Source organism: Opisthorchis viverrini, assembly GCF_000715545.1.
Source record: "Opisthorchis viverrini unplaced genomic scaffold opera_v5_486, whole genome shotgun sequence".
Taxonomy (NCBI): domain Eukaryota; kingdom Metazoa; phylum Platyhelminthes; class Trematoda; order Opisthorchiida; family Opisthorchiidae; genus Opisthorchis; species Opisthorchis viverrini.
In genome coordinates, this window is record NW_008752147.1 from 5,423 (window position 1) to 77,511 (window position 72,089).

General features: G+C 40.4%; 4 protein-coding genes across 4 annotated transcripts in view; 1 reads left to right on the forward strand and 3 right to left on the reverse strand.

Annotated features, from left to right (window-relative positions):
- Positions 1–7,031: 7,031 nt before the first annotated feature.
- T265_11364 (hypothetical protein) lies at positions 7,032–7,262 on the forward strand (the record flags this gene model as incomplete). Its single annotated transcript, XM_009177998.1, has 1 exon — positions 7,032–7,262. The coding sequence occupies one exon, from the start codon at positions 7,032–7,034 to the stop codon at positions 7,260–7,262; it is 231 nt and encodes a 76-aa protein (XP_009176262.1).
- A 5,727-nt stretch (positions 7,263–12,989) lies between these two features.
- Positions 12,990–14,269, reverse strand: T265_11365 (hypothetical protein; the record flags this gene model as incomplete). The annotated part of the gene is made up of 2 exons (XM_009177999.1): positions 12,990–13,165; positions 14,026–14,269. The coding sequence occupies 2 exons, from the start codon at positions 14,267–14,269 to the stop codon at positions 12,990–12,992; spliced, it is 420 nt and encodes a 139-aa protein (XP_009176263.1).
- Positions 14,270–31,584: 17,315 nt separating this feature from the next.
- Positions 31,585–37,373, reverse strand: T265_15414 (hypothetical protein; the record flags this gene model as incomplete). Its single annotated transcript, XM_009178000.1, has 5 exons — positions 31,585–31,785; positions 32,449–32,591; positions 34,833–34,871; positions 36,095–36,296; positions 37,233–37,373. Coding segments are annotated over 5 exons (726 nt in total), but the record flags the coding sequence as incomplete, so codon positions are not given.
- Positions 37,374–69,681: 32,308 nt separating this feature from the next.
- Positions 69,682–72,089, reverse strand: part of T265_11366 (hypothetical protein) — a gene marked incomplete at both ends in the record, with an annotated part of 4,984 nt that continues 2,576 nt past the window's right edge. The window contains 2 exons of the mRNA XM_009178001.1: positions 69,682–69,906; positions 70,622–70,764. The remainder of the gene's footprint in view (positions 69,907–70,621; positions 70,765–72,089) is intronic.

Sequence of the window (72,089 nt, forward strand, 5' to 3'; positions counted from 1 at the left end):
GCATTCGACTTATACTTGAGTTCGAACAATACCATAAAACCCTGTAGACTATTGCTGCTACTGCCTTTCTAAGCTGAAATCTCTATCTTCTCTGTGATCTCCGCGCCGACGCAATTCAAGCTAGCTTCAGCAGTGAATAACTGCCATTTATTTGAACGCGACGTATGAAGCACTAAACTTCATAGTCAATTAAACAACTCTATGGAAGACTATAGCGCACTGCTCCGACAAGGATGCACCAACATGGGAGCAGTCCGCGATGCGTTCCCATGGAACATCTTCATCTGCATCTAATGAGCAACTGACGGTATTACGTGGTAAAACGCATTTGGAAATTCTTTTAGCGGTTGCTTTCAGCATTAAGAGCGTTTACTTCCTGACAAAGAGACACACGCGTCTACTCATTATTATTCCTCCTTATTAAAAAGTGAAAGTTAGAAGAATGCCAAACCTGCCCCACTGAACTTGGTTGTCGGTATCAAAGAAACTTTGGGTGAGTCACAAAGTTTGCATGTATATAAATATTCACAAGGAAATTGGTTTTTGTATAGAGACCGCGCTCGATATGCTTTGATAGCGAAGAATATCCCTCACCAGAGGTCAGAGCCAGCAGGTGTCACAGTTCTATTGGGAGTTTGCAATCAAACCAGAATGTCGTAAACAGTAAAGGTCTCTGACAATTATATTGAACAGTGGGGTAGATTTTTGATTCACAAAAGTAGCGTAAAATGTTGGTAAGTGAGATACTTGCAAATGTATGGGCCAGAACAAACAATCGAGAATGAAGGGCGGCTTAGACTGACGAGCGGAAAGCCGGAGTGATCCGGCGGCTATGGTCCTTCACCAAGAGTTACGTATGTTGGGGTATTGGGAACACAAAAGTCGGGCTAGGAGAGATAAGCTTATTAGGCGCGCCAGAAAGGAGTCCTGTTTAACTGATGTATACACAGGTTGGGTAAGTTATAGTGGAGATACGCGCGCGCAACTGCGGCTTACCATGCGAACATTGCAAGTCATGGTGCACAAGACACAGCATGTGTTTCCTATGGATTGCGGGATATGGGTATTTCGAGGCAGCAACAAAGATAGATGAGGGTTGGGTCGTATATGTTATGAGACGAGACTTGGGCTCTGATACTGGCAAGTATTGCAGACAAGGCAGCTAACATTGGGTGCAAGATGAAAAAGAATCGTGGGGACTGAGAGACGCTCAATACAAATACTTAAACATTAATTATTCCAATCACCTTGTCTTTTGTAACTGGGCTTCATTTCGTCGCTCTCCTATTAAAATATCATGAGGAATTTCTCAAACTAAGTGACTCATCAACAACGACAAAAAAATGAATTCAAGTATAAAAACCCTAGTGTGATCAGCAGCTTCGTGGAGTGCTCTTAAGAACATTGAGCGCCCACACTCCAAGCCTTTTTTTTACAAAACTGCATCGACCATAATATTTTCCCCGTTTCCTATCTGTTTCCAATACTTGTTGCTCCCGTTATCGAATCTCCAATCGCCTTTCTATGAAACGTTTCCATTTGCCTGTATTTCAATCTGTAGAACAAGACGCTCCTGAGTAACAACAAGATTTTCTCTCAAGTGAGCCTTCAAAACACCCTCATTTCGTACCTTTCTGTTGAGACACCTGTACGTCATCTCGCACCACAGATTACAGTCGACACATATTTTGGAAGAAGACCTATGTGCTTCTAAGCTCCAATCACACCGTAACTGCATACTTTACGACGAAAGCATCTGAATTTGATATAAAATCTATAAATATAGCTCACGCTTGCGATAGCCTAGCCAATAGGTGTTCCCGTTGTGTAGTCATTATTCTACCTCATTCTGATTCCACCTTCTGGGAGATTACATATTCTCACCTGTGCCTAACGCTTGCCATCCTAAGTCTTTATGTGCCTATCCCTAATGATGCGTTTATTCCTCATTATACTCTATCCTGCGCATAGGGCGCATATCTCCTTCCTTAAATCTGGGTCTGTCGTCGGATTTCTTCGTCAGCCCTGAATGCTCAGCCATTGCTTCCCCGTGTTGCAGTCAGCATAATTGGTCTGATTACGTGCATTACAAAATAAAATGGCATGAGTGGAGGATAGAGGCTTTATATTGTGGTCGACTATGACCCAAACAGATGTCGTCCTAATACTTAAAACCATTGTGCATTGGTGTGCCGCCCGACGCCCCATGACGCGGGTGCTGGGGCTGAAATCAACCTCAGGATATTCATAATAGACACCCTTTGATTTCTGTTCACAGCCGCTGGTTTAAGCTTGTCCCGTCCTTGTTGGTCTTGTCGGTCAACAAGTTCGCCCCAAAACTTTCCGGCCCCGAGTTGTCGTCCAGCGATTTCGGTTCGGCACCAGCTGAAATGACTGAAGCACCGTCCCTCAACATTTAAGCTCTGCGCAGTGGGCTTACCTGTGCCAGGACTCACATAAAAAACACCTAAAACTGTTTTATCTGGGTTCTGGTTGCAGCTTGAAAATCACTCGGAGGAAGACTATTCCACGTACCATATACTCGAATTCAGAATAGTTGTTGCCCCATAAAAGTGAGAGCTGCGGGCTTGAGGACGCTCTTGCTATGTCGCATAAGTGTATTAGTTGAGTTAATAGTGGAAAACCTATCCGCCACACCACATTAAAACGGAGGGGAAATAAACATTTGCTTTGTTCAAACAAGCAGATACTCTACGAGAAAGAGCTCAAGCAACTGCAACACACCTGGGGCCAGGATCCATTTATATAGCAGCTGGTTGCACTCGCTCAATGAAGGTAACGTCCACCCCGCGTTTTGATTAGACAAACTGTTTGCTGTTCGCAATCTGACGCAAGTCTCGTGGAGTACTTGGAACGCCGTTTAACTATGACGTTTAACTATGCGTTATATACGGAATATACATATAGTCACCAATACATTGGAGAGTTTTCTTCCACCATTCTTGGATGGACCCCACCTGGATCCAAAATGATGTGGGGGTTTGTATTCTGCAATAATGAAAAAAGCATCCTCCTGCGTAGTGTTTCTGTAACCTTCCGATAAGAGCATCGAATAAATCGAGGGACCACATTTCTGTACATCAAATTAGGACGGTTGATTTGTTTCTTTTGTAGCATCTCATGTAGTTAACTGAAGCATTTTTCAGGCAATGCCAAGCAATGCGTTCTGGTTTGCGTGTCTCACTGGCCGACTTTTTAATGCAGTTCCATTCTACGAAATGCCAAGTCAGCTTCTGCTTGACCTGAGGCGAATTGATTGAATAAACCCCAAGCGTATTCGCTGCACCTTTCTTCCTCAATTATCTCGCAACGCTTGCTATATGCTAACGACATCAACACTTGCGATCATTTTGGATTGGCCAGCCTTCCAACGTTCATTCATGAATGTAATATAGAACAGACATCCTAGACCTTTTATTGTCACACCTATAAAAGTTAAACGTTCAGCAGTAAAACCGTTTCGGTGCTATCATCTATGTCACCCAAAGCAGCGGGATGGCTGGTATACTGCCAGGTTGCCCAAGTATAGACAATCAAAGGTGAGTTGCAGTGTTGGAATCAAACCACGAGCCTTTCGGCGTTCTAACCTCTTAACCATCTAGACCATGTTATACCCCATATCTCTGCTTGAATAGGCACTTCCCATCTGTCTAGCCTCCCTGTCTCTAGTTCACTAGCCACCCGAACTACCTTCTGTCCTTCTAAACAACCCCAGCTCCCATTTGACTAAATTGTATTACATCCGGTCTATCATCTCTATAGCTTATTCGACCATTACATGCAGCACTAGAACGTGGCTCTCTTTTAGCTCGCCCGAGGCGCATTTTCCTTTCCTGAATAAACTACATCTAGTTCCGATCGTTCCAGATTCCGTGATGGTGGCTATCATTTATGATCCAGAACTGAAACGAACATCTCGCTTGTTGGCGATCCACCGATGGCGGACATTTTAGAATGTACTCTGTTATCTGCCTGTCGGGCTAAACCACCCTTCCGCCTAACGGGCACACACTAACGCCTCACCACACTACTGCCATAGCCCTTGGTCACCACTGTTTAAGAATATGGCTATGGCACCAATTATATCGTAACAGGTATCTGGCCAAAACACAGCACAAATTAGTCAGCATTATTTTCAATTTTTACAGAAGATGTACACATAGTCACATTTGCACCGTTTTCCTATTGGTCGAACGCCCTACGTGCAATGGGAATTAAAAGAGGCATTGTTTCAGTTTTACCCTCACCTATCCATTCACTGTTGGCAATTTTTTATTATTAACCAACATCGTAACTGTTGCTACGCTTTCATGAATTTTCCTGAAAATTTCGGCCGCTATAAAACAATGGCTTGCATCACTTGATAGGTGCAATATATGTCCCTAAATTCAACAGCTTTTTTCACCCTCCGATTTCTCAAGGGGTTACATGATGTTCTTCGTAGTCTGCGCAACACGTCGAATTTGTTACCGAATGATTTTGTGAGCTGGTGGAAGAAGTAAACAGTGCTCAATCATTCCTTATCTACATGCGGCAACCGTTTATTAATTTGCCCCCTTGTTGCGGGCGTAAAATGCGAGGTTAAAATAACTCTGTACGCTTAGCGCCCATAACGTCCAGCAAAGCCCCTTGAAATACCAAGATAATACATGTTATCAATATGTAATATTGACCTAGGCATCTAAACCTCAGAGGACTCAAGTTATCTTTGGTCGTCTCTTAACCGATGGTTTACTTGTGAAAGAGTGTATAAAAATGATTATAGAAGATTTATCAACCTCAAGTAGGATGTACATTTTTCAAATNTTATAGAAGATTATCAACCTCAAGTAGGATGTACATTTTTCAAATCATGACACCAAGTTACGCATAAAACGTTAAACATTTGAATAATATCAGGAGTCAAAAGTTACATTATTTGCTAAGAAGGATTGATAGGCAAACATTGACGTCAGTATCCGTTTTTCTTCCTTCACATACAGCGGTGTTGAACGGACTAGAAGACCTCAACGGTGGTGAGTTATTTGTGAAGAGCTGCACTCATACTTATAGACAACGTTTTAAGCGTTCCAACCTGGAAATGTCTCAGACTCAACGTGTGCAACTGTTGTTTTTAGAATAAGGTGGGTTTATTTACTGCTAACTCTAGACTACTGTGGGTAACTTGGGTGCAATAAGTTTTGATCTAGATATCAAGCGTCTTGTGAGACCATAAGATCTCGTTTGTGAATAAACTGCAGGCCGCCGTGTAAGAAAACGTTAATCGGCCAGTCAAAACCCACTAAATCTTAGTTTGTTAATAGTGAACACTTAAGCGGTGCAACTTCTTGTCTCAGGAGAGATATTGATGTTAGATTCATCGCAACAAATTCCAATAATTGATGAATAAATAATATACAATCTACGCTGTAAGCTATACAATTGATGAACGAATTCTCAACGATTTTTGATTATAATCTGTTTACAATTCAAATCTCCGAGCAGATCGTTAGCAGTGTGCAATCTGTCTAAAATTTGCAAACATGTGGCTCCGCATTGTTTTTGTGTGTTTCGCAGGTTCATCGACTAAGGATTATTTGAGGAGTATTCCTAATTTGAATCAAATATTGCGTTACTTATTCTTTCCCGGAGTTTCTCAGATTGCTGCTTTGAAGCTTTCAGTAGTTTCTAAGAACAGCACAAATTAGATATTGTCTGAAGACGTGTACTTTTCCTTGCACGTCTTGGTGACACCGATTGCCGTCAATATTTAGTCTAATTGCGTTCTAATACGAAGGCAAACGTTTGGTTTGTTTTAATTTGTTGTGCCCTGCTAAAAATAATCGTGCATACATAGGAAAAATGAAAGCTTATCACTGCAACAACTCCAAATCTGATGGGATTACGCGCAGATGAACTACATTACAGTCAAAATCACCTGGCAATATTTGGCTATAAAATTAACAGGGATAGTTGCCGTGTGATCAATAATCTAGCTAATCCCAAAAAGGAAGTAGGTGTAGTGTCACATTCACATCCTGAAGCTAGTGGACTGATTAAAGTTCTGCTCATTAGCTAGAAAAGTGAATGTAGTNTTGTGCCCTGCTAAAAATAATCGTGCATACATAGGAAAAATGAAAGCTTATCACTGCAACAACTCCAAATCTGATGGGATTACGCGCAGATGAACTACATTACAGTCAAAATCACCTGGCAATATTTGGCTATAAAATTAACAGGGATAGTTGCCGTGTGATCAATAATCTAGCTAATCCCAAAAAGGAAGTAGATGTAGTGTCACATTCACATCCTGAAGCTAGTGGACTGATTAAAGTTCTGCTCATTAGCTAGAAAAGTGAATGTAGTGATCACTAAATCCTGTTGACAGCCTTTTCTTCTGTGGTTAATTTACTGCCATTAGTAGGAAGGATGAGAGTAATTGATATGACGCACAGCTCAGTGCCAGCGAAGGCTAACTGACGAGGAGCCTGCTAATTGTTCAAATGCCAAGCACGACATAAGAAACAACATTGTTCAATGACCGATGTTCTACCCTTTTGTGCCGTTGTTTGTTCTGAATATATGTTAAGGGTATGCTTCCCGGTTTGGGGATTTTGTGAACAAAGTGCTCTCAATTCTAGAGAGAAAACGTTTTCCGGGTGAAAGTACAGACTTTTCATATGCATATATGGAAAAATGATTTGTTCATTTGAAACAGATTCGTAGAGTAAACAAGCAAGGTGCACTAGCTAAGCTAACGCAAAACTTTTAGCGATATGACTGGCAACGCCCTCTTGGAAATTGTGCACCACGAGTTCCATATTCATTCCGAATGTATCTGGATCAGCTTACACAATGTATTCTGACATGTCTCAGATAATGTATAAATTATGATGGAGCTGCCCAAATGATTGCTGATCTCAAAGATGAAGTCTTCCGACAAAACAGCTGATTCCTGAAATTGCAAAGACATTCTCTAGGTGATTACGCCATAACCGGTTCAACAACTTAATGCGGCTCTTTCAGCTCCAATGGCTGCAATTGTGTCGTCTGAACCCGCGGATGGTGAACAATACATTGGCAGTAAAGATGTGATCACACGCGTTTTGAATGACAACCCGGCACGGGAAACCCCCGGAATATTCGCAATAACAGCGGGTCCTGACAATCCAATTTTCCTGCTCCTGAACAACGATAAAGCTCACATCGTTCCATCCGCTGATTCTGGCATACATAAGTTTGCGGGAAAAATCCTTCGGTAACGGGTCGGTGGACCGGAATTTCACACGCGTCGGCGAAAAACACACTAAATGCCGAGTTTTCTAAGTGCGTTACGCTATGTATCATACAGCGTATGACGAAAGCTATTTAACATTATGCAAAATATGCATTTCTATGGAGTTCCAAAAATTTGCCAAACAGACTTCTTGAGATTACTTCCTAGATCAACATTATTTTAGCGAAAAATGTTCACCAGCAACTTGCCTCGTGTGCGGAGGTGACTATTAAAACTCGATATTTCCGGACGGAGACACAAGTTAAACTCCGCATGACAACTTCATGTTGCACTACAAAGATTGCAGGATTTTACGTAGGAGAAATTAGAACATACTGTTCCATCTGCACAGTTTGTTGTAAAGTTCATATATCTGACGAAAGCAGAAGAATCCGTGATAAATTATCAGGAAGCGTATAAGACAAGAATTAATATTTGAGGACTGTGAACATTTCTTTTTTTCCTCAAGTATTACCACGGCGGAAACTAACCCCTATATTCTGGGACTGATTTTTGTACGTGGCACAAGCTGTTGCTGAGGTTAGCTAATTAAAACGCGTCCATTTCAAGAAGGCTGAGTTCAAACACATAGCGCTCATTTATCGCAGCACATCGCCTATCTAAACATTTTTCATTCATATTACCAACTCTCTAACATCCTTCTAGTAAAACTCTGGTAGCTTATCCCTAAATCTAGTTTATGGGGGTAGCACTTTTCATAAACCTGCAGGAGAGATAAACTACCACGCCTTATTTTCGCAGAAAGAATGTGAACAACAAATAAAATTTTTACTATAACACATCTCCATAAAGACTGGTAAATGATTTCTTGTTCGTGGATTGTTTTATGTTGTTTGCATACGAGGAAGGTGAATGCATTTCGTATGTCAACAAAATAGAGCCATACACTATCCGGGTCATCTCACTTACTGAAGTATGTGTTATCATATTCATTCTTAGTCGCTTTTTTATCACAAACAGTCCGTATATACATGGGAGCAGTAACTGGAAAGATCAACCCACCAGTCAGCTAATGATGTTTTCAGCCTCAGAGTTGTTGCGACATGCGTGAGCGCTCCACTTGAATAGGACGGATTGGCATTGTTATAAGTTAACTAGGGTGGCAACGTATTTTCAAACTGATTTGTTGACAATAAATTGTCATGCACCAGAGGGTGATACAATCGCATGGAATGGATTGTTTAGTTTGACTCAAATTCAGTTTGTTTGTTTATTGTTTATTTTTATTTTATGTTATTTTGTTAGTTCATCATTAGAAAGTAAAATGTAAATGCAGAGGTTTGATGTCCAATTTGGATATATCGTTCTGAGCCCAGGTCATAAGTGAATGAGAAGTAAATCATAATGCTTATGATGTGCAATTTAACACCGATTAAACTGTGTTTAAAGCGATGACCAAACCGATGCACAAGTTCCAATAACAATGAATCATCTTTTAATTCACTGGTGCTTTTTATATTGTCCCTGATGGCAGTTCAGTACAACCATCGAACAATGCAGTTTCGGCCAATTTCTTTAAAAAGTATTTACAAAATAATCTACATCTTTCAGACAACATCAATATGCTGCCCAAGAGATCAAGGTATATAATGAGACGAAAAATTTATGCGTTATTAGTCGAAAACTGCAGACCGTACACTTGTGTTGAATTTTGTCGAACAGCCGCGACTGCCACCGCTACTACTGATGAGTAGCTTCTTGGCGAAAATATGTCTCATCCAACACTTCAGTCAGCAAACGGAGAGCAATAAAAAGAGCACGTGTTCAAAACCAAAAAGAGCTTGCAATACCCGTTATGCAAATATGTGATGTGTTGCACGTGAGCACGTCGATTTCATCCAACCTGGACTGACGCTTGTTTGGATCTACAAAACAATTTAAAATCTAGTGTTATTGTCTATTGCCTGCAAGGTTTAAGAAGTTTCAAACGTTTAATTTCGCTTGCGCCTCGCAACTGGGGCTATCGCGATTTCTGAAATTTTCAATTACTTTCACGGCCATATCGCCATTTTAACTTAGCCTTGAGATACTGACTGAGTGGAGTTTGTAAGTCTACAAACAAGCCAACCTGTTTAAAAGTAATATTTTCAGCGACTAGAAGGAAGCAGGACGAAAAAAGAAACGTTATTTAAAGCAAATGTCATCAAGATGATCGAAGTCTGCCTTTCCAAACCGGAACATTCCGATTATCACCACAACAATAAACCGTCATGCACACATGTGCTCACAGCTGCGTACTTTTCGGTGCCGACTGCATTTCTTAGCTTCAACTACTGATGGCGGTAAGAAATTAATTTCCCCGAGATTATTTTCAGAGCTGTTCTTCTCATTTTTAGTATATCACATGAGCAGCTCGTGAACGTGAGTGTCATGAACACGCCTAAACCGCAGATTTTCCGACAGATGCGCTTGAGTGTTTTTTGTGCCTCATGTTCAATTGGTGTTTGTAGATCAGCTTGTCGCTTTTAAAACCTCCATTTAAGGACGCTTTTTCCCGCAAAAGAAATAGCACGACTTACGGTTCTTCGCCAGCCTTGACAATATGGTTGCAGACAGCTTACGGTTATCTCAACAGGTCTACTATGAGCTTGCGTGTTTTAAGTTTCAAGCTTGGACTCACTTAGTAGGCCGAATGCGCCTTCGATCACATGGTGACTGGCCGTTCGTAGATTAATTGTGGATGAGCGAGAAATTCCCGTGGGTGAAATATTTTGTGGAGTGAACAACCCGCACGATTATTTTACTGGTCAGTATTCCAACATGTGGTATATTTAAATATTACCCTTATTTTGTTTGGGTAATCGCCTGCCCTCTGCCCGTTGGTGCAACCTGCCTATTAACGAGTCGCGTTGTCACGTCGTCTGTGTTCTGATCGCATCATGCTTTGACTGTTGGCCTTTCTTTTTTATAAAATTTCTGAACCTAGACTGATTAACGGGAAATTGTCCAACTTTTGTTCAGTTTACCTGCGCCACTCACGTTACCATGAAGTGAATGAGAGCTATTTTAGACACTAGGTTTTCGAAAAGGCAAAATACGAATGCCTTTCAACTAATTGGATTGCCTCAGCAAGAAGACGCCCACGAATGGGTTCCGGTAGCCCTCCCTGGTAAATCCAGAATTAGAAAAGTTTGCAGCTTCAACTGGTCTGACCTCCGCTGTTTGCTCATTCGATCCGTTTTACTTATTGTAAATCAGTAAGTTCCATGACCATATGCCAAAAAATAATGCGGCACTCACTGATCTTGAGCAAGATTTTCCAATATGTTGGTTAGCAGCGCTGAAACGGACGATTTTCCATTTCAACCGAAAGAAGCTCACTTCGTAATTCTCTTCCAAACTGAAGCGTTTTGTCATGGCGTTTGAGCTCTGCACATGTGTTCCAATAAGGATGGACACGTGGATAAAGAAAAAAATCTTTGATAATTTGTTTTTTACGTTTACCATGCTTGTCGTCCGTAGTGGGAAAAACTTCTGTTTGAAGCCCCCGACGCCCGGGTGGCTATAAGTATGTGCAGGTGTATGGAGATATTTTGCAGAAAAAAAGAAGTAAATGTTTAACCATCGGGTATTCTTAACTGGTTCTCTACCTGGTGCCTTGTCAACCCGGTGATGCCCTCGGAAAGGGGATTTGTGCTGCAACTTCTGTTAGATTCAGCTAGTGTATGCGTAAATTAGATGTTTGTGTTCCCGCAACTGAGCACCTTACGTCGGTTCGTCACAACTATTGAGCGCCAAAGTATTATCTCTAGAGAAGCGGGGACGTATATTTATTGTTAGTTCGAAGTAGCTGCGGATGTGAATCGTTCACGCATATTAGAAAAATATTAGAAGCAAACTCCCGAGCTTCGTGAAAGGACAGGGCTCTCCTTAAACGGTTAGTTCCAACTACATTACAAGTACTAGCTCAAACGTTTTCCGTGTTTTTTTTTAATTTTAGTGCCGGTCACGGAAAAGTGCTACAGGGTTAACATATCAAGATGCCACTGCACTTCTATCAAGTCAAGAGCTCAATACTGCAGGAGATAAGTACTGCTATCGAGGTTTTATTTGATTTTATTTTGATCGCCAAACATAGCTGAGGGAATAAATTTCTCTACTGTAAACTATTATTGTAAAGCTACATTTATTTCCGCACAGGTGGCATGATATCAGTGTTTAATACACAAAACCCACTCATTCTCACATGTTGGATCAAACGTTTCCTCATAAGCTCGGGGGTGAATGTTACCTTATACCATGCAGTGCCGTTAAATAATGTGGGGAATATTCCGAAATCACCGATATCACCGATATCAAATTAGGAAAATGGTGGACGAACATATTGATTTATGATAAAAATGTATAGCATGCCCCATTATAATGCTGCCGCTTTTATGCGCAATTACAGACTCACAAATTCATTGCTTGCAATGTAACAAATGGTTCCCTTTCATAATTATTTTAAAAATTCATCGGGCTTTTTCAAAAGGCAAGAGTGAGCAAACGCGAGTTTCTTTAAAGTCCGCGATAATCATGTTTTGCTGGCCAGGATATTTCGGCATACTTCGCTGTATACAATTTTTCAGAAACAAGTCTCAAAAAACGGATATGTTCTAGCCAGCGTGGGTTTTCTGGTGATTAGTTGAAGCTATTTTATATTCGGTCCAACCCCTTTACCCGTATTTGCTTTGCCACATTGCACAAAAGGCTTCTTTATCAAAATAGTTTTGACACAACAAGAATCTACGTTTACAACCTGTTATATGTATACAAAAATAACGCCACCTGATATTGTTAGCATTGCATACTTGACACTCATTAAGTTTAAGTGCGAGCAAAAATTCTACAACTGAAAACATGTTAGGAGCAGACACCGCAGAAAGCACCCAAAAATATTCTGCCGGCCACATCGGTTAAAGCAGAGCTTTACATCCTTTGACTTCCTTCTCACAGCAGTTTAAAGGTCATCTGTCGAAGGGAGTCCCAATGAAAAGGAGTTGGCAGTTATTGATTCAATGATATTAGTACAATAAAAATACTTTACTGCATAGTGCCACACATGCTGGATTGACAATAAAGAAACATCTTTCGTTATTTCAGGAAAATACTTTGCTTATCGGGGATATGTTTTATTTTCTTATTGGCCAGCAACTCCGCAACGAACTTGGTAGGGTTCATTTTCATGTCTGGAAATAAAATAAGATCTTGCCATCGCTTGAAATGTGGACATAAATGATGTTTTGGTTTCCAAATTGTCTCAATAAAGTAAGTGTGCAAACTTATAATACCACCTTGTCAGCAGTTTTCAGGTCTTCATGTCTTACATACGTGGGACACCATTAACAAACTGCAACGTAAAATTATTTGTGGCGTATCTAACAACACCGTGTCTCCCGCCCTTTTCATTTGGGATCTGGCAAAAAAAGTTTAAAGCTACAGCGCCTAAAGGATGTGAAATTTTTTCCAGGCGTCCAACCTAAATTTTTGGTTATATATGGGCAACGTTTGTTGGAGTTTTGGTGGAAGACTTAAAAATGCCAGTTGAGTGCTTCTTAGATGTGAGCTGGAATCTTTCTTCTATAATGCTGTAAATTTGCATGTGGAAGTATCCTTTGTGCAAAAGTGATTTGAATCAATCATGTTAGTTTTATTGGGGTAAACTCCGCTTGTGTCTGGTCATTGCAGCAGAGAGACTCGTCACTGCATCACTTCAAATAAAAACGCGGTAGCCAAAGAGGCACGTACTCTCAGTGGTTAATTTTGATGGCTTTGAATGGATTGTATGGAAGTTGCAGCGACTTACCATTATCGCCAAATAATAACAGAGTGTAGGCACATAGAAGTGGGTCACTGCTTCTGACTCTGGGCACTTGGTCATGTCAGGTTCTGAAAAAGTGGGCGAAAGGGTACCTGGATAAATTTTCTACATCAATATGTATCAGTGAAACGATGCATAATAAAACGTTCAGGAGGATTAAAGTGAATGACGTGCCCATCGCTAATGTACTGCTCTCTCCCGTTGGAAACGTGACTAGGCATCAGTGAACATATGAACTTCTCCTGCAGAGCTTTAACCAAAGGAACGCATTACACTTCCCTAGAAAATGATTCCTTTTATTTCGCGTACACGTCGGCTGATACCGCTTAGTGAGTCACTTATTGTATGCAGCGCGGCTCTATCTAGTGGTGATGTGATAAACTAAGACGACCATGAGTGAGCTTACTGGGAGGCCTAGGTTGCCTCTATATCAACATGCGAACGACAATTACCGTACTCAATTCAAAATACTCATAGAATAATCAAAATTTGGGTGCCTAATTCACAAGATCAAAATATAATTTTTTAGGCTTCCAAGAGAAATGAGAAGCGTTTCTATACAGGTTGAATTGGGAACCGTCTCTGTGTTGCTGTCAGTTGCCTAGTCAGCGAAAACCAGCGTTCAGGTATACCAGGTGCGCCCGAAGTTGACTGCATTCAATACTTCCATACATACACCTGAATTTGAGACATTAAATGCAACACGTAGGTAAACTAAGTCGTCCGTTTTCATGCCTCCCGTCTGTTTTACCGCAATCCTATTTATATCATAATGTTGTACTCCCTTAGTTAGCTTCTACAATGGTTGAAAACTGCATTCGGAAACCAGATTAGTTAATGCCAGAGCTCGGAGCTACCATTCACATCGTCAGTAGCCACTGGTATGACCAATACAATATCGTATTGTTTTGAATATCATATAAATCACCTAGTCCATATAACAGTGAAAATCCCTTGCGTGTTCCCTCTGTATCAGTCACGAAGGTAACCTGGGCTTTACCAACATATAGGACAGGATCCGGAATCCTCGTGCCGCAGAATGGCCCATAAGCTTCTATATCGTCGCCAGTGTCAACATAAACATACAGATAATCGTACTGACACTCGTTTACCCAGCCGCTTTGCTCCACCTGTAGATGAGAATAACTCATTTTAGGTCCACAGTTGATCATGTTTGTCGCATAATTTATCGACGCTAACTATTGTATCTAGGCATAGATAAAACGACGGGGAAATCCAAACAAAATAATTAGCTTGTGTAAAACTCATCTGTCACATCATTTATTCATCTGGGTACGCCATAGAAGTTGAAAACCAAGCTCAAATGTCAGGGAATTTATTGGACTCCGGCCAATAATTTGTGGTTGATGTCTGGTATCACAAGTAGTCTAATATAGCGGCTGCAAGCTTCTATTGGTGAGTGAATGGTTCAGTGCATCGGTTTTATGGACGCGTAAAAACTCGTTGTTGCCTAAGGAAAGTCTCGTCGATGGTCACTTCATGTTTCCACCGAATAAATCCTACTTTCGAGCTATATGGAAGAGCAGCTTGTAGCCTTCCCGAAAACCTGATTAAAGTTCGTAATTTCATGCGAAATTTTAAATACAATTCACGTTAAACGTCAAAGGGAGGTGAACTGTATCAATTTCCTCGGGCTGATTGAATGTAAATTCAAACGTCCGTCACACAGAAGCATGTCGAACATACAGTTTTCTAAAATGTGATAAACTTTCACACAAAAATGGAATAATATTTGTTCCTTGAATGTCCAAAATATAATCTCTCCCCACCGAAGAGCAACACGTTGTTGAACACAAAATTCAAATCGCTCATAAGATGACTTACGTCAAATCCGAGAAATAAAATCTTTTTCTGCGTCGCAGTTTTGGACAATAACCATGAGCATGCGAGGTTGTTCAAATAGTTGACCGGATAGTTCGTCGAATTTATGGTTCCAGACGTCTCGTTAAGTTGATAATCACAATCTGTGGGGTTAATCGTACCCAAAAGTAATAAACACACAGGTCGAAAGGGAAGAAGGCACTTCAAGTGCACATTTATTATTAATCCTTAGATTTTTTATGCTATAAAAGATCACCAGAAGTGTTCGTAACTTCGAATATCTACAAAATGTTCACTAAAACATTCATGTTTATGCAGCAATGTCTAAACTATAGTTTTTTGGTAAATCCTTCTTTTGTTTGCTGAAGCATTTCCCTCTATTATTTGATGCTCCCGATTTGCGTTTACTCAACCGGATTCGGATGTTTTGCCCTTCATCAATCTTTGAACTTATTCTTTGATGCTCAAGCAATGGGTTATCCGACATCCTCTAGTTGAGAAGTAAACTTCAAATTGTCGTCAAAATTTGCACAAAATATGTAATTATCATAAGCATACCTATTGTCTCTGGTGCGTTGGTTGATACTGATGATAAAAATAGAGTTCAGAAGACGCCTAAATGTCAGAGAAAAAATTATGTTTTTGGCGCTTTTGCAGGATTTTTCCAAGTACACATGTTATCAATCAACGACCAATACCAGGTATAAAATGGCTGTATATTTCTTACTCTAGTAAGCTGCGCCCCTAAGTCTGAATATACCTGAGATCACAGGGATGGCGTTTTTCTTTGTTACACATTTCGAAAATCCTCGGAACATAATGTATAAAAACCGTTACTAATCTGAGATGCCGCGAAACCCCCATAAGCCGGAAATCTCTTCTAAATCACCACAGGTGTTCAGGCAACGTCTTCAGCGACCATTTGCGTAGCAGTTCCTAGCGGGGACAGTAAAACTTAATTGCGAAACCGGAAAATTGTTTTGGGTAGTGAAATGGGTGATCAACGATGTAGCGTAACGTGTTTCAAAAAGCACAACAAAGTATAATAAATCGCGACATATCCAGCTTATGTTTAAGAGCTTACCGGTTTGTACCCCTGGCTGTTGCGTTGGTGGTCCTACAAAAAGATTTCGGAGTGATTTTGAGTGAATCGTATGAAAAATCAAGCCACAAGTTTATCATTCACCATTTGAGTGAATACACAACAAGCTATTTTTAAGCTTCTACATTGGGTGAGAATACTCAGCGCAAAATAAGTCTTCATGCGTTTTGAAAATTATCGTGAAGTAAAACACCACTGAGGGTTATTGTCAATCTCTTTTCTTTAAAGTTGTAAAATAATTTGAATGTTTACTAACATGCAATGTTTCAACAGCGTTATATCAAGACCTGAAATTTGTGTCTGACTAAACAGTAGATGTTTGTCATAAACTTAAAACCGAGAATTCAAAATGACCAATCAGATTTGAGGTAAACATCTTACTGGGTTTCACAGCTTGATTGTCGAATAGCTTTTTGAAAAAAGGATTCCCGCACTGACGATTCGGTAGTTTTTGCAGAACAGCGTGAGAAAGCTGTTGGACAAACATTACCAAAATAAATGTTAGCAGATGAATGTCATCGAGCATTTCTGCAACACGATTAGACTACAGTGTGAGTTCTTACTCCATGAACCTGATCGCAAACACATGAGAGTCTATCGGTCAACTTCCAAAAACAGTGATGATTAAGAAAAAATGCGATTTTGTCCAACTGTGCTGAATGGCATTCATACAAAGGCGCGGCCTCTTAAAAGGAACCATGTAAAACCGATTGAAGTTGCAGCGCTATTTACGGGAAGTTTGCCTAACATTAAGGAAGCATGTTGAAACTCAGTATGCTGGCCTGGAAGTTGAGAACAAGGGCTTTTGATCATATGTTCAGAATTATTGACTTACCGGTTGCAGGGCGCCGGAGAACATTATTCTCAGTAGGGAATCACAATGGTAACGGGAAGAGTGTGAATGGTATCCATTTCCGGGCTCGCCCTACATGTTATCGACCAGGCTGGATGCTGACACGGTTGCAAAGTTTGTGTAGTTGAGCAAGGCGCGTTCAGGCGCATTGTGTGTTAGGAATTGTTGACGAGCTAAGACACCAGGCAGTTATTGATCGTTTCAGCTATTCAGTGGGGCTACCTTATGTTATGCACCAAACCGCTCAATTGTGGGTCTATCAACAAATAAGATAGTATGAATATCATAATAAAGTAAAAAAATTATCCATACTCGATTTTGTGGGATTTTTCCGGCTAACACACGCTGGGCCAGTTGCCACCAGTTTCAAATTTTATTCTTTAGAGACAGGTAGTTAGAACACAGTATTGTTAAGAAAACCTCGCAACAGATCTAGACAATTTGGCCGAAAGATTTCGAATATCTTGTCTCAATAAATGAGTTGCGCAAATACAAATATATTTACGGCATTTGAGATCATTTGCGTATCAACCGAATCGTCATGAGAGACTTAAGTTAAACTCTTGTTTACGACATTTTTCATTCAATATAAACGAGGATTGTGGCTCTAAACGGGACGATCAAATGGCGAATACACTGGTACACAATAAACATAGCGATAAAGATTAACACCGCCCAAAATGCAAACTTGAAATACTAAAGCTTTCCGCCTCCATGCTCTACGTTTGGGAATCGATGGTAACCTGGATGATAAATTCACTGCCTTTAAGCCGTGCTACTTGTTCGAGAGAGCAATTTGTACCTCATACAACGTTTTCCACGTTGGATGCAAATTAAATCAAGCCTAACGTTATCATATACGGATTATGCTAGCCTAGAAAAGCAAGCGACATTAGAAGAAGGGCAAAGTGGTTTAAGACGGGTGAGAGATTACCGAACCTTCCATGTTTCGGTGCGAAAATGGGTGCTATCCGACACTGCAATTTTCTGACCCCAGGGGCTCTAGTGCTCCACAATCATGGGGTATAAAATTGATGAATTCTCTCGTATTTAAAAAAATTACTCTGATACACCTATAGGACATTTTTCAGTTCACGAAAATTGAATGTTTTTGGGAACTAAAATCGTCGAGTTTTTGGGCAAACGTAGGTGCAACTGTCTTCTAATTTGAGATCGATATGCCATAATACATCTTGTTGCAACGTTGTTCTGCAGTCGAAACCGTGTTTCTTTTTGCTGAGATTCATCCAGTTGATTGCCTTACTATCACAGTATTTTCCTTGATGCAGTCAAACAAGTCGGTTCTTTTGCGCATGTCCTTGTTGCTACTTCGTCTTCAAACCACATAACAAAAATGTGTACAAAGGTTAACCTTATTCATTTTATCATCGTGCATCGTCCGATGGGGATTCGCCAGTTCTTGGTACTCTGGACTGAGTGTTGGTCACAATAAATATCCACATTATCCGGATGTTGGTGGGCAAAAAATAGCTGTTGGTTTATGCCAGCTCTTTCTTAGGCAAAAATTAGTGTACCTGACCATTTTCACTGTGTTTGACATATGAAAACCAAGGAAAATTTACTATAAATAATATGGCAANATATGTAATATATAATATACAATATAATATAAATTCACTGAATCATATAGACCTGATTATATAGGCATCGCAACGCAGTGGTCTGGATACCGCTTTTCAAAGTTTAGATCATTTTTCTATCAATTATATTGCCTTGCATTTCTGATGCAGCTGAAGGCACAGTTGTACGAACACACCGGCGTATTTGTGGCCAGTAACGTCGTATTTCGCTTACTACCGACCGACGTTTCAGTAACCGGAGTAACAACTTTGACAGTGCAATTGTCTGGTTACCTGGTCACTTGACATTTTGCAAGCACTGATCATCGATGACGGCATGTTCCTGTGTAGGTTGTAAATACCTGGGCGACAGCCCAACAGTACTCGGGGTATGAATGTTCTAGGGGAAGTGTTCAAAGAAACTGAGTAAGGTTGTTTATGGTAGCATAGGTGCGTGTAATGTTCGGAGGAGTGACAATTTCTTCCCAAATAATTGTTTTTCAATTTTTCGCTTAGAAAATTGAAAAATATTCCACCTATCCAAGGTTGCCAAGCCAAACGTCTGACATCTTGACCTGGAAAAGTAAACAACAAAGGATGGCACTTGTTTACACGGGCACTCACGTTGCACCATGGCTGCTAGCTGCGGCAAAATTACCATAAGTAAATATCATATTACATGTATGGCATCAAACAATGTCTGTGGCTGTCCAAATTTGCGCGATCTGTGAACACCCCCAGATCCCTAACTTGTGGTCACTTTCACACTTGTCTCTAGTTTGGAAACGCACCATTGTGTATACTGACTGTTGTACGTGAAACGAGTGAGGACTTTTTGCTATCATCAACTAGGCATCCCGTTTACAAGGATCTCCCTCTGGAGTTTACGGACTTCAGCTAAAGAATTAGATTTCCCAGTTCTACCAGAGGTGCCCGATTCCTGTAAGAACAGCAATGTGTTGACAGTGCTTGAGGAATGGACAACGTGCTTCAAATGGCTACATCAATGTTTTCATACTTGTTCAAAAGACAGAAGATATTCGGCATACAACTCGACCCTGATCATTATGTTTGTCGGGAAGTAGTGTAAAATCTTATGATAAAGGTGCGTGAGCAATAATATGGAAATTTGTTCCGATTTCAAAATATGTTGAGCATTATCCATCCCCAGCTACTATCACTTTGGTAGTGTAAAATGTTCAGAATGGTAGTGGCGACGGTAAGGAATAAAAAGTAAGAAGTAAGCTGATGTACCGTAACACATACGAAAATTAATTGGCAAATTAAAGGCCATCTGCCCCAGTCGCTTTGTGACCTCCTTATCGGCCGAACTTAAGCTCATCTAGTCACATGAAATTTTGTAATATAATTTGATTTTCCAATAATACATTACTGCAAACGCAACACTTTTGCTGCTACTTACTGTACTGTAGTATGAGATATTCCAGGGCTGCTTGAAGATGCAAAACATCAGCCAGTATTACGGAAATTCTGGAATATTCATGAAAATTTTACGCAAAATTTCGTTATCAGCCCCAGAAATAGAATGCGCTGGACCTCCAACAGAATGTTTTTGTCCTAAAATTCAACTCGGAAATCTGTTGAGGAAGCAGCCAGGTAGCAAGCACTTATTGAGCGCACAAAAGCACGCGGTAACTTCATGTTTTTTAAAAGGTTGTGATAAGCTGGATGATCTAGTCCTGAGCAACCACTGTTATTTTACAGCCGATCATACTGGACATGAGAATATTGGTCCTGCAAACTCCACTGGTCAAATATCACCTATTTGTCTTTTTGACCGAGGTCTCACTGTTGCTTTATTTTTGAAGCGGATAGCAAATACCTTTAAGCCTCACAAATGTTAAAATTTTATCGTCCTAATAATCGGATATGTGGCCAGAATAACCATTCACCTAGAAAGGCTTGTCATTCGATAAGACTCTGCATGGATATGTTGACATGTTCCCTGCTGAGTACGCATCTCACCAAAAAATTTCCCTACAATGATAGGTATTAAATTCACTTCATTAGTGTGCCATTTCAGTTGTTCAACGTAGCTAGGCGCAACAGTTATTCGTCGTTATATTATATCTTTTCAAAATATGATTTTGACATTGGAAATTCATCAGTATCACTTGACTGACTGACTGAAACCTGATATGAACGCTACTGACTGAACGGTTTGTACAAAACTTATTTATATTTTTCCTTTTGCAGTACGATTACGTACCTAATAAATGTGATATGCCGCACACATTCAAAATGACAATGAATAATGAGTCACCTGTTTAATACATAACCAAACCGTATTTTTCGGAAAGCGCTTCAGTGTATATTGCTGGACAAATCAGCCATTAGGTAAGAATGTATACTTATTTTTGGTTTGACTTTTAAAAAACACGGTCGTTTCATAAATGCTGCCGAGTTATAAAAGCTGTGTTGTTGAAACAATGAGACTGAAGATTTCGTAGAACTGTCCCTCTTTGAGTTAATTCGGGTTCTACTGAAAACCTTATAAGCACTGCTCGAACCATTAAAACAATGAAACCGCTGCTGTGTTTTGCTGGATTCACACTTCTCGCCCAACTGGGACGATGCTCATTATTTTCTGAGTCATATTATTTCTTCCCTTCGTGAACGTGTGATACTGTTGCCAACAGTGATATGCTGTTTTTGTAGCCAGCTCGCAAACACTAAGCAGAGGAAGCTACTTTGCAGCAGGCTGATTATGCGAGGTCACCGAAAATTCGAAACCGAGAGATAATAAGTATATATGAAATGAATTTGTGAACCAACAGTGCTGTCCGCGTTTTTTGCCAAACCTCATTCAAGAGATAGAGTCGTAAGGGAACTCAAATGATTCTGCCCTGTATTGAAAGCATGAGGGGTTATTGTGTGAATCCGACTCACGTTTATACGCGACGTGGAGGAAATGTATTATTGGAAATGCTGGTAAGTAAAAAAATACGCCGAATTTCCCCGCATGTCAAATGAAGTTAAACAAGTAACAATATGCTGCATAAAAGCAGCAGGTGTGAACTGTAACATATTTGACTGTGAGAGGAAACGATCTGTTTTATCTTACTGACGGCTACTTTCAACTACGGCAGTCAGCTTTGAACCCGAACAATCCATGCAAGCCTCGCAACTCCGAGCACAGCACAGATTAAGGAGTGCACAGACAAGCATGAAAGAAACACCAAATTATTGCAAGCTCTTTGAATCTGAGATCATATCCAAGAGCAGATGAGGACTGACAGTACTCAGCACGATAGGTCTAAAAGTTGCAACTGCATACACCGTTTTCGAAAGGGAAGAGATTTAATAAAACTGCCTGATGGATATGTTACGCTACCCATAAGCTTACAGAAACTCTTGGATTGTCGGTGATTGGTTATGAAGGTATCCGAGCTTATCAGGTGGGCGAGGTCCCTGTGTTTTCCTTAAATGTTAGTACAAATTGATCCAAAATCACAAGATACAGTCTTTTGCAATCCAGTTTCGTTTTGACAAAGCACTCATCTGGAATAAAGCTGTTTATGATGTTTCTGGACTAAATTACCGGTAAGCCTTTTGAAAAAAACCGAATTTGCATGCAAATGGGTTTGAATTGCTAATAATAATGTTTATTTCTTCATGGTGAGATTTAGACCCTCAATGATGGTCTCAACGTTAGAGTCAGAATAAAATCATCAATAATTTGATTTGGAGCCGCGTAAAATTCGACGAGACGAAAGCAGCCCTAAGATTAATTGGTATAATTCGAGGCCGACGCGATGGACACAGAAACGCCCTAATTGTAGTACGGTACATATCATATTCGAAACACGGAGAGAACTTTGCTATTTGAAATTAGCGGCCAACAACACAACCAAAGATGGCGAAAAGAAAGGATTCTGCCAAGAACCTGATAAGAAAACTGCAAGTTTCAAACAAAAGAGGAACCTAGACCAGGGGTCTGACGAAACAGTAGCGTTGCAATTACTTAGCCCATCAATTTGACCTGAAACCGTAGGTTGCAATTACTTAGCCCATCAATTTGACCTAAAACGTGGAAATCACAGCTGAGGCTCTGTTTCTCTGGACATCTCCTATCATGCTCTGGGACGTGGATTGCGCAACTCCAGATCCTGAATTGGGTGGACTTCCCACTTACGATAAACAATACCTTGAATGTGAGTATTCAGTTGTACAGTGAAATCGCAGAGACCCAATGGCATCGCTATTTCAGCGAAGTCTTGTTAAATTTACTGAGGAATCAGGTTATTGCTATTACACATGATGATTGGCAAACTGTAGAGAAAAAATAGATTTCTAAACCTATATTTCAACCGAAATAGTTAGATCCGAAAGGGAGTTTCGGTTGTCTGGAAGCAGCTCATCCCAGGGGCGGCTCAACTCAAGGTAAAGACCAAATTCGCAGATTCGTGAAAATAAACTAGCAAGACCGATTTGCCCAAAGTTGGAAGCGTGTAGTTGCGGGTGTACCGCAGGATTGAATGTAGGGTGTCATGTTATCATTCCACTGACATATTTCAGTTTCTGGACGTGATGTTCCAAGTGGTTGGTGTTCAATTATTCGAAGGAAAAACCTGGTTAGCACTAATAACTGTAATCCATGAATAGCTTTACTACCCGTATGGCTGAGTCAATCACTAACCTACGGGAACTAACGAAATTCTTCCGGTATATTTGTTGTGATCCTGGGGCCAACGTTTTCTATTGCAGGCATGTGAGCCTAATGTATTCGATTCAGTGAGTGGATGGATTAAATGGTAACGGTATTTCACTGGACACAGGGTGGCGTAAAATTGTAAAGTTTTGTTTCACATCGATGCCCGTGGCCAGAATATTGTAAGATGCCGAACGTTAGATCATTAGTATTTTTTTCTCAAAAACATTGGTGTGCGACCTGGTAATAACTTATTGCTTAATTTCAAAATATCAGTAAATACTGATCCAATTACCATTAACCCCATATGCAAAAGATGCAAACTTGTCTATATGTACGCCATCATGACCAGCAATCAATAGACTGGAATTTTGTTACTGTCGACAACAGAGATTTACGAGTTTGGCATACGGGCCCACAAATGATGTGTTTCTGCGGTTATTACAACTGCTCGTTTTAGCAGGAGTGGTGAAAAGGATGAGTCCCTCGTACCCTTTTATTGATTCTATTTTATCAGCACATATTCACTAATCGTACAGACGCTTTTTTGGATTACCCAAAATCAACGAAAAACGCGCAGTTTTACAAATACAACAAACAAGAAACGTGATCACGTGACCCGAATTTCTTTTCCGATTTTCTCACACTTGAAGCGGCCACTGTTTAGTTTCGTGTACAAACTCTAGTAGCAGAACGTTTGAGACTATCCGGATTTTATTATATATAAGAGCTGCCCGGAAGAAAATCCACGGAAAACATAATCCATCTAGCATTTATTCGCTGACCTAGGCAAAATATTTCAGAGAGGACAACTTTTACTGAGTTTGTTCGATTTCGCCCTCCTTATTAGGGTATACTCAACGTAGTTTTATTATTTTTATTCGTTTGACACACGCTGTTGGCAAATTGGTTTTGGTGTTTGCTGGATCACTACAAAACTCGGCTTTCGGCCGCCAACCAATCAATTGAGAATCACGAACGGGGCAGTTACGACAAAAAACTCATGCATATGTTATTTACCAACTGGAGAACTGAACTTGTTCTCTTGCATTTCTCCGGATATCAATTCACAGGTGCATGCTAATAAACTCCGGGAAGCAGTTCCACGAATTTTACAATAAACGTCACTTTACACTAAAAGTGGAGTTAAGGGTTGGGAATTTTAAGTTAGCCTTTAATCCAAGTTATTAACGAGGGAGCATCGTTGTTTTCTGTCTATAGTTGCCGGTATGGACACGTCACACGATTTGTGAAATGGAGGTGAAACAGGACAATCTTATCGACTGGAAACATTCATGAGTGAGGGTGTGGCTTACTCTGACGGACAAAAATCGTCGTCGTCTTCGTATTGGTTGATTAGCTGATTGGTAATATGACGCAGGACACAGTTTGTAAGAGCTAATCTCATCAAGTCTTCCTACTGTTTATCAACGTTTTGAAGCGCGGAAAAAATATAAAGCACCGTCGTCGTTTTTAACGTAAATAAACAAATAAATAAATATATGTATGTATATACATATATAACGAATCCTAGTTTAACTGCATTTCCAGTCCACAATCCTTTGATTTCAGTACACACCATTTCTCCTCTGTTGACTCTGCCGTTACCCGTGTATGTACACAATGACCGGACAATATCCCAGAGCTCAAAGTCCCCCCACGTTATTTCGAATTAGTGAAGCGTTCAGCAGCATTGTTCGCTACGGGGTTGGAAAACCTTGAGGAGACCTTGCCTTCCAAATCAAAGACTCAAGTACGCCCGGTTATTTTGCGTTGCTGTGCACTAACCTGGTTATCTTGGCCAGACCTTGCTGACTAAAACGCCCAACAGATATATGCTTCATCATTGACTAAGATGACTACATGGTGTCATTCAGCAGCGGTGCAAAATTCGTAGATTTTGTTATTCATTAATGCTGTGCAAACGGAAACCTCTCGACACACATCGACCATAACTAATCTCATGTCATTCGTTATTATAACCAACGTTCGTTTTTCGTTAGCGACCGGCCATCTAGTCTCATATTTACATTCACTTGGATACCCAACAGAACAAAAAACACCAGAGATTTTTTATCGACCTGAAACTACGTACGTGATGTTTTGCCGACGCACGTTTTTAACAGAAATTCGCACACTTTTCTGTTACACTAGCTTCCTTCAATGAGCCATCCTTAAGAAACAGAATGTTTGTCCCACGAAATTGTCACATCCAGTCTGGTGGCACGACTTTAATCGTTCTCTACATGCTTCTGACTCTCCCTTTTGTTGGATTTTTCAATATGTACACGCAAACATAGGCGTCAGTCTTCATTCCGACTCGGGAATTCGTTTTGGGGCGCCTGTAATTCCTCAAGAATGTCTTCTCGGATTTGCCTTCCCGTTTGTTGTTTTACTGGACGCCAGGCTCAAACCCTTAAGTCATGATCATGGCGCGATCAAACCATTCCCAGCAAGAGTGAAAAGACACCCCCAAATATCATTAGCGTTGAATGAACTTTCCGTAAGAGACCCGGGTCATCACCGAATGAGGATGCACAAAAAATGTTGAGCGGAGTGCAGATTGCGAATTTAGTTCTTTATGGTTGATTATGCGTGAATATGCAGCGACATCTGTCTCAATAATGAGCATAGGCATAGCGCGCTTCGCGCTCTACGATAACCATAAATCTGTCTAATCTACGCAAATTTCATATGTACATGTGCATGCCAGTCCAGAAAAAATTCGGCGCAGCTCATTCCGCAGGACTCTACCCCAAGGTTCAGACAACAGAGCGTCACTAAATTTCACGGTTTTAGGGAATTTATTTTCCTTTGCAGTAAAGACAGAACCGAAGAAATTTGTAGACTCGTACTCAGTTGTTCAAGTCGTCAATCGCGGGCACACCAGCAAATATTGTTTGCGACAGAAAACGCAATTTTTAGTTTTGGAAGTAAGGAATGTGTAAAACCAGGTGGCTGTTCTACCGCCAGTATTCAAGCGTATCCGTAGATCGGATGGAAATGAGTGACATTGTTGAAATAAATGATCCGTGATGATAAAAAATGTTAGTGGTCAAAGTGTAACTCAGAATCTGTGAGAAAATAACCTGCGGGAGACTCCAAACTATTTCTGCTTGAGCGTGTAGAACCCCTCCCCACATAGAAACTGAAGAAAACAAAAGTTCATTGTACTTGTTTGAACTAGGAAGTTATTCTGATTTCAGCAGAATTTGTGCGGATCTTATCATTTAGCCCAAGTAAAATCCAAGCCTTTTTTAATTATCTGTGTCTTAGGTTGTGGTAACAACCGGATTTTATCTAGGAAATGTATGACTCTTGACCCTTGTAACACGAATAATCAATAGGTCAGACACATTCGCCTGATAATAAGTGTTCCCATATGAGCCACAAACATAGCTAGCTTAAACAAAGACATTGCGGTATGCAAATCTGACTATTCATTTTTTCGCTCTCGAGCGCAGTCAAAATCACGATTGCAGTCAGAGTACAAACTGAGTCTCTTACTTTAACTTAGACGTGAAAAATATTTTCCTGAGTAAAAATCAAAGGGGCCCCGTTGCCTAAGGGTCTCAGGTCACAAAATCGATTTGGTTTTGGTCATGGGTATACCCGGTACCTACTCATTACCTTACTGGTGAAATAAAACTGCTTGCATTCGCTGGATTCCCAGAATCCCAGATGGTACATGCCACAAACGACGGTGTTCCGAAATTAACTTATATTGCAATGCTGGGAACTTCGTCAGAAAAATTAGGCAGGATTTATTGGAAGCTCTTTCTTTTTTGCGATGGAATGGGCTGTTTCTGATGGCACTGTGTTCAGTACCATCCCATAATCTGAATGCAGGCATGAACAATAACGTGGTTTCTATAATTAACTGTGAAACGATTCGGCACATGGTGGGTGATTCACCTTCCTCTTTACCCTTCGGTACTTCCGCGATATTAGGGACCATATTTCCCTTGAACTCTCTGTGTTAGCGCTCAAATAAATCAAACAAAATTCGTCTAACCTACGACGTTCTACTTGACTCATGAATAAACAATGTTTATCAACAACAGGCATGCTATTATGAATCGGTCAGTGGCCATCTAGTAATATACAAAAGATTCTTTACTGTATTTTAACGTAGTGCAGTGCAAAGTCCCTGAAATTGAAGAAGTTTAAGGGATAATGCTTCTGACCCTAGCAGGCCAAATGGAAAGAGCTTTCCAAGCCGAATAAAAGACGCCGGAACTCTGTTTTTGACGAAACGGTCCAAAGCAAGTTGTATTGAAATACCATTTCTAAAGTGAGCCTAGAGGTTTTTCAATGTTTTTTTCTTTCTGGAAAAGGCAACTTGGAAAAACACCAATAAATTGTGGCCCAATGGACATCTAATCTTGCTAAAGGTGCGAAATTTAGTCGTCAAAATTATTATATCACTAAAGGAATTGAGCCCTAGGTAAGCTGTTTGCGTCCAACATTCCTGGATGATTCTGCTTCCATGCGTGGCGCCTGAAAAAACGGATACGGAACGTGATTTATCCACTATAAACCAGAGAGTTTCTAAATCTCTGGCGTGCTGCGGCCTTCCAAATCTTGTAAACTCTGTTTCGCTGAATAATGTTTACTTTTCCGGAGATCGAAACAAATGTTTCATTAATTTCCATGATTGTAATTCCGAATGCATTCTAAATGAGAGAAGTCACTGATGTACTCTGCTCCCACATAACTCTTCCGACCAACACAATACTTGGAGTGAGTTGCTGACCCTGCACTGTGGTTTCGTTGAGTACATAACACCCATGCTCTTTTCTTAACCATTCAAACAGTTCTAAACTAAACTAAAAGAAACTCAGCTGCTTCATTTTCAACATTCAATCAAACAATCTTTAATTTCCAAAAATATATTGCCTGTAGGATTCGTCAGGTGTATCCATGGTCTACAGTACGCCGTCCAAGTAATTGGTGGNCAGTATGGCGTCCAAGTAATTTGTGGTTGTCCTTCGGAATATGGCCTCTTGAGGTGTGTGAAGAGAAACGGAGTTCATTACTGATGTCAATGTTGAATAACACGGATATATTGACCGGTTTTGAAAACATTTCGACTGATAGCGCCCCGACGATTTGTTTCAGATGTCAAACAGGCTTGTACATGTACCAAATAAATAATCAATTTATCCAACAACGATACTATAACAAAATGTTGGCGAGTGGTTAGAGGAAACATTAAAACAGAATAACGCCTGCCTTGTTCAATTCGACAAGCATTTTGACCCACGGGACAGATGGACGAGCATCCGTTCTTCCAATTTGGGCGTACGCGTCTTTGCGAACACAGTCTGCGTTATTGCGGAACCCTCGTATCTAAGGCTCTTTGAAAATGATGCCTTCAAAGGTTATGTGTTCTATGTCTAAGAATTACGCTGGTGGGTTTTTATAGAATTGATTTTCCGCGCTCCAGATCTTTTTGTGCTATGGTACCCCAGGGTTCAAAACGCCCAATGGCAACAGAACCACATGAATCATAATGTTTTTATATGCCAATAGGTCTTTCACTGAACACCACATTTCATTATTGTTTCATTCTCAGAAGTTGAAGATTTTGCGATGTCAGTATATTAATTATACGGTGAACGACCGGCAGTTGAGGGCAAATGGATTCACAAACTGGTTTGAAAGAACAAAGTGTTACCTGTCGGACAATATATCACATGTTCAATGATCTAAACCTGTCAGTAAGAAAGATTGGATGCAAAATATTGAGGCAGCCGAATAACGACGTATTAAAAATTAGAATAGCAATGTCAGTCATGGTCATTCAATCTTTGTGTCGGGCAGCTCGAACCAGCATTTATAAAATATGCAACTAGTGGACAATAAGTATAAGTTATTGCGATAAGATTGACAAGATTTAACGTCCCTTAACTGCAATGGTGGCATGAAAAGTGGTCTAACATGGAAAACGTATGTGCTCATACAGTGGTGATGCCGTGTGTCGAAATGCATAGATGGGAAAACGTTTTATCTTAGCGCTCTTGCTCCGGTCATTTTGCAACGGAAAAAGTTTTGCCTTTCCAAAATCATGATAAAAAATAAAACTGAACCAATAATTCTGCGGCGATGTTCTGAATCTGTTTGCGTTTCCACAGGCTAGCTTAGTCTTCAGAACGGAAATGTGACAAATGCAAAACCGTTTGAGGATTTAACAAGTGAATACCCAATGCAAGCAGGTGAATAAGACTGTGGCTGGCTTCCGTAAAATGATTCATTATTTTGCCTCCGTGATCCGTATATGCAGTTGGGTTTAGCACGACACTTTGTCCGAACGTCGTACTTTTACTCCATGATCAGCGGCCTCTTAGTTCATACGACCAACGCTAACTGTACTCAATATTTCAGTAAGTCACATGAACGGTGGTTTTGCAGTGGGCGGCTAAGTAAATTATTTCGACCAATACGCGTGCCAATATGGGAGGAAAGTACCGAAAATTAGCTAGAAAACGTTCAGAAAACATCGATCACAATACTATTACACAATCTGTTGCGTTATAATTTGAAGTTAGCGTGGGAGATGGACCCATCCGAATCGTCCAAAAAAGTAAACAACAAATATCTTGTTGAAATTATTCACATCATTTTGAAAATATGTCATCCACTGTTGTGAATTTTTCGAGTTTGCTTCTGGCAAGTTCGCCTGTGTTTGGGCTTTTGTTGTCCAGTTTATGATATTTCTTCTGTGTGCGGTTACCATGCCAAGTAATTACTGAAAACAACACTAATGCTGCGAGGTATAAAATCTCTGCTTAAAACCAGAATGTCGCTCGCGTAATGCACTCACTAGTTTTGTGTTATGTGTCTTCGATTCATCATTCGCAACGAGGTTTTACGCTGAAACGTGAGACAAACAAGGTGAAAAAGTGCACAAAGTTTTGTGGTATTCATACCTTCGCACATTTATGGCGGTTAACCAAATCTAATTAACTCGTTAATAATTGTGTTTGACGCAATTTTGAGCTCATCTTGCCCCAGCTGCAGAATTTAACAAAATTTTGTTACAAATTAAGGACTTGAGAAAGTATTAGGATTATATTTTTTATAAAACGGAGCACTGGAAAATAACGTTCAATGCACCTGGGTAGCACTGTTGCGGTGAGGCATGCAAGGCATATATATGCCCGATTTACAATTTAAATTATCTTAAACCTTCCGATGACGTCTGTTTGATGCGCTAATTTAAGGCTAACTGGCAACCTCAGGTGAATTTTTTCGGACGGGAGAGCAAGAAGAAGATGAAAACTATGCCCGGGGCCCAAGTTTTTTATATTGTTATAATTCTTCACCAGCAGAACGTTTTCGGACATTCTGGGAAGCAACATAGCCAGTTGAACTTTTCACAGAGGACACCGTGTTTGCAGGTTGCCCAATCTTGATAACGATGCATTTGGGTACCAGATGCCAGTAACAATTATACAAGACAAACGCAACCCACGACACTAATACACATCACGAGTTATCATTGAGTGAATAATTTTCAATAATGCTGCCTCGTTTGTGATGGTCTTGTGACACTGCTAACTGAACCCCACTTGGGCTTATGTCACACACGGTGTATGGTCAACATATGCTCGTCCACCAAATTGCTTACAATCGGACATTAACAATCCTGCAATACCAACATATTCAACTCGAAAATGTGCGAAGTGTATTCTAATGGGCTCTGTTTTAAACATCCTTAAGTGAATAAAAATTACAGCGGTTTTAGATTCTTCATTCAATTTCATAATATCATCAAATATTTTCCATTCTTCGGTGGTCAATTCATGCGAAATTTGATGTAGTACGTTTTCCTGGTGTTACATCAAGGTCACACTATTGATACGTGAGCAGACCTCCTTTGATAACCGCTTTATTAATGATTTCAAAGTGTCATCCGACACTTGGATTGTCATCTTCCCAAGAACCTTGGTCTTTGTCAAAATAATCTGGTTTGTCTAAAACGCTTTCCCATGTTAAGAGGGCATGCAACTCTTCCAAGTTCAATGTCATTGACTAGATATACTGTCATTAAAGCATTGTATTTCGGAAATAACACTTTTTTTATCGAATATGCAGCGCAACGGAGTATGATGAACAATTTATATTTTCACATCCTGTAAGCAGTCATTATCCCTAGTGGAACCTTACGAAAGTAATTAACCAAATATGGAAAATCGAAAGAACAATTTTATAAGTTCGGGACGGCCAGCAGGACTAAGACACAAAAATTCCGCGTGACGAATCAAGTAGGAGCCTGTTAGACGGAATTTCCTACTATGAAAAAAGATCTATCTATGATCCCTGGATACCCTGGGAACACGTATAGTGCCCGACTGCTGAGGCACATGGGCACGGCTATACGAAGAAATAACCATAAGCCATATCCCTCATTCAGGCAGTTTTTAACACTCACCTGGCCCAAACGTTAGGGAAAAGCCGGTCCTCCTCTCACTATCATCTGTCGTAAAAGTAATTTGAACCGGCTTATCAAAAGGTATTGGATCGGGCTTTTGGTTTCCGCAATATGGACCGTATGACTTGACGTGTCTGCCAGTCCCGACAAAAACGTAAAGGTAATCAAATTGGCATTGTTCTCCCCAATTCGCCCATTCGACCTGTTTTTGGGAAAAAATACTTTTGCTTTATAACTTGCCTCTAAATTTTCTGGGTAATAGCACATACACAAAGTGACAAAAACGAATGAAAATCAAAATGGCATGCGGTTTCATGAACTCCAAAGTACAACATGTATATTAAAGTTGATATCTGCTTAGGATTTATAAGTAAAACGTTTTAAGACCTCACACAATACTTTGCAAAGATGGCGTTTATTTTTTCGTCTGATATCCCGGTTTCAAAAATATTACAGAAAAAACAAGAAAGTACATCTGTTTAAGTTAAATAACCACTTAAGTTTGCTGGTTCATTATTTTGTGTGAGAACTTCTTTGATAGGATTGTACTTCCCAAACTGCAAAATTGGGAACGGATGGTCACATTTGGAATAATTTTATCAAATAGTAATGTGCTGTAGTTTTTACGCTCAGATCTGCTCTATAAGATCGAAACAAATTTCGAGAAAACCAGGTGCAGCTTCCAGTCATACACAAAACTTCAATATGATGCAACCGGAAAACAGCGGGTAACGACTAAATTAGATAGAATTACCGCATTAATCCGCTCTAGAAGGCTTAATATGCAAACACTCAAAACGGTACAATCGAGACATGATCCGAAAATTTTGGCACGCGAGTAATACTATAGATGAGGATAACTTACATCAAAAGAGTCGAATGTCAAAACGCTCGGTTTAGTGGGTTTCTGTATTGTCCAGGAGCATCCAAGATTGTTTTCGTATTTATTTGGAAAGTTTGGTGAAGTGATAGTTCCACTGGAATCTGTTGTGTCATTGCCACATCGAGCTGATATTTGGTTGCCCGCAAAACAGAAAATCAAGCTTCAGCCATCATAATAAGCCGGATCACTTCTATACAATCATAAATTCCGGAAGATTCTTATTGAAGTCGTTCCATATGGGCTTAATATTTTAACAGAGTTATTTTAAACGTTGAATCCAAGGAACTACTAGCACATAAATGTGTGAATTAAGAAGACAGTTCCGCAATAAATATAGTTGCTTTTGAATATTTAGCCAAATACAGACCATATGGAACATTTCCCATCTGGTGGGAAAATTTATATCAGTTTTTTGGCATTAGGCCAAAAAAATCGATTTAACTCAGTAACTTAACCGAGAGTGAACAGCGAATACCTCCTTTGAAAGAAATTTTCAGCAACCATACTGTACATCTAGCTAACTGAATTTTCAGAATTTACACGAATTACAAAAGTCCACATTTTTGTCTGTCAGTTATCCCACCGGCAAGAATCACTTAGATTACATTCAAAAGCCGGTTATCGTTTGGAAACATTTTGAACAGAACCGCAAATGCATGCGTGTAGATTGATTGTGGAAAGCAAATAAGCTGGAGAAAAATTCAAAAAGGCATCCTGTCCACTGAAGCCTGGCGCTTCATTCACTTGAAAAGGGAGAAGATTGATTGGGAAAGCAAATAAGCTGGAGAAAAATTCAAAAAGGCATCCTGTCCACTGAAGCCTGGCGCTTCATTCACTTGAAAAGGGAGATATTTTGCAAAAAACATTGATGTATGCTGGCACTAATCGCTAGTGACCGGAATCAGTATGTCATGTACATACATGTGCAGCATGTACCAAATTGGCTTCCCCATCGTAACAAACTTACCATCCGAAATGTTTTATCCAAGAGCTCGGATCTGAATCTTTACAGCGGAGCTAATTGAATAAATGTTTTTGTTTGCGCTTTAATCTACACCATATGAACGCATCGCTTGAAGTATTTTGAGCGTCGCCTAATCTGGAACAGGTTAACGGTTGCAATGAACTCACAAATTAATACCCGCATAGGCCACCCGTATAGAAACACGCAATATGAACAGGTTTTCCTGAATTAGTCGTTTGCGCATATAAACGTATTGCATCATCTGTACCGACAAAACACCGGAAAAATAAAAGCCACCATTTTGGACAGAGCGGTAATTAGCTGATCAACATCAAACCATTCGGCAAAGCGCAGCAAAATATCGTTCTTTGTTTGTGGAATCCGGCTGAGTTTTTCTGAGTTCGAATAATGTCAATGGAATGACACCGATATAAAAAAACGCTTACGTTTTTCCTCCGGGATTTCAGGTTCAACTGGTAGTGGAGACACATTAAAAGAGGCAATTGCATAATAATGTAACTAAAATAGGGTTCACATAGAAACTTTATATAGTTGTATTATAGGTGATATTTAGTTGTCAGCAGATGGAATTGGGGCAGGCTATACTTCGTTCCAAGCGTAGTACAGTACTGTTTCTTCATCCTAAAGGAAATATGTAAATTTTTCGTAGTTTAGTTTCCAGTGCAAACTTCTCTGGGGAAGAGATTCTCTTAGTGCGCTAGGTGGCAGTCGATAAACTCTACCTGAGAGCAAGTTTGCTTTAAAAGCGCTGCCTTGAATTACTAATCAAATGGCCCATGCATCATTTAATATTGAGCTAGCAGAAAAACCAACCCAACTCCATTACAATATTGTGACTAAATTGTCTCTCTGCAGCATATAGCTTCACAACCCATTTGTGAACTCAGAATCAGCATTACTTATTTTTCAGTCAACTAAAGCGCGATTATGAATTAATTTTGAACTGTTCGTTTGAAAAATTGAGGAACAACGTGCGACATATGAAAACCATGGTGCCACAGTTTAACAAAATGGTCTGCTGGGAATGCACCGCTCGAAGAGCCGAGGAACACGAGAGTGCGTGATGTCGAGCTAATGTTTGCGGATTTTGCATCATTTTACTTTCCAATTAAACATTATTTGCCGTTCTGATCAGCTAAATGTCGATGGTTACGTTACCGATTCCTGGAATTTTATATGATGCCCTCATATATTAATTCACACGAAAGATGATTCATTTTTTCCAATGCTTTTTGGCATTTTTGGCATTGATCTATCCCATCAAAAGTAGTTCATCCGTTAGAACCTGACTGACCTAGGAACTACATTATTAGGTTAACGGCTTCCTGAAACTACAACAGCCTTAACTCATTCTCATACTCGTAAACCGTGTTTGACTCACCCGTTCCTTCCGGTTCTGCAGGTTGCTCCTCAGTTTCTTCTTCATAGATTTGAATTTAAAAAACAAAATAAAACAAAACAGATGAATTAATTAGAATTGTTATCAGTGGTACTCAAGGGGTTGAAAAATAGTGCGTAAGTATCGCGCTTCCGGTCGCGCCTGAGTGTCAATGCTTGAAAATATTAGGTTTCCAAACACCAGAATGCTATCTGAATATTGCTTCTAGAGCTGTCCATACGCTGTACTTTACGAAAACCTCAGTCTAAGTATTGACAACAAAAAGTAAACTTAGAACTGTGGCCTACAAAGGGCCATCTTGCATTCACGTTCATAAAATCACTGAAGTAACCTTAAAGGAATCGCTCACCTGCTTCCGTAGGAACCGGAACGAAAGATCCCCCTGCTGAAATTGGAAACATTCCCGGAAGCGTAGGCAATACTTTCAGTAAGCTCGCAAAATCATTCATGAAAATAACCACAGACAGAATTTTTCGATTGATTTATCTTTTTGCATGCTTACAGATTCCCGACTCACTTGGAATACACAGAAATTATCGGGCTACCGAGTGACTAATGTCTCTAATTGTTGATTAGTGTGAGTGTGATGAACCTCTCATTTGTAAACATGTGGAGAACGTTCAAGAAATCTTGCATATAAGATTTGGTTAACTATCTACATATTTGTTTATAGAGCTTCATGTTACCTTGGTAAGCAAAAAGCACGAAATCGCAGGTCATTTGTAAAGTGTTCATTAAAAATCTTGTTGGCTTGTTAGTCTACTCCAAAATATTTGGCCCGCAGCTGCCTAATATTTATTTTTATGTTGTCAAGATACTTTTTTTCCGAAGCTTGTTTCCAAGTGAACCAGCTTTCACAGATGACATTTATCATATTGCGACAATGGAGTGTTCCCAAATGTTTCAGATATTATCTTTTATGCGCTTCCATCAATACCGTATGCGCCAGAACTAGTCATCTTTTCCACATCATTGAGTACAGACTTTAAATCATGTGTTTTTTAACTATGTTGACAAAAAATCACATAATGCCTATTGATACAACCATGTATGAACAATACCTCTGCTTTTCCAAAGAAATACTTCCAGTTAGTTCATGGACGCAAAGCTGTTCATTTTATCTTCTATCATCACAACTGGTTCCATGAGGCCGTCTAAATAAATTTAATATTTCAGCGTTTACTATTTCAAAGTAGTTCACGGTTTTAAAAGAGACTCTTTATTTGTTATCATCTTGAACTTACCTTCTCTAAAATATGCGAGAAACCCACTGTACGCTCGGATTCTGTCGGACGTCAGCGTAACCACAGCTTTTCCATCAAACTCAAACGGACCCGGCGGGCTGTAACCGCACAGAGGACCATGGGTTTCGAAATCGTTTCCTTTTTGAAGGTGAACGTATACCACGTCGAACTGACATTTTTCTCCCACATATGATTCTTCAATCTGTATTAAGAAGGAAGACAATATGTGATCAGACACGTGTGCATGACATCTGGCTGCATAGCATGGTAACAACCGTTACACCCTGTCCTACAAAGATTTCGAGGTTCCAGTTCTCAATACAGGTGATACCTTGAGTGAATCCAGTGTTAGCTACGGTTGGTTCAGCATATATGTATATATATATATATATATATAGTTTGTTAAACAAGCTGAACTCCGCAAGATAATATCCGATAGGCTATTGATATGAATAAACTCATCACTGTAATTACTTTTTACTGGTCAATCAGTTCAAACAATTGAGCAAGAAAGCCCTTATTGTATTGTGCATTTCCTGAGAAATGTAATAGCGTGGTGACATTCTTCGACTACCACGCCCTGCCTTAATCTACACGGTACCAACCTTAAGCCATTAAACAATATATAATCTCGGCTAATTTTGGTGTTTGGTATTCGCACGTGAAACATTGTTGAGTCGCGTGGCTCACTGGATCACACTCATGTCAGCAGTCCACTGAATTGCGATGACTGTAACCGATCGCTAATATTTAACCGACATGTTTTGGAAAATTGTCGATATGTACTGTGTAAGTGTGCTCATGTTCAAGCCGATAAAATCCAATGGAAAATTGGTAACCTTTCAAAGTCCTCAAATACAGAATAACTATGTCCCATATGATGGACGTTTTAGCATAATGAGTGTCCGCAGCATGGCAGAAAGAACCGTGCGTGCAAGTTGTGGAACTAAGTTCTAAAATAATAAGTCAACATATCCCACCGTTTATCGTCTACTTAGTAAATACTGGGCGAATGTCTTACATAGTGCGTTTTTATAAGCACGACTGGCTTACTTCGGCACATAAATAGTGACGATACAAATTTACGGCAAAAGCATATTTCGTTTTTGCGGAGACCCTTTAATCAAAATGCGTCTACCTCAAAAGTTTGGAAAATGAGTTCGCTCTTCCCGGGCGATTGGATTGTCCACGAACAGTTGAGGTTATCGGGATAAGCCAGTGGATAGTTAGGGGTTTTGAATTCCCCAGTCGTTCCCTCCAAGTTGTATACACATATCGGTTCTGCGTGACAAAAGTAGAAACACGAACAAACAAAGCAAAAGCACACTAAGTCATGAAATCCAAGTTTCATTAATTTTAAAAGTTTATGACTGAAAATTGCGTCTGTCACGAAAAGTATTCTATTTTGGAGGTAATATTCTAAGGTTGCTAGAATTCCTGTTTACTTTTGTAGTATGGTCGTAATTATAATTAAGGCCTGTTAAATCACCGTAGTGCTTCATAAACTTTAATTGTTGAAAAGTTTCATTCATCGAATATACTAAACAAACGCAGTTCTCGGGATAGTAACTGCCAATGCCGATGCTCTCTAAAACCTTTCGTTCAACGAGTAAACGAGAAATTCAAAAGCCCAAGGCATTACAAAATTTGAATTGAATCTAGTTTAAATAAATATATTCGTAGAATTCTTTTGATTATACTACCATGAAATGCTGATTGATGTACTCACTTTCTGCCAAACCAGCTGTAAATCATGAAATGTTTATATCCAAGTTCATGCCATAATGCGGAGTGTATAACAATCATTTCAGAGTGTAAAACGAATGAACATTCTGTACGATTTCGGAACACTGTATTAAACGTCATGTCCATCTTCAGTTAAAAACGTGTCGCTAGATAGACCATGGCGATAACAAGTAAAGTTTTACCACTATCTCCACAACAAATATATCTTTGTATTCTTAGTGGGATAGCTTCATATCTAATCTGGTGGTGGAGAATTTCTGTGCGTAAGGACCTATTTCACGATTGTTACATCAGCTTGATCAGTCACTGGGTAAACCCCGACACGCAATATGTCAAAGCGCAATACACCGTGTAAATAGACGTGTGTAAGAATAATACACAAACAGCCCAGTGTGAACTGTGTTACTCAGTGATTTGTTTTACAAGATCATCTGGAGATCTTTCAATAAAAATATTATAATATCGTTTTCATCTTAGAAAACAAAATACTGAAACAAAAAATGTTGAATCATTTGCCGGCGGCAAATTGATATCTCTTGAAATCTGCATTATGATGAAAATCCATTTGTGTTGTCGAAATAATGGTACTGCATAATTTTGTCCAATTTTTCAAATCACTTGCAAAATTGCAAGAACTTAGTGACTTTGGACATGGAGCAAATTATCACTCAATTCAAAGAACCAAACTGCGATCAAAACGGAAGCCATCATCTTTAAAGATGTTCCACATGTTTACTTTCCCTAACCATGAAAGTCAAACTGTCACAGTGGTGAGCAATTCCTTTTCAAATTTCGTAAAATAAATAGCGGCAAGCAAACGTTGCCTTGAAAAGTTTGATTGCCAAATCCGCTTCAAGTTGCTGCTTCCCCCGCGCAAGGGTACATGCATTATATCCAGAAAATATTTTGGGTTACGCTTGGGGCCACATGGAATGCGTGAGATATGGCCTGCTACGTGGGCATTTTAAAAGAACAAAAAGTAATGCGCTGCACCAAGAAATATTAGCCGTCTTACCGTAACCAAACTTCAGAGCACTTGCAAAATACAACGCAAGCTGGAGCAACATTGATGGAAGAGAAGATTGTAGATATCAGTATAACACAGGATCCCCATGTACTTATATACCGTTTGCTAAAATCTCATGTGGTAAAATGAGAGCATCAATTCAATTGGAACAAGCACAACTTGCTGGGTCTGATTTTGCGGCGACATTGATATGAACCTGCCTTAACACACTTGCATTGAGTTGTACCAAATAAGGATAATAAAGTAAACTTGGCGATGAATGGAAGGCGCCTTGAGAATAAAGGAAACAATGTTTTCGTTTCGATTCATTTTTCACTGTGAAGAAGTGTACTATGTGTTTCATCGGTTTTTTCACCTAATTTGTCGACCAAAATGTTAAATTGACGACAAAGTGACAGAACACCTCAACTGTCCGTCAAAACACAATGAACAAAAATAAACAATAAGAGAGCAACACATCACAATCGGAACTGAGAAATGTTTTGTTTCCAGGAACGTATGTCGTTGGTTACCTTGGTTTTTTGGGGTTATACTGCTCTGTCTAAATTTTTATAGATTATAGGACCTCGCATTTCCACCCAATTGCAAGGAAAAGTCTCAACATCGTGGAATTTACTGATTAGTTTTTTCTTTCTCTATACCGAGTAAAAGTTATATCCTTTAGTTCTTGTTATTGATGAAGATAGCTACTTTCAGAAAGCCGCTTCAAATTACTGAAGACGTTGGAGACACACCACACGGTGTCCAATTGAAACAATATAAATATGAGAGATTTTGCTCCGCTAACGCGTTCTGATGACACAATCTGGAGGTTCACAACCACACAAACTTTGAAGTTAAACAGCGCCTACCAGTGATCGCCTCTGAATACCGCTGGTTTGTCGGTAGTAAAGTAGCGAGTATTTGAGAAAATCATTATGCTCCTACATTATTATCTACAATAAAAGTGTTATTTTTTCTGAGAGCACGACTTGTTAAGTGTGATTTTTTGTACGTTAGTGAGTAAGTACTGAATGACACAAGACTTTAAATGTATCGCCGTGCCGCAGTACCGGTCAATAATAATGATGGGGCAAGCAAGCAGACTGTGATCCCTTAAAGCTCTGCCTCGCATCTAATGGAAAATGAATTTCATTAGAAAATTTGTGGATCTTTTGTATATAAGTTAAGGAAGACGTGTGGGAATTTCCAGCTTTTAAAAATCACGTCCACGCGAGACGTTTAATTTCTCTCTCAAAACTTTGTAATTTTCAGGTGCCTGCTGATAAAAGACTTCGCCGCAAAGTCTTTCAAATCCCGGTTGTCCACCACCGTAATGGTGATACTAATGATGGGGAGGCATGTGAGTAGTTGGTGTTGTTCTTGGAATTTTGCTTTGCGTCTCTTGAAAAGGAGAGATCTGTTGTGGATTTTGCGGAGTCGCTTTGTAACATTTGCTTGGATTCGAGCAATTAATGATTGTAGCCAATGAATATTTAGGAAAGTTCATGAAGACAGGTCCAGGAGAAGATGTGTCCAGTTTTTGTAGATAAGATACTAATGAGAGTCTTGTTTCCCCGTCCAATAGTCTGTAACTGGTCAGTTGGTATACCCTAATAAAGAAGTTCGCAGTGAAGGCCTTCTTCCTTTCACTAGTAAATCTGGCAACCACCAAACGTATCACACTGCACCTAAATGTTACACATTTTTCGCGCTTCTGTTTACGAACTCCTTGTACGAAATGATCAGCAGATCACAAGGTAACTCCAGGGTTGTCAATCTGCGCCGCTGGGATTGGATACTAATCTTTTAGCAATTTCGGATGCGTCGTTTGGTGGGGTTGTCTGGGCGACATCAAATTATAGTGCCCACAAATGCTCTAAGACAGGGCAGGTAGTCAGCTCAGGTTTAGTTGGCACATTTGTTTAAACCGTTTTTGAGGGACATAAGTTTAACTGCGCCTTATATTGCTCATTATTTGTAGTCAGATGAATGCTCATTGAAGATTGATAGACAGCAATTCTTATGGCTTCTTTCACCCCACGTTAATTGCGTTAAAATAAACCTGGTTGAGTTACTCTTGTGGCATCCTGTGTGTGGTAAACTACGGTGTGTACGCGTTAGGCCCAATAACCAGTGTACGAATATTTGCCCGTTATGGGTTTGATGCTGGCATTTTCACCTTTCTAGAGCTACCGGTCTAGCTGGTAGTCAGTTGGTTCGCTTAACACACGTATTTGAATAGAAAACGGTGACTTTCGATAAAAGAGCGAACTTTGTGGAAAACGTCGCCATGTTATACATTGGTGTGAGCATTTTAGTGAAGAAAAGGAACAGCATAGCCCTCGACTTTCACAAAAATCCCGCGGTGGCATCCCATGATCACCTTTTGAATAAGAACCTTTGATGTTTCCAATATGCACTCAAAAGTATATTCAGGTAATGCATTCGGTCTTTGTGCTAACTTTTCATGCATTGTCAGAGATTTTCAAATTTTCAAAACGGGTCTTCATCCGTGGGTTTCCTAGTAGACAAGTTGCATTTTTCACGTAGTTCAAATCAAGGTACTGATCACTGCCAATGATGGCATACGAAATTCCTTTCGCCCAAAGGTTCCCACATACCCCTTCAATGACAGAAGTTATAAAAAATACTGGTGACGACGAATTCGACGTGCAACATGTTTGACTGGAATATCTACGAACTTACAAACGACGGTTTGGTCAAGTTAAAGAGTCCTGTAGTTTGCAACCTATATATCCGATGCAACTTAAGAAATTCCAAACCTTGGGAACAGCAAACACAATGTTTGAATTTTTTCAGCGTACAAAAGAAAACTCTCCAATAAAATTTGGCGTGCTATAAATTCTTCTCCATGCTAACTTTTTAACCGCACATTGTGTTCAAAGTTTTCCTTGAACTGCAATGCCACCGGAAATATTAGACAAGGTTTCCTTTAGCTTATTGGAAAAATGAAGACATTTTAATTTGTTGTTAGTGGCTTCACAAGGGGATTTCTAGTTGATGATGTCCACTCAGTTTCAAAAGCATATAACAAATGAGGGTTACTTCTTTGATGCTAGTCTCGTTAAAATTGATTTAAATAAAACTATTTCCCATCTGACAGCTTTCCAAACTTGGAAACATGCAAACATTGGAAGTCGCACTAAGGTGTAGCCTGTGAATCACAGTCTAGGTGCTGATGTTTGCGCGGTTGGTTCACTGTGATTATATTATGCAAAATCTGGACATTTGTCCGCGACCATATGATTCCTTTGGGAAATCTTTGGTGTGCTATTAGCACTCAACTCACATGTAAGGTTTGAACCCCAATGCTTCATGCCCACTGTGTCTTGGCTATCTGTAGACATGATTTTTCTCACGGGTTGAAATATGGCAGTGTGACATGCCTACGAGCGAAAAATATTTCCACGCTGGACGCAGTAATGCGACTCTGTTTTGACGTTCACGTCAAATTCTCTGCATGTTGCCCGGGCCAACCTATGATGTAACTGCTGCTGCTTGTTACATTTTCTTAGGGCATACGCCATCTGAGCAGTTTCTCAGGAGATTAAGCATACAGAATGAGACCGCAACCGAACTCTCCAAACGGATACGTTGAAGAACATTTATCATTGTGAGATCTACAAGTTCATGGTCTCTGACGATTGCATGTTATATTCCAGTGTTACTTAAAATAGTATAAGTCATCTGGCCTACGCTTTGCGTTAACTTTCCAGCCCTAAACTGAAGACAGATATCTAGTTGGCTCCATGAACAGTTGGTAAAACACTGATACTTTGCGCTTGTAGCACACTGAAGTTTATACACCTCGAAAAATAATGCGGAACAGTAACAAACTGCCGGAAAGGCTTTAATCATTTTACATGGTCAGGTTCTCTCAACGCCTTAATTGTTACATATCGCTTTGGCAATATTTAAGATGCGTATGTTCAGAGTGGCACAGTCAATTTTGTTTATTTTCGTGGTAACCGCCTTGGGATGATGACAAGACGCACATTATTTGCCAGACGAGAATCACCTAAGCAAGCCAACCGTTGACTGCGGTATTCAGGGAATCCCCATTCTACCGTGCAGGCTGATACGGGCATCGGCTGGCAATAGTTGTACGTTTAACCTATTCAAAAATACTAGAATTCAAGAAATCAGTAAAGATATTTATGTAAAAAATTATTGTTCTATTCAAAAAAAGACTCTAAATGACCAGGAAAAATTCTCACGTTTTTGTGAATGGACTGTCTTCGAAAATTTTAGATCTTTAATTTGAGATCGGAGTTCTAATTTGCTGGTTATCAGGCCATGACAAATTGGCTTCTACAGCTATTTCCTTGGTTATGGACAATGATCCATTATAGAAGATTTGCAAGCAATTATTTGTGGTACACAGGCAACAATGCTACTCTCAACATAGAAAAAGTTTAGTCTATAAATCATAAAAGGTCATCCGTTGCGCCAATTTATTTATACATAGGTGGGCTTTTTCCAACAAATATTTGTTTATCCGATTTTATAAAATGCTCAATAACCTCAAAAACATTTTCAATACGCATATGCCCGGTCACCCCGCAGAATAATAAACGGCCGTTTCACAATAAGTGATTTTTCCGCCACGTCAAGTAATTTCTTGATAAGAAATGTGGGTGGCCGAGAGGTGGCCTTCTTCCAGTAACAAACGTTGCAAGAAGGGTATAATGTTATGCAAGTGCAACAAGTGAAGGTAAATAGGAATAAATATAGGAATCCCGTCCACTCCGAAAAAACTCACTGAGTTTTACAGTTTTTTTAGTCATTGCACAAAAACCCATGAAACGTTGCAGTAAATATCAGAAAGCCGCTTCAAATTACTGAAGACGTTGGAGACACACCACACGGTGTCCAATTGAAACAATATAAATATGAGAGATTTTGCTCCGCTAACGCGTTCTGATGACACAATCTGGAGGTTCACAACCACACAAACTTTGAAGTTAAACAGCGCCTACCAGTGATCGCCTCTGAATACCGCTGGTTTGTCGGTAGTAAAGTAGCGAGTATTTGAGAAAATCATTATGCTCCTACATTATTATCTACAATAAAAGTGTTATTTTTTCTGAGAGCACGACTTGTTAAGTGTGATTTTTTGTACGTTAGTGAGTAAGTACTGAATGACACAAGACTTTAAATGTATCGCCGTGCCGCAGTACCGGTCAATAATAATGATGGGGCAAGCAAGCAGACTGTGATCCCTTAAAGCTCTGCCTCGCATCTAATGGAAAATGAATTTCATTAGAAAATTTGTGGATCTTTTGTATATAAGTTAAGGAAGACGTGTGGGAATTTCCAGCTTTTAAAAATCACGTCCACGCGAGACGTTTAATTTCTCTCTCAAAACTTTGTAATTTTCAGGTGCCTGCTGATAAAAGACTTCGCCGCAAAGTCTTTCAAATCCCGGTTGTCCACCACCGTAATGGTGATACTAATGATGGGGAGGCATGTGAGTAGTTGGTGTTGTTCTTGGAATTTTGCTTTGCGTCTCTTGAAAAGGAGAGATCTGTTGTGGATTTTGCGGAGTCGCTTTGTAACATTTGCTTGGATTCGAGCAATTAATGATTGTAGCCAATGAATATTTAGGAAAGTTCATGAAGACAGGTCCAGGAGAAGATGTGTCCAGTTTTTGTAGATAAGATACTAATGAGAGTCTTGTTTCCCCGTCCAATAGTCTGTAACTGGTCAGTTGGTATACCCTAATAAAGAAGTTCGCAGTGAAGGCCTTCTTCCTTTCACTAGTAAATCTGGCAACCACCAAACGTATCACACTGCACCTAAATGTTACACATTTTTCGCGCTTCTGTTTACGAACTCCTTGTACGAAATGATCAGCAGATCACAAGGTAACTCCAGGGTTGTCAATCTGCGCCGCTGGGATTGGATACTAATCTTTTAGCAATTTCGGATGCGTCGTTTGGTGGGGTTGTCTGGGCGACATCAAATTATAGTGCCCACAAATGCTCTAAGACAGGGCAGGTAGTCAGCTCAGGTTTAGTTGGCACATTTGTTTAAACCGTTTTTGAGGGACATAAGTTTAACTGCGCCTTATATTGCTCATTATTTGTAGTCAGATGAATGCTCATTGAAGATTGATAGACAGCAATTCTTATGGCTTCTTTCACCCCACGTTAATTGCGTTAAAATAAACCTGGTTGAGTTACTCTTGTGGCATCCTGTGTGTGGTAAACTACGGTGTGTACGCGTTAGGCCCAATAACCAGTGTACGAATATTTGCCCGTTATGGGTTTGATGCTGGCATTTTCACCTTTCTAGAGCTACCGGTCTAGCTGGTAGTCAGTTGGTTCGCTTAACACACGTATTTGAATAGAAAACGGTGACTTTCGATAAAAGAGCGAACTTTGTGGAAAACGTCGCCATGTTATACATTGGTGTGAGCATTTTAGTGAAGAAAAGGAACAGCATAGCCCTCGACTTTCACAAAAATCCCGCGGTGGCATCCCATGATCACCTTTTGAATAAGAACCTTTGATGTTTCCAATATGCACTCAAAAGTATATTCAGGTAATGCATTCGGTCTTTGTGCTAACTTTTCATGCATTTGTCAGAGATTTCAAATTTTCAAAACGGGTCTTCATCCGTGGGTTTCCTAGTAGACAAGTTGCATTTTTCACGTAGTTCAAATCAAGGTACTGATCACTGCCAATGATGGCATACGAAATTCCTTTCGCCCAAAGGTTCCCACATACCCCTTCAATGACAGAAGTTATAAAAAATACTGGTGACGACGAATTCGACGTGCAACATGTTTGACTGGAATATCTACGAACTTACAAACGACGGTTTGGTCAAGTTAAAGAGTCCTGTAGTTTGCAACCTATATATCCGATGCAACTTAAGAAATTCCAAACCTTGGGAACAGCAAACACAATGTTTGAATTTTTTCAGCGTACAAAAGAAAACTCTCCAATAAAATTTGGCGTGCTATAAATTCTTCTCCATGCTAACTTTTTAACCGCACATTGTGTTCAAAGTTTTCCTTGAACTGCAATGCCACCGGAAATATTAGACAAGGTTTCCTTTAGCTTATTGGAAAAATGAAGACATTTTAATTTGTTGTTAGTGGCTTCACAAGGGGATTTCTAGTTGATGATGTCCACTCAGTTTCAAAAGCATATAACAAATGAGGGTTACTTCTTTGATGCTAGTCTCGTTAAAATTGATTTAAATAAAACTATTTCCCATCTGACAGCTTTCCAAACTTGGAAACATGCAAACATTGGAAGTCGCACTAAGGTGTAGCCTGTGAATCACAGTCTAGGTGCTGATGTTTGCGCGGTTGGTTCACTGTGATTATATTATGCAAAATCTGGACATTTGTCCGCGACCATATGATTCCTTTGGGAAATCTTTGGTGTGCTATTAGCACTCAACTCACATGTAAGGTTTGAACCCCAATGCTTCATGCCCACTGTGTCTTGGCTATCTGTAGACATGATTTTTCTCACGGGTTGAAATATGGCAGTGTGACATGCCTACGAGCGAAAAATATTTCCACGCTGGACGCAGTAATGCGACTCTGTTTTGACGTTCACGTCAAATTCTCTGCATGTTGCCCGGGCCAACCTATGATGTAACTGCTGCTGCTTGTTACATTTTCTTAGGGCATACGCCATCTGAGCAGTTTCTCAGGAGATTAAGCATACAGAATGAGACCGCAACCGAACTCTCCAAACGGATACGTTGAAGAACATTTATCATTGTGAGATCTACAAGTTCATGGTCTCTGACGATTGCATGTTATATTCCAGTGTTACTTAAAATAGTATAAGTCATCTGGCCTACGCTTTGCGTTAACTTTCCAGCCCTAAACTGAAGACAGATATCTAGTTGGCTCCATGAACAGTTGGTAAAACACTGATACTTTGCGCTTGTAGCACACTGAAGTTTATACACCTCGAAAAATAATGCGGAACAGTAACAAACTGCCGGAAAGGCTTTAATCATTTTACATGGTCAGGTTCTCTCAACGCCTTAATTGTTACATATCGCTTTGGCAATATTTAAGATGCGTATGTTCAGAGTGGCACAGTCAATTTTGTTTATTTTCGTGGTAACCGCCTTGGGATGATGACAAGACGCACATTATTTGCCAGACGAGAATCACCTAAGCAAGCCAACCGTTGACTGCGGTATTCAGGGAATCCCCATTCTACCGTGCAGGCTGATACGGGCATCGGCTGGCAATAGTTGTACGTTTAACCTATTCAAAAATACTAGAATTCAAGAAATCAGTAAAGATATTTATGTAAAAAATTATTGTTCTATTCAAAAAAAGACTCTAAATGACCAGGAAAAATTCTCACGTTTTTGTGAATGGACTGTCTTCGAAAATTTTAGATCTTTAATTTGAGATCGGAGTTCTAATTTGCTGGTTATCAGGCCATGACAAATTGGCTTCTACAGCTATTTCCTTGGTTATGGACAATGATCCATTATAGAAGATTTGCAAGCAATTATTTGTGGTACACAGGCAACAATGCTACTCTCAACATAGAAAAAGTTTAGTCTATAAATCATAAAAGGTCATCCGTTGCGCCAATATTTATACAAGGTGGGCTTTTTCCAACAAATATTTGTTTATCCGATTTTATAAAATGCTCAATAACCTCAAAAACATTTTCAATACGCATATGCCCGGTCACCCCGCAGAATAATAAACGGCCGTTTCACAATAAGTGATTTTTCCGCCACGTCAAGTAATTTCTTGATAAGAAATGTGGGTGGCCGAGAGGTGGCCTTCTTCCAGTAACAAACGTTGCAAGAAGGGTATAATGTTATGCAAGTGCAACAAGTGAAGGTAAATAGGAATAAATATAGGAATCCCGTCCACTCCGAAAAAACTCACTGAGTTTTACAGTTTTTTTAGTCATTGCACAAAAACCCATGAAACGTTGCAGTAAATACTTTTAGATGGTTATGCATTAATTTTTTTGGAAAGACCAGATGGCCCGCCGTTGGATGCCGGCCTCTGCATATCTTATTGTTCTGTCTAGCTTTCAGCGACCAGCCTTTGTGCTGTTTTTGGTGGCATGGTGGCTAGGGATCAAAAGGGTGTAACAGCTGAACATGCATGAAATTAATATCTGTCTGTTTGAGAAAGCAATCAAAATGATCCGAGTGATGTATCACCGTAAAGGTAGATGCCTAGACACACTCTCCCAAGTAGCCTACTGGTTGGTACTGTTTTTAAATTGATCAAGTTGCTTTTTGTTAACACCCTCCATGGGATGCTGAACTTAGCATTGAAAATATCCTCAAATGTATTATTGCGGTTTGTGAAACGTCAATTTTCCGTGTGAGGCTTTTATCATCCATCAGCTTTGTGACTGAGCCAAACATGATATTAAAGGATTGTGGTTTTGGTGTTTTGGAATGGTTGAAGAGTTGGCATAAGGAACATTCACAGGCAGCTTGTGGCTGCGGTTGGAATTGTCTTACATCACTCCAGCATTTTGATCCGCACGAAAGTGCCCGTTAGATCTCAAGCGGCTGCAGTTTGACTAACCGTAATGTTGTTAATTTCCTATTGGCAATTTTGTGCTAAACAGAAACGTAAAGTGCGTACTATGTGCCATTTGACACTATCAGGTTTCGTACGTTCCCCTGTATGATTTAAATGTTTAGGTATATCAAAATCAACCCGCAAGGAATAGATGAATTGTTTTTCATCTACACTTTAACTAATGAGAAAAGTGTCTTTTAAAACAAGTGCTTTTTAACTTTTGACACCTGATTTCTCGCGCTTTCTTAGACTTTCGGGGCAAAGCACCGATTGTATTGTCGCAGGTTTTTAAAGGACGACCAAATGTGGGTACGTCATGCATTTTTATACAATGTATTTTCCTTCGTTTTGGCTGGTAACATATTTTCAATCAGTATGCACTCAGGTGGAATTCCGACTATGAAAAGGACAAAGCAATCCACACATTTACCGTAGGATGAAATTAGAAACTTTCCCACAGTTTTTACGTTTTCCATATGCCAAACATGAGCACATGCGTACAGTTTGAAAGCAAATAACGGAGGTGGGTGTCAAACGCCGATAATCGGATATTAGTTTTTAAATAAATTTTCGTATACAGGGGATTCACATGTATTGGTGCTTAGGTGGTTTAACAAAGCTGATCCAGGCAAACAGAACAACTTGTTGCTCTAAGAGTATTACATAATCATGAACATTTGTTGATGCGATATTTCAGATGGACTCCGTTAATGTATGCATACACGTATTATTATATATACATATATATATAATATATATGTATATGCTATGACTCACTGTGGTTCGCATCATGGTAAGTTAAGTTAACCGGATATGACCACGCCGTTTAAATATAGTGCCGGAATATTTTATTTATTCGGAAGAGAAAAAAGACTTTCCTCAAAACGGGGATTTGTCCATTTTGATGACACAATAAAGTACAAGAGATAAAATCTACAAGAAAATCTAAGCTGTAAATCTCAAGTTCAGCAAGGTGCTGAAACTTAAACAGTGTTGATAGCTGGACAAAGCGCGAAATTACTGCCGATGGTTTCCATATACTAATGTTTGCACTGATGTATTTGATTTCCTTCCAACTAGCGTTAAGATGTTCAATACAACATTTTTTGCTTCCTCATCACTTTTGGGCTAATCTTGACCACGACTAAAATATAGGACACACTTGTCATGGTAGAATTAAGTGACCAGACATATTGGACTGGATTGTGTAAGAACGTTTGGCAGATTTTCACAAGCATCAAACACAAGTGTATATGCTCAGGAAAATGCGTCAAACTCACGATTAAACTTAGCTAGACTATAATACTTAGGCAGTCTGGTTTTTATAACCATTGACTGCTACATAGTGTAAGAAGAACAGTCCATGCCGGTCATACTTTGCAGTCATAACTGGAGATAATATTGGGGAGATTAACCATTCAGCTGATTCAGTTAAATTAGCTCAACATTCGCGGCTCCGTTTGAACTTCCAAAAATGAATGATAAAACTACTATGATGCGGCAGCTCGAATTCAGACATTTTTCAGCGGAAATGGGATGTGTGCGCACATCCCGTGCGCACACTGATCTGCGGCTCAAAAACAGTACCCATAATTTAATGCACTGAGTAAAGCACTGAGTTTACCAATTACCGAATAAATGCCAAAAATATGGCTTCATACGGATACGCGTTTTTTTGCACCACAAAGCGTTTGAACCAAATGTGCTAATATTACGAAAACGGATTGATATGTTGAACCGCTGGCACATTAATTAACTTTTCCAAATTTTTTTACTGAGTGTACAGTATAGTGTTGACGTAAGCGCGATAAATCTGCGACAATTTTAGAAACAGGTTTGCTACTGGGCAACATTCCAGTGTGCGTTGACTTATGGTATTAGGTGTGCAAATGTGTTTAAATGAAATGTGTAGACGTACTGTTTACAAAACTGTGTTCAAGTGCAAGGAGTGCGAAGATATGATATTGGTTAAGACTGTTTTAGCTGCAGTCCCGGCTTAGGAAAGAGACGTATAGTATTCGCCAAATTTACATTGTGTCCGTCGACGTAAGAATGAAGGGAAGCCCAAGTAGGCTGGCTGCCATTAATGTTATGTAGTTGATTTATCTGCTCTCTGGCACTTCGGTTTTTAGCACTTTTTACATCTATTCTACTGCATTTCGCATTGGCCGAGCCCCTCAGTATTCACATTTGTTCTTGAAAGTAGCATCACGAAGAACCATTTTTCTTCGCAAAGCTGAATAAAAGAAGACAGTCCTAAAGACGGCTCATATTCTAACATTCTTTTTCCTTTGATTATATCCAAGAGAAAAAAATGAGAGAAAAAATTTAGCTCTAACTCTCAACACTGTGAAAGTATACCGACATGAATTTACGCATCTCCGTTCATTTAGAACGTTTGTACGAAAATGTGTTTGCATGCAGACTGCGTATTCATCAATCCTTGCGCATTTCTGGGGAGTCTTGGAAGTACGAGAAGAGCCTCAGTCACAAAATAATGTACCAAATTTTCAGCAACTTTGTTATAACATGGATTCTTTTGTGATAAACAAAGGAGAACCGAATATTGCAAGTTATATGTTAACCACAATACTATAATAATAATAATTTGATATGACTAAACGCGCCGCAGCCTAATATATCATCAGGGCTCGGAAATATTTCTGCATTTCTTTGTCTACCAATGGGTCCCAATTTATTCCTTCTAGAAATACTTGATGCAGGTCATATACTTGCAGTGGTGGTAGCACCTCAATATGTGCACATATGCGGTTTATTACCAACAATACGGATAGAGATTGCAGTCTGTGCTTCTACTGTAATACAGTATTCATTTCTAATACATTTTATATGCGAGGATGATTTCCACTTGCATCGTTTGCGATACCTCACAACTAAATGCCCAATCACAAAAAGCGCACTGCTTATGATTGTTCCCCAACTTTTGATACTGCTGCTAATCATAACCATTTGAATAAGTTTTCATGGTTTACCAGGTGATGTCGGGACTTCATGACGTACCATAAATTGGATACAGGACTCATACGAAAAAGGCAGACAAATCACTAGCCATGAGATGAATAGCAACACCTCTGTCAAAGAGTAGAAAACAGACTAATAGATGTGTTTTGATACGTCCTTTGAGAAACCAAAACATTTTCCAGACTTCAGTCTCGAGAATAATAACTTTTGTTCTGAAGTATCCAGACAGATCTTGGGTAAATGCGTGCGGCAAGTTACTTAGTTTTCACGCCAGTCTCCCTCGATGGAGCGTTGTGGGATTTCACATGTTTAATTGACACAAAATGGCAGCTCATTTTTATGCAAGATGTGCGGCGAATAACCTTCAACTTTAATTAAAGAATCACATGTGTAGGAGCTCACATCAAATTAATCTGTATATCCTTTCACAATACGTAAAACGCTTGAGCATTATGAATGTTCTTGGTGCTACATGCCACCCAAAATGTGCATCTTGCACTTACTGCGTGAACACTGATAGAATTTCAGGAAACGTAAATAACCTACCGGCAATTTTACACAAAAGGGCTTACAACCTAAAATTAATAATCCATGCGTCGTGTCAAAATACTATTGACTGCGATGCCAATAATTACTTTTTCATGTGTAATTAAAACCTTGGAAAATCAAACCTCTCGGCCACACCTGTTTGGAAGGTTAAACATGAGCGGACCAAACGACATATGCTCGTAATCGTCCATCCCGTTGGTAATTCATCAGGTGGCTGTTGATTTGTTTTACGAGCTAGCAATTGATTTTTAAGCATTTTATCACCATTCGAGGAGACATTTCCAGTGCGCTGTTAGTTGGATAGTTCCTCCTCTCGTACCTGTGTTTATACAATGTAACCTGACTGACCACTGACAATCATTCTACTTGGGTTCACGTTGGTCTGATCTTAATCTGGGGTTTGTATTTCTTACTGTCTATGGCCACGCTACTGTTGAAATTGCCGCCCAATGTTATTTCCTTCGGTTGACCCTTTCTAGTTCTTTATTGCGTTGCGGTCAGCATCTGTGTTGGTTCGTGGTTTACCTATATTTTATTTAATGTTGTTCTTTTTGAGTTCTTGTTCGACCGCGGGTTTTTTTTATTCTGGATTTCCTCTGTCCCTTGAGGCTGGTAAACAAGATCGACTTCCATGCGCCTGTTTATTGCTTCATTAGTAGAATTCCACGCATCCATGAACTCGCCCTCTTCCTCTGTCCTTCTCTGGAGATATCCCAATTGAATTTGTATCCTCCTGCGTCCTCATGTGCAGACATGAGACACACCTGGTTGTGTTGATTTTGGAAGACAATTTCATCCCCTTCCGTCTCACCTACTTGTTGAGTTTTGTAAATTACATTCGTCATTTCTATCGCATTAAGTATCCATATTGGTTTTATTGGTTTTCTTCTCAGCTTGGCAGTCAGTCTGTAAGTACCTTCTATAATGTGTTGTCGTAGTATCCTGGTGGTCATCTTCGAAATGTTTAGGTAATGGTTTGATTGTTCTGCTTGTGCTTCCGGTTGTCCAGTTGGTTGAATTGCATTTTTTCCGAGGTCTTTAGGCGAAATTCTGTATAGGCGTTTCCCACTTTTTTCTTTAGATACGTCCATCTCATTGGTTTAGCGAACCATGTCCTTTTCCTGCTGGGAGTGCCACCCACACATGTTGTCTTATGTGTCCTGGTTGGAAGGAGAGACTTCAAGTTTGATACTGATACCAAACGTAAATTTTTGAAAGGCAAGTTTGTGTCGGGAATCTCACCTTATGAAATATTAGGCAATTAAATCGCACTACAACACTCATAGAGAAAATGCCGCTTAACCTGCTAACAATAATTCAATTAACCGAAAACAAGGAGGGGTTACTATTTTTATTAGGTTGGAACATCCTAAGTGACCCTAAGACCCTAGATTGTGTTGATGAATCTCCCGTGGACAGTAACATAATATTTTGAGAAGCTGCGACGCCTACGGTTCCTCCAGAACTTTCTCTGATATGTTTCAAGCCGGATGCCTTTGTAATATCTTTCGATAGCGCGGAATGAGAAAAATTTATCAATGATGGAAAGCGTTTTTTTTAAACTCCGATCAATGATCACCGATTAATTTGTTTATTCGTATTGTATCCAGTCTAAGTGCGTGATGATGATTTGAATGAATATTTCATCATAAGTTGCGTGTTAAAATTACTAGCCGTAGTTCACCTCACTGAATCATTCTGGTGAGGCGCAGGCTGGTGGTGATTCCAATTCATAAGATGATAGCTGTCCAGACCTTTGTGGTTACTCCTTGCTGAAAAAGAGCAGGCCGTGATAAGCGTTCCTCAATTGTTCATGCAAAGCAACTTTGCACTCCTTACAGAATATTCAAAGAAGTGAATTAAAAAAACAAACAAGCTTGCAAAAGCCCATTCAGCTATGCGCCTTTTCTTAATGTCTCGCTGGGGGCATTGCGCATCACAACGCAGACATATACAAGGTTGTGTAGTTGAGGTGACAATACTATTCATCATAAAGACAGTAATGGCCAAGGGTGAGTTCTGAGTTCTTTCCCACGCCATTACTATTCGGTTGAAAATGCCCTACGGTGATTTCTGAAGTTATTCAAAATTTGCTCTGATGTTTTTGCTGTCTGATGAAAACTCTAAAATCCAGCTTGATACTTCCAACTTTGTCAAAAGTGTAGACGATTATTATAGCACGTGATTGTGTAGATTATTCTAAATGTTTCAAACGTTGTGTTGTGCGGTCTATGTATTGTAAACTTTCAAAGCAAACCCGTAATAAGTGGGAGGATTTACACAAATTCCGTCAAATAACAATCCTTGCTCACATACTCTGCCAGTTTCAAACTGTTTCTTAGTGTCGTGGACCGACAGCAAAATGTAATTTGTTATTTTAGCCTGAAGAGTGAATGCTCCATTGAGGTGTTTGCCTTATTCAGTAGAGATTTTGATTCTACTTCCACCCACAGGTATGTATGGACACAATAAATATCCGGCCAGCTATTTTCCCCATGTTATTTTCAACGCTAACTAACACCAAAAGTCACACCTTCAAGAAAGTTAGCAAATAGCCGATGTTTTTTCATTTTAAACCAGCAGAGAGGTTCTTCACAAAAAATAGCTAAAATATGAAGTTCAAAGGTCTTCGGTAGAATCTGACTATTTTCTTTCTTATACACGCCTAACATATATGTGCGGGTAACCCATCCATTTTTTTAAATGCAAGTCTAATTACGCTCAATTAAGCAACCCCCATTAACCTAATGTTCAACACCTCTCCCGTAGTTTAAAAAACTGAAGACCACCCAGAATCTTAAGATGTACTCAACAAAAAATTGTGTTTGGTTTTACCAAGTTCACTACTATCAGTTTCCACAACAATATTATGTTAAGTTCCGTTTTCTCTCAGAAATCCCGCTGATCAGATTCCATTTTCCTCGCTGTCGTGGGTTTAGACGGTCGTGCAAAACCCTTTTTTGTATGTACTATAATTCATGCAAGGTGAACGTCCTTTTGTCCCCTAGCCGTTGTATGCGCATTGTGATGAAGTCGCGGCGAATGAACATAAAACAATATTGATTATGATTTATAATATTATTAATATTTATTATTATTATTATTTTATTTATTTATATTATTTATTATTATAAGTACGTCTGAGTGGGACACTCAGGATATTTATTGCAAACTGCACATAAAATTCTTCCAATGTTGCTGTGTTCACAACCCACAGAGTGATTTCAGTGCTCATCACAACAATGGGACTCATGAGTCTTTTTGTAGCTTGTAGTTGTTTGTAAGATGTCACAATTTTGGAAATTTACAGGCAGAGCGAGCGAAACAACCAGCCGCGCGATGAGTAGCAAATTACCTGTGAAGTGAGTGAGCATACGATTGACGAATCCTCAATTTTTAACACGGAAACTATGGAGGCATTACATTCTAACTAAGCCAGTCTAGTCAAATGCATTTACAGTTCTGCAGTGGGGAAAGCTTCTGCTTGATTTTCAGACAATTCACTCCAACACAGCCCCCCTAAAATCCTCTGGAGACCATTTAATTCAGAGAATGTCCCACCACAGCCGCTGGCCTTTATGTAAGGTGGATGATACGCACTTGCCTAATGTACACTTGCCTAATTCACGATGCAGACTAACCCGTTTTTCTACAGAGCCAGTTGATGACAATTCTTAATAAATAAACTGTTACCACCGATAATCATTTTGCGTTGTTTACTGGAGGCGGAGTCTGCATAATTCAGTTGCCGCAAATGTCCCATGAGATCCTTAGGTGACCGCATTCTTACCGTGACATTACAGAGCTTCTCACGTGAGTACATTCTTAAGTGGATGATTGCGAATGAGTTTACAGTGCGCCTTGATCGTTAAGAAAAGCCGATTTTCAATTTTGCTCAATAATTTGCGTCGGATTTCCACGATAATGATACTTGTTATTGCAAATAGTGCAGCGTATCATCCAGTTAGCGGTGAACATTTCTTACGTCGGCTTTGTCCGAACGGTAATGCATCTTGTCCAAGTAAGTTTAATCAAACACATGAATAATCCTTGGTAGATAAACGGTTGCCCATTGAAACTAACAGTCTTATAGCTAGCTGCGAACGGTTTATCTAAGAACTATAGACCAACTGCAATACGTGACATTATTTTATTTTATCCAGAGGTAACGTACATCTTGTCCGTTGAAAAATATTCCATTTTCGTTGTTTTTTCGCGCTCGGGGTTTCAGATATCGTTAGGCATGATGACAACAAAAATACTGGCTTGATATATTTTTTCCTCAAGTCACGCTAAATAAGGAGGCTCATTCATCGATGAATTCATTTAAGGGTTCTCTTGAAGATTCCTCAAAAATAAAAATTAAAAACAGAAATGCCACTTATGTTAAATTGCCTTTCTTTTACAACTGCCGTTAATGATAGAATGCAGGTGATGATCGGGTTCTGCATGTTAATTTAGGCTTTCTTCATAAATGCCCGTTTTTTCCTGAAGTCAGATCTGTCAACTGCTTATTTAAACCCACAAAGACAGAATGAAAAGATCAGCACCCTTAGCTCCGTGCTTTCGTTTCCCACCATTCACTCAATATACTTTCAGAAAATGCGTGATTTTTTTTTGAACACACCCAGTGCATCTCTTCAATAATGATCTTCAGTAAAGTGCCAGATATTGCTATTTGCGCACAAAAAATGCACTAGGTGTTCGGACTAAAGTGACCAATTCTAAGGCAGTTTGCGTAAACCCGCGATTATACCGTCCAGCGTTGAGCTCAACGCAAATCTTTGGTAAAATATCATCGACGATTAATTTTGATGCTCTCTGCTTAACACAAAACGGACACCAGTAGTGTGTACAACGTATGTATCCTGCTCTCCGCACATGATTCTACGAGCTTCCCGACTTCGCTCAATGGTAAACTTACATTTTATAGACAAAGCGCTCCTTTAAATTGAGACAAAGCTCAAAAAATTCACGGATTCAGGGATTGATACACAGAATCGAGCTTTTGCCCTAGATTCTCAGAACCAGATTGAGATTCCGTAGTATCACACGTGGAAATACCGCTTGAGCTTCTGACACGCAAGGGTGTATGGGCTACAAAATGGGAACGGAATCCTACTCAAACTGAGCACCGTAATGCCTTCTGCTCTCTGCAAGCTGGTTACTAATATCTCAGTGGCTTTCTCTTCTTAAAGTAACACTTGTACAAAAACGTCCGAAAATTCTACGGTTTGAGTGCTATGCGTGGTGAAACTTTGCGAAGAAGCCTCCCAGAGCACAGGCTGATCTTTCACACCCAGATGATCTCACGGATTCACGGATTGATACACAGGATCAAGAATTTTGCCCATATTTCCCGGGTCAGTTTTGTCTGTCGTCAGTGGCTGTCGTTCACGTGAAAGGCACAAATAAAAAAAAGTTGTAGCACTGCTCTTTATTTTCTTAGCGCGGGGCAGTATGCTTGCCAGGGTGAGGATTCGCATAAATAAATGTCTAATAGTGCTTTAAATTAAACTGGGGAAGGAGCAAAGGCAACCTTAGGAGGAAGGTCATTCCATGCAGCTACTACCGTAGTGAGGAATAAATGTGCGTGCTCTGAGCTTAAAAAGTTTCTCAATATGTCCCCGCCGTGTGTTTGCTGGGTCAAGGGTAAAAAAACCCGTTTGCCAAGCTTTGTTCAAACATGGCATAAGTATGAAGTAGGTCCAATCAGAGGCGATGGTACTCCAATGGAAAGAGATCAAACATCGCGATACGCGTTTCGTAGTCCACGGATTTGAGGCCGGCAAACAATCTCGTAGCGGCTCGCTGGACGCGCTCAATGAGTGTGACGGCTTTCGTGCGTCCTGAGTAGACAACTTGGTTGGAGAATTCTAGAAGCGGTCTGACGTAGGCCCCATAGACTATTTAGAAGTTCATGCGAGAAATACGGGAGAAGGTGCGTCGGATCATCAGTAAAATGGTGAACGCCTTTCTGGCCGAGTTCTCATGGTGCAGTGAGAAGGACAAGTCTGAGGAGACACAGATGCTAGAATCCTATTTGGCATCTATCCTCATGATGTTTTCGGGTCCATTCATAAGAAGGTGCCAGTCCAACGACCACCGCTTTGCAGCGTCTTAATCCATTTGTAGGGCACTGGCGTTGGAACTCCAGGATTTCAAGTCATCCGCAAAAAGTAAACATGGACTTGCAGGAGCATCTGCGTGGTCGTTGACGTAGATCAGAAATAGCGCTGGCCCAGGACGGGGCCAATGGTGACCGGCGCTGGAGAAGAGTAGGTCAAGCACGTTCTCACACGGAATGATCTGTTGGATACGAACGCCTTGATCCGGCGAAGGATTTTCCCTTGAATCCCTTAAGACTCGAGTTTGTGTATCAGCGGGACATGTAAGAGCCTATCAAATGCTTTTGCGAAGTCGAAAAATATGCCATCCGATGTGAGTCCCTGTCCTTGGTTTGTCCTTGGCTGTCCATAAACGCGAGCATGTTTGTTATGCAAGAACCGTTTGACAGAAATCCGTGTTGAGCCGGAATTACCAGGTTGCTTCAAATAAGGTGATCTAGGATAGCTCAATTCAGAACGCGTTCCATCACCTTGCACGGCACGCTAATAAGGCTTATAGGCCTATAGCTGCCAGGCGATAGTCGGTCACCAGTTTTGTAGATTGGCGTGACAATCGCTTCCTTCCCAGCATAGGAAAGTGGGCCTTCGTCAAGCGACTGACGAAACACCAGGTGTAGATTATTTGCCAGTCTGTAGGACGTTCCCTTCAGGATCCTTGGATGGGCCTCATCGGGCCCCAACGCGCAGAATGGGTTGGTCTTTGCAAGATTTGACGAATGTCCTCCACCATCCATATCGGTTAGAGGCTGTTCTTAATTCCGCCTTGACAAGAGTGGATGTGACGAAGACGCTGGGGCTGAGTATAGACACGCACAGTGTTATCTGTAAACCTCAGATACCACTGGTAAATCATTTGTCGGTTCTCTGTTTCTGTCTCTCAATGCGAACGCGGATGGCTCGTTTCTGCGGCGATGTCTCATGCATTTCAACAATACCTTTTTGTTTCTTCGAGCGAGGTGCAGGATGGTGTCTTGTTTTCGTATGTTCCATTGGCGGATTTCTGATTTGGAACGGTTCCGCATTTTACGAAATGCCAGCTCATCTTCTGTGTCCCCTGTGGTCAAATTTTTTGAAAAAGAGTTGAGACCTTTTTTCCAGAAGTCGCCGAATCTTCTTTGGCATCTTGCGGTTTACCCCAGTGCGTGCTGGATTTTTGGGATGAACGTCGCGTCATCTTCGTGAACGATTCGGACCAGTTGTCCCATATATTTCTTCCATCGGAGCTAGTCTCAGTGTGACTTGTTCAAAAAAGATGCGCATTCCTGAGAAGTCTGCGCGGCAGAAGTCACGAAAATAGGTTTGAGGTTCGGGATTTCTGGCCCAATAGCAGATGAAATCAAAGGTCAGCACACAGTAGTCACCAGGTCTCAGTGGAGCGGTTATTGTTTCCTGATCAACGAAGTGCCTTTTTTGGTGATGACCAAATCCAGGAGGGACGGCAGTTGGCCTGCGCGGTATCTGGTGAGTGCAACGACACGTTGACTCCAACCGCGCTGCTGCAAAACGTCCGCCCGATTCGACGCGTTGGAGCCCCATCCAGGAGGCCTTTAGGGCGTTGGAGTCACGTAATAGCAGGAGATACGTGAAGTGGTAGTTGAAGGAGAGTTGCTCAAGTATTTGTATGAGGAATTGGTCATCTTTAGGGAGACTTGAAGGGCCACGGTAGACCACACCGAAAAGGAGAGTCGGACACGCGCAGCGGGATTTGGACCAAAAGGATNCTCTCTCGTCGAGTCGGCTCGAAAAACAGAGTAACCCTCTATCGAGATCTCCGTATCGGAGACATCTGGTGTGAGCCAGGTCTTTGTGATTGCGATTATGGACGGTTGTTGAAGGCAAGTTGACTGTTTAACATCGCCGAGTTTGTTAAAAAGGCTGAGGCAGTTTGCGGACAAGCATTTCAACACTGTCTCTGCTGCTTCAGAGGGTGGAGGTGCCGAAAGTTGAGTGACCAAGGAGCTTAGCAGACATAATAGTTGTGCGCCGGCTTTCAATCCAAAGCTCCAAAAGGTTCTCTGGGCCGAAGTCGTCTGCCTCCTGTCTTCGTGGTTTCTGTGGGTGCGTCTCGCTTGCGAGTTGTTTGTCGTTCCCTGGGAGCTCAGTTTGCTCGGACCTCTTGGCTTTGGGGGAAAGGAGTTTTTTCCCCGTGGGTGAAAATTCCGACCGCTACTGTTTGTAGGTCTTTCAGCACCCCCTTTTTGGTGACCACATTTGCTGTTGATCAAAGATTTGCGGCAAGCTTTGCCTTTCTGGATTCTTGTGTGTGTTGGCGCGGTTCGACCGGAAGAATGTCTATGTGAGGCCCTGTGCGCTGGGTGGCGGCACCAAGATGTAATGATTTTGGTGGCGCTCCCATGAGCCTCGTTTTCGCGGGGGACTGCACCTTGAAGCCAGCCAGCAATTTTCTAATTTGGAAAATTTTATGAGGCTTGCTTTGCAGCAGTAGCTCTTCTTTCGTGTTTGGGTGGACACCCGATCTGCCAGCGATCAGAGTGGCCAACTGGATGTTCGTGTGATTTTCCGGGTGGCTTTATTCATGTTTATGTCTTTGGTTGTCGAGGTCCTGGACGACGGTTGTGTCCACAGGCAGAGAGGGTGCTTTATACGGAGTGGAGCTATAGATTGGTTTCGCTGCTTGTCTCCTCATTTGGAAAATTTTATGAGGCTTGCTTTGCAGCAGTAGCTCTTCTTTCGTGTTTGGGTGGACACCCGATCTGCCAGCGATCAGAGTGGCCAACTGGATGTTCGTGTGATTTTCCGGGTGGCTTTATTCATGTTTATGTCTTTGGTTGTCGAGGTCCTGGACGACGGTTGTGTCCACAGGCAGAGAGGGTGCTTTATACGGAGTGGAGCTATAGATTGGTTTCGCTGCTTGTCTCCTCATCTGACTCGGTTCAGTTCAGAGGCTGTGGCTTTGGTGAGGAGTGCATGGCTGCAGCTGTGTTGTCGGTTACGGAGATGGGCGTTGATAGCTCCACGTAATTTGGGCGCTGCTGCATGTGAAGTTTGCCTCCTCCAGGGCATCACTGCTTTCGGTGGGGAGAGGCCTGTGGTAATCGAAGATGTCCGGAGATGCAGTTGGTTTCGTCGGCCTGCTTTCGGGACCACAATCGGCTTGATCATGAGTTTGGGGTCGGCTAAGTTTGTGCCTAGCGGAAGCCTGTTTCGTGCCTCCACCCCTCGCCTTTTGTGACCGAGCTTCCGCGCGTCTAGAGAGCGATCCTCAAGTAGACGCCTGCCCAATGGGTTGGCCTTCTGAATGCTGCCAGCCCGCTCCAAGTTCTGTTGCACGTCAGATGGGGAAGAAAGAGTGACGAGAAGTCCAAGCGTTCGCTTGCTCTCCTTCTGGCGTAACCATTCTGCGTGGAGTGATTGGTCGAGCTTGGTGAAGACATTCCTAAGGATTGATTTTGCCAGCTTCTCTGGCGTGGTTTTTCCGAAGAATGACCCCCAGATTAACAATCGTCTTTCTCTTAGACGCCTGTCCACTACAGACGCTGTCGCGGTCTTTATACCGCGTCAGAGAGTTGTATTACTTTCTTCGCAGTCATAGAGCCCGGTATGGACATCGCGAGGTACTCGTTCAGCGAAGAAATTTCCTTGTCAACTTTCGTCCAAGTAACTTTATTCTCAGTGTCCAAAACCTCTAGTGCCTTAGAAAACGCCCCAGTTTTGCGTCGAGTGTCCCGATCAAAGCAGAACACTCACATCGGTCTTTCAGCATCTGCGGTGGGTATTGGGTACCGTTTTTGGCTGTCCTCTTGGCTGCGATATGCATGCACCTTAAAGTAGAGGCCGCTGGCGCCGACATACTTGTCAGGAGAGTTAGCCAGTAGGTGTATCTGGTCGTCCTGTAAACCCGTGCATTTAAAGTGCCACCAGGCCTTTCAAGTGTGGCGTTGCATAACGAGTTTGACGTTCGACGGGCAGCCATTTCGCCCACATCTGTTGTGGTTTATCAATGGCTGCAAAAGGCAATCGGTGCAGATTGTTTTCATGTTAAGGACCAGATGCAAAATAGTAAGTTTGTGCAAAATATCATGGGTTATCTCTCAAATGTTTTGTTAGGGTAAAAATTGAACAATTACTCGTGTGCACTCCGTGAACAGATTGAACAGCGAAAAAATTCTTTCACAAGTTTGCACGAGGGAAAAACGAACCGCACCGCGGTGGCAGACTGAAGGACTTTGGACCTCTCAGCATAGATTGTTATCTCCAGTTGTCCTGTTGTAACACGCCTCACAACCGGTATGAGGTGACGGGTGAAGGATGTAAAAGAGGCTACGGATTATTTGGTCCAAATACAGGCAGCGTCAAGTCTCCGAGATCCAGGCGCATCGCATGATAATGTAACATGATCTACGCTTTATATACACACTAAAGCGGAGGAAAAAGATTACATTTCCCTAGGCTAGGCAAGCATTATTGCATCTGCCTGCTCCTAGTTATACAAGAAAGTCGTTCCAAATACTTGGCCATGTACTTTCTTTCCACTTACCGTGTCTTAGCCTGCTGATTATGCATTTGTAATCCCTCATGGAATGTTAACCCTTACATGTCGAACCAATTTAATCGACCAGCATTTACCATCACTTTCTGACCATTTTGCGCTACTGCGTGTTGTGCACAAGCGTGTACCATCATCTAAGGTCAACTTGTCGTCTTTACCAAGCTTTCCTCAAACTTGTACTACTTTGTGAAACAATTCAGACGGGAAGCTCCATAATTTTATGCATGTAATACCGGATTTCATTTATAATTAGCCAGAATCCACTATTTCTGGCTTCTGATTCTGTGCGTCATTCGAGTGGGCTTCCATGAATGCGTCGGACTAATCTGCGGACCATCACTGGGTAAAATGACAATTTAGCGAAAAAACAGGTGGGGTTGTAAAAACGCTCTAAATGAAGGGTGCGTAAAAAAAGTGAATTTAATGTCCGATACGTTTACAAAGAAAATGTCAGCGCAGCAATTTTGGCGATCCATCTGATTCATACGATATTGCTCAAAACAACCCCAATAAATTATTGAGTCCTTAACTCTGATACCCATGGCAGGGAAGGCTATAAGCAGATCTGCATCCAAAAAAGTATAGTACTCCGTGGTCGTGGAAAATATCTGGCTTCAGAGAACATCTCTTCAGTGTGTAAGCAACAGTGAAATAGTGATCTCCAAACTTGTGCTTTGAGTTGTATAGAAAACATCAATGTCGCAAGCGTTTATTTTTTCAGTACCATAGGTTAGTAATGATATTCTGCCTAAGAGGTTACCTACAGATGGCAGTCTGGCCAATGTTCCATTGTTTTTTTGTTACTTTTTGGATTTGAGTAGTTTCTATTTGAGATGCTAACTCAGCTAAGGAATGTAGAATTGCAAATTTCGGTAGCTGGTCTAGCCAACAAACACATGCATTCGCTAACAAGCCCATTTACGAAATGGTTTCAGAAGATCAGCATCCACATGGACAGCATGACCACGGTGTTGAGCAGTTATACTTTCTTGTAATACAACCACGATAGGATCTGAAAGCCTGAAGGTGAACAAAAGAATACACCTAAATGAGGAATTTTTGTTTCCTTATTCCAATCATTCCTAGGTGCCTGCGACTCCAGACACTCGCCCAGGCATTCCGGAAGTCAACTGAATAACGAAGGCTGGTGACATCAACCAGCATCCACAACTTGCAGCGTATTAAACCAGGCTTATTCCGGATATGGCCTCTCCATCTTAGTAGATGAGTAGCACCGATGAAACCCAAAAGTTTTGTAATATCTTTCATACCTTCTCGGTAAGTCAACGCCACAAAAATCGGCACTCTCTTCGGTAAAAAATGGTTCGACATGCCCAACAAACAGCCTGATCAACAAAGCTTCTGATACTGAACACATTCTTCAATGGAATTGAAAACCATTGCAAACCCATTGCAAAACCAAAAGCTTGATTTTTAGTTGCTTCGATACGGACTCACCAGCATCAACCACACGTGCTATGGTTCTGAGACAACGATTTCCGAACGCCTGAAGACGTCTCAGTTCCGCTACCCGAACAGGCCAAGTCTCACAGTCATACAACAAAACAACCGTACTGTAGTTTGATACACACGCCCCTTCAGATTCATGAATACACCAGTTTGAAGCCATAGGTGTCCCAAATCAGCAAACGCGACCCGTGGCTTGCGGATTCGCGCATTGACCTCATCCGTCACAGTAGACTTTCTACCCATCCCCATGAAAAAACTGGCTTTTCGGCAGCCTGGTTATGGATTCACCAAAACTAATCAACACGACGTGTAGTTCTGGTACAACGATCGTCAAACGCTTGCAGACGTCTCAGGTCGGCTGCTCGAACCCACCATACATACAACAACACTGCCGGTAATGTAGCCTGATCTGAGGCGCGTTGTATTGACGAGATCTAAACTTATGAGAAGGAAAACTAACTTCCGCACAGCCAACATGCAACAATCTCAGCCCGGCTTTGTCTCGTAATGTAGCCTGATCTGAGGCGCATTGTATTGGCGAGATCTAAACTTATTGAAAGGAAAACTAACTTCCGCAGAGCCCACATGCAACAATCTCAGCCCGGCTTTGTCTGAAAAAAATTGCGAAGGGAAGTTTTGATTAAAGGTTTTCCTTGGATGAACTTTCTACACGACCGCAACCAGTAAGCCTAAAGAGTTTAGCAGAGCCAACGTATGAGACAAAGTAGAATACATCCAGGTATATGAGAACTTGAATGTCAAAGCCACGCCCATTAATGGTCGTCAACAAACGACGACGCAGGACAAGTGCCGCATCGGCCTAATTAGTAAACCAATTGGGAATGAATTTCGGTCTGGTTAGCAGGACGTACAATTAGATCGACTTTGAACCCCATAGTGTGCATCCTGCATTCTTTTGAACAGCACTGTGATAACGCCAAATTAATTTTGATTTTAATGCTGTCTACCCGAGCTGAAAATATTAAACGGTTTCAACTACCGTTAGCTCCAAAACAGCAAAAGAGAGTATGCTTGTACCTAAATAGAATTGTTGAGAATGCTATGCCACCCATGCTTCCGGACGCCTGTATTACAAATATATTTTTCTTTTCAAACGAGCTGTTCTTTTGAGTGAACCGACGGAGTAAAAACTTAAAACAACACTCTTTATATGCCCGGACACTGAGTTAAGCAAATATTAGCTAATAGACTAAAAACGCACGATGGAAAAGTGAGTAATCGTCACACAACGGCAGCACACAAACGTGCAAGCTGACCCTTTTCTTGATAATTTTCAGATGGTTCATCGTAAATGCTGAAAGATTTGCGTTTTCTATCATTTTTATTGCATCATCGTTTGTAATCATCGTGTGCGCAATTCGGTTATTCTCTCAAAAAGAACGTAGAGTTAAGCATTCCATGTGAGAGACGCTGTTAGTGTTGTAAACAATGCTCCGTCTCCCGGGAACTTGATCCAGCACACTGAATTTAAATAATGTTATTGGATTCCATTTGGAGTAAATTATTGTTCATCCTACAGTTTTAATTTAAAAACCATGCGCAGTAAAGCGTTCAGAAATCACGGAGATGAAATGGCTCATCACTTCCACTTGCAAGTATTTTCCAGAGGCTTACATTTCAGCGAATCCGCAGCAGAGCCAACTCATAGCTTTTGATTCTACCAAAAAAATGGTTTGATAAAGAAAACATCACAACCTTGTTGTGACCTTGCGTTTCAGTTGCAGTTAAGGGAACAAGTTCAATATATCGCTTTTAAACAGCCGTAAATTTTTGTGTCAGCGTTCCAAGAAACTCTATGAAAGCATTAATGAATGCGTCGCAGAAAAGTCGAATCAATCCATCAACACATCATCCGTTGAACACTGGCGAACTGCGACGTCAGCAATAATGTTCAGCTACTCTAAGATACAGCCTCCGAAAAATTTCAACTGCAAAGTTCTATCGTTCTCTACTTCGGGCTATTTTTGCCGATTCGTGTTGGCTGAATTTTAAAGCAGGGTATGCCGTCTGTCAAGCCCCCCTAAGGCATCCTCTGTATAGCAGAAAGACATAAATCGCAAAATATGAATACATGGGCTACACAAATGGAGCCTGTTTGCGTATCGTTATGTTTTGTATGTGAGCATTTAGATAAGGATCACCTACTGCTGCAAAAGATTCAACTGCTTGCTCAAAGCAGACGGGCAGATAGCGAATGAAAACGCCATAAATCTGATGATAAAGCAATAATGCCAAGCTTCCAAACGTTTGCAGTAAATTTTCAGGAAAGTGCGGCATACTCCTATGTGAAGAAAACTTAAATCTTGTCAATTTTTAGTGTTCAGACCACTGATGCAGAGTCCCAAAAATACCTCAGATACGATAAAAATGATTTAATGTAGCCCGTAGTCCGGTATATGATGGCTCTTGAGTATCCCGTTTAATATGCGCAACAATACCTTGCTCGCGCTGAAGGAAAAAAAATCACACCTGTGTGTCTTCAGAAATTCCTTCATACTATTTGGCTGCCATACTAACTGGAATATTGCAGTTGTACGCGTATTGCCTTCATATGCACGAAGGGTGGAAAGTTGGAATAGTGTAGTTGTTCACCATTTTACAAAAACTTAATGTGCTACATGACGACTTTGGAGCATTCTCTCTCAGTCTCCCTCGTTTATTTGCTGCACTGCCAGAGCAACCGATCTGGCAGTTCTGGTAACCAAAATTTTAAGTAGAATTCCTCCCATCTGCCTTCCCGATGTTACTGTTAATTAATGTGAACCATTTAACATGCGAGTAGGGTCATATAAGCTACGAACAAACCAAAATTAGAATGGCTTAAACGATAGCCGTTCAAAACACTGAAGAAGGGACGATAGAATCGCAATCTTTTATGGCTTGTGTGACTTTTCGGGATAGAAAAAACTGGGGTAAACAAATCGACCTGTAATGTTTATATAAATTTGTTTGAGATATCAATCGTGATCCCCGGATGTTTGCTATGAGATCACACTGAGAGCGACTCTCAATAATAACAAGTTTTCGGGTTCTCATTAGAAATTGTATCCGGAAAAAGCCACAAAGCTCCTCCCGTTTTATTTTTTGCGGTTTATTGGTTTTTAGCGAGCTACTCATACTTTGGCAAGTTCCGAATGCAGGCTAAGGCTAAGAAAATGTTTTCGAAAATTACTGAACTATTAACCAAACAAGTTGTTGGGGGACAGTTGCGGATGGAGGGCTGAATCTAAAAGTGTATATAGGCTCAGTAGATTATAACAAGTAAACTATACAATGCTGAGTTACGTTTGTGTGTGAACTGTGGTATGACATCTCCATGCAATGCGAACAGCCTTCTGCCAGCTGCTAGAGGACAGCCTGTTTCTCAAAGTCGTTTGTTAGTCCATTCCAAATAATGTATCAACCAACCCACTAAACAAAAATAAGGAAGGCCTCTACGGATTTACCGCAAGTAAACTTACCGTAAAACAGATTCAATAAAGAACGGTATTCGGTCAACGACAGAAACTTGAATTTTGTCGTTTGCTTCTGATATGGCACAGCTACATTATATCCTAAAATAATAAGCTTTGCTGAGTATGCAAAACAATCCGCCGGTTGGAATGTAATGGAACTACTCGCATTTGACAAGCGCCCCCGAAATGACGTATTTTGGACAAGTGAATCAAGGATACTGATCTGAAGCTAGCCTGATTCCGATCATCTGTTCGAATGCTATTGCGCGTAACAGATTGGGGGATCATGTAGTCGTGCGCTGATATTTTCCTAGGTATCATCCACGACAAAATTTTCAGGGCTTATGACGAAATTGCGCTGTCGAATAAGACGTTTATTGCCCAACGTCTTTGAAGAAAGCCACAAAGTTTATAAACAGCTTCACTCATGTTATTTGGGTTAGGAGCCTCTGAACATTTCTAACAAAAAAATCGACCGCCATTTTCCCCACACCAACGTCCAGTGTTTGTGGAATCTAAGCTGTTGAATTCCTTCTGGTTTTACTTCACTAATTCGCGAGTCTGAATGAATTCGTAACATGTCCTCTAGCTATGGTAGGAGACTAAACGCGATATTTGTGCGGCAAACAATGTTTTAACTGAAGATAATTTACAAAAATGTGGATGTATATCTTAACAAATTAAGTCTCAAGCACTCTGGTTCATGCAGAAGGCGCTGAAAAGTTCAAATTTTATGATTATGATTTATTTTATAGACAAAATTCAGTAAATTTAAAGTAATCGGATACCAAAGCATGGCATTTGCTGTCAAAGCGAGTGTGTACTTGTTATAAACTAATGCTAAACTGAAGCTGCAACAGTCCGTGGTGTTAGTAGACGATAAATATTCGATCCGCCACAGCCGATTGCATTATTCTTCTTCTAAAAGTTTGACAGGAAAAATTGAAACTGAGTAGTCATGATAAAAATGAAAAATCTAATTTGAGTCAGGCATTTCACTAATTTTTAGGTTTTGGAGAAAAACGCTTCTGTGACGTGGCCTAAAATGTGGTGAGTAATGGAATACCCAAAACAAAATTCTTAGGCTTCCAAGCAACCAGTTTCGCTCAATAAAGCCAGTGATGCTTCCTGGCCGCCAATTCATGCTTCAACCACCCGGCAACCTTCAGTCAACATATTAATTTGCTACTGCCAAATGAATCCTTTTAATTTTGTTGGAAAACGTGCTGGTTTATGCAAATGAAAATTAACTGTCAATCTGGGATAGGCTTTCAATTTCTGGGAATGCGGCTTTCGTCTGGTGGAATGGTTGTCCGTATTTCGCAATGAACTTTGCAACCGAGTGTGTGCTGATACTTCTACTTCCATCTAAACAACTGGCGCTAACCTTTCCAAAATCCTCATATGACAGTAATCATAATGTATGACACACCGCGGAATAAGGTCCACTTGTCATGGTTCTGCAAATGGCCTGTGTTGGAGTATGATTAGTCCCGTTAGCAAATATTTACAGGTAAATTGGACATTATTATTATTATTACTACTTCGGAAAATGAAACAGGTAGACTGCTAAGGCTTTGTAGATATGCATGCAATGATTTAGGTCTTTTGCTTACTAACATAGACTCCAAATGCTCATTTGTCTTTGATTTGAACTAGTGTTTCCTATATTAAATGTTGTGTATTGTGAAGACTGAGTGAAAAGCCTGCCTAAGCATCCAATAAGTTTCACAGTTCTGAAACCTCAGTTCGAGGTTTCGTAAACGCAAATGTATTCCTTCAGTCATTGTGAGCCAATAGTGATTTCTTTACATTCGGGGATAGCGAGCTACGTTAAATCGGCAGGTAATATTTAATAAACTAACGCAACATACGGGTGCGCCGCACATTTGGAATCTAAGTGGGAGTATGCTGGTGGAACTGATAAAATTTATCAGTGGCTCGCCGCAAACGTTTGGCTGCTTTCGACAACAATTAACGGTAGAATTGAAGCATGGATGCACCTCTTTAATAACATCACGATCAGTTTGGTGCAATTAGGCAGCCACGATGCTCATCACACACGTAGGGCGATCTGGTTGATTTTTGTATAACAAATCTGGATGTTTATTGAAATTTCAACTTACGAGACTATATAGTTAGATTAAGTGCGGTTTATTATGTGCAACTCACTTGGGCCGAAGGTTAGTTTAAATCCTCTGTGCGTCCCATCGCCGTCAGTCGTGGAGGTAACCTGAACGGTGTCGTTGTATACAATATTTTCAGGTTTTTCTGTACCGCAGTAAGGACCATAGGACGTCACGCTCCTGCCGGTTCCGACAAAAACGTATAGGTAATCAAATTGACAGCGTTCTCCCCAGTTTGCACTTTCCACCTGTTAAAAAATGCAACATTCACAATTATTAGACAGAAAACATCTTTGAGATTCCATCCGGAAAACTCGCAACTGATATGTCTGTCGAGGGTGCAATATTTAATTCCATTGTAAAATTACTCGGTATGCTGAGTGAAGTGTTATATTCGTCCATTATTTTTGTTGAATGTCCTCATTGCAACAGTTGGTACCAAGTATCTTTTTTGTTTTCGAGTGAGTAGTTGTGCAACGTTTTTGTTTATTTTTTTGTGAATATCTCGCCCTTTAGTTGCTCTTAAAGCCAATTGATTTTTGGATTGATTATTGTGATCTGCCCAAGTAGTTTTGCCCACGTACAAGGCAGCAAATTTCTGTACGCAACTTTCGTTTAGCCTTGATAATATGCACACCGAAGTCAACACTTAAGGGTGCGTGTGTTGTAAAAGGTTCATGCTCTAAGAACTAGTGCTGATTCATTGTAGATATTCTTTTCTAGAACGGTACACAAATGAGCCTGTGGGATCTTCCTAACAGCTGATCATAACGAACCGTCAAACATGATTTGGTTTTGCTTAGGTTTGGGGTCTTTAACACTAGTGCATGTGTGCACTCATAACAAAACTCAAACTTGGCTATTGGTATGCGCCATTCTATGCTGTCTTAGTTTTGATTCTATTTCTGGAAAAGACGTGGCAGTATGAGTGACTTAGTATGTACCTTAGAAAAGTCAACTTACATCAAAATCTTCAAACGTCAAGACACCAGGCTTTGAGGGCCTTTTGATGGTCCATGAGCAGCCAAGGTCGTTGGGATAATCATGGGGGTATTCAGGTGATTTTATTTCTCCACTTTCCACTTGTAGGTCATGGACGCATGGGTCTTGTTTAGTATAAACGAAAAAGAAAGAAACGATTCAGGAATGGAAATATTCACGGAGCATTCCCATGTTAGCCTGCATAGCGAGGCTCTAAATGTTAATATATCAAGGTATTGCTCATCGTATGTAAAAACGTCCGGCCCCAACATTATGTACTATAGTAGAAATAAGCCATTCTAGAGTACAAAATGTCTTATCATTGTTTCGCCGTATTTAGATATCTCAAAAAACCTTTGGTTCAAATTTGGTGAATACCAGCAGTAATAGAAAAATTTCTGGATTTCTGGATTTCATTTTTTTAATTTGAAGTACTGCTTGTGATCTTTTGAAGAATACATTACCGATGTGCTTATTGTGTACCAACAGATATTCACGTTATACTGGACGCAATTTTTAGTCAACAAATTAACCATCACGGCTGCATAGTTCATGGATAATACAACATATGTTTGGGAAGATCGAACCGAGTTACGCATTTTTTTGAAATATTACATGACGTAGCAAATAAAACTAAATACATCTTCAACGGAAAACACAAGGTCGCTAGGCAGATAAAACATTGACGGAAAAATATCATGCTCAAAACGGGAGTGAAGATGAAGATGACTCCACATTTGCCACATATTGAGCATTCCAATGAGCACTTGCATGGCGTCAAACTAAAAAACATAGGAAAATAAATCAAATAATGAGTGAGCGAAAGCTTACAGGGTGTGCGGGTAATATTTTCCTCCTTTCTAGTGGTTGTTGTCTCTGAAAAGTGGAGATATTAGAGAAAGCATATCGCTGATAGTCAAATCTAGAAAATACTTGATCAAACATGTAAAACACTATCCTCTTTTGACCACAGACTTAACGAACAAATGATAAAAAACCAAGACATAAATAAAAAGTACGTTTTCTCTTGAAAACGATGTTACTGCACGCAATTATGACATTTTAACTCAGATTGAGTTATCCGACTTTCAAACGGACATCCACTACTTTCGATTACACATCTTACAGCATTTACTGATTATTTTTTTCTTAACAGGAGTTGGCGTCGAAGGAGTTTCTGCTGCTCCCTCTGAAAGGAAAAACGGTATCATGTGTTACGAGCGAAGATGTCATTTTGCAGCGCGATCGTTAAATAGTCATTCCGCCGGCTGAATCGGCCTATGATCTTTTTCCTGGATTCAAATGGCTTTGTGAGGAATGCAGTATTTATTTCTCCTGTATATCCCACTAAATTCTGTGATTCTAGAACTTTCTCTGCAATATTTCCTTTGCAGTGTCACACAGACGGTTCTAAACCAACCAAAAATATTATTTTTGAACACCCATTCAG